A 72,089-nucleotide genomic window follows, 5' to 3' on the forward strand; every position below is an offset into this window, starting at 1 on the left:
ACTTGTTTTATTATGGATGAATCAGCGTTTTTGAACAAATCTCTTGAATCAGTGATTTAATGACTCACTCATAAATAATTCCCTTGTTTTATTACTGGATGAATCAGCGTTTTTGAAAAAATCTCTTGAATCAGTGATTTAATGGCTCACTCAAATACTTCACTTGTTTTATTATGGGTGAATCAGCGTTTTTGAACAAATCTCTTGAATCAGTGATTTAATGACTCACTCATAAATAATTCCCTTGTTTTATTACTGGATGAATCAGCGTTTTTGAACAAATCTCTTGAATCAGTGATTTAATGGCTCACTCAAATACTTCACTTGTTTTATTATGGATGAATCAGCGTTTTTGAACAAATCTCTTGAATCAGTGATTTAATGGCTCACTCAAATACTTCACTTGTTTTATTATGGATGAATCAGCGTTTTTGAACAAATCTCTTGAATCAGTGATTTAATGACTCACTCATAAATAATTCCCTTGTTTTATTACTGGATGAATCAGCGTTTTTGAACAAATCTCTTGAATCAGTGATTTAATGGCTCACTCAAATACTTCACTTGTTTTATTATGGATGAATCAGCGTTTTTGAACAAATCTCTTGAATCAGTGATTTAATGACTCACTCATAAATAATTCCCTTGTTTTATTACTGGATGAATCAGCATTTTTGAACAAATCTCTTGAATCAGTGATTTAATGACTCACTCATAAATAATTCCCTTGTTTTATTACTGGATGAATCAGCGTTTTTGAACAAATCTCTTGAATCAGTGATTTAATGGCTCACTCAAATACTTCACTTGTTTTATTATGGATGAATCAGCGTTTTTGAACAAATCTCTTGAATCAGTGATTTAATGGCTCACTCAAATACTTCACTTGTTTTATTATGGATGAATCAGCGTTTTTGAACAAATCTCTTGAATCAGTGATTTAATGACTCACTCATAAATAATTCCCTTGTTTTATTACTGGATGAATCAGCATTTTTGAACAAATCTCTTGAATCAGTGATTTAATGACTCACTCATAAATAATTCCCTTGTTTTATTACTGGATGAATCAGCGTTTTTGAACAAATCTCTTGAATCAGTGATTTAATGGCTCACTCAAATACTTCACTTGTTTTATTATGGATGAATCAGCGTTTTTGAACAAATCTCTTGAATCAGTGATTTAATGGCTCACTCAAATACTTCACTTGTTTTATTATGGATGAATCAGCGTTTTTGAACAAATCTCTTGAATCAGTGATTTAATGGCTCACTCATAAATAATTCCCTTGTTTTATTACTGGATGAATCAGCGTTTTTGAACAAATCTCTTGAATCAGTGATTTAATGGCTCACTCATAAATAATTCCCTTGTTTTATTACTGGGTGAATCAGCGTTTTGTGAACAAATCTCTTGAAGCAGTGATTCAACGAGAAAAAAACGTTTTTAACAGTCACTTGTCGCCACCTACTGGTGTAACAATGTAATGATACAATCATTATTTGAAGTGGGATCTGCTCGTACCTGCAGTGTCATGATCACCAGTGAGAGTGCCCTTTCAGCCACTAGAGGGCACTCCATTCCGGACTCTCGTTTCCACCCATTGCATTCACTACATTACCCATAACGCACTCCCCGGACTCATTATCCCATGTTCATTGCACCAGCTGTTTTGTGTCACATCATTAGTGTCTGTCTATTTATACCTGGTTTGTTTCTGCCTTTGTTTGTGGTTCTTTGTTTAATGTTACGTGTACTTCTGGTTCTCTTGTTTGGTTTTCTTTGTGTTATTTTTGTACCTGTTTGTGTTGGACTGATTTTATGGACTTTGACCCTTGCCTGTTTGGATTACGTTCTGGATTACCCTAATAAATTGCTGCATTTGGATCTGTCTTCATCTTCGTGTGTACCGTGACATGCAGACATCAGTGTTTATCCAAACTATACCCTTTTATCCCAGTACTTATGTGATAATTTGAATTATTGCAAGAGAGAAATAATGATACTGTGTAGCTGAAAATATTACATGACATCTCGCATGGTTTAATAGACAAAGCCGATTCATTTTTACTTAGATTGTAAGATTGTGTGGGTGTTTGAATCGTGTAACCACACAGCAATATTAATGGTTCCTTTTTTTTCTTTCTTTTTTCTCACACACATAAGCACTCATACACCCAAACAAATGCACTCAAATAAAAAAAAAAAAGACAAAAGACATCATGATTTGTTCAGAAACATCTTATTAAATATCTTTAGGAAGATGGAACAAAACAATTTCTGCTGTTTCTACTAACAGGAGTTGCAATGGCTGGTCCAAGAATAGAGCACATTCTGCACTTAATATATATATTCTTATATTTATAATAGTCTCAAAGCATTGCACCTCTTTCTAAATCTATTAACATGAACAGGAAGTAATGTTAGAAAAATACAATATGAAAACAGTCTAGTTAACAAAAATATTCAATCAAACTACAGATTTAAAAACAAAAAAACAACAACAACAACAACGAATTTGTTGTACTCTTAAATAATAATGTAACAAAATAGTGCGCTTTGCAGCATGATGATTTAAGATTAAAAGCATTTTTTCCAAACATCTTATTTTTTGTCTGTAAAAACAAAATGTAAAAAAAAAAAAAAAAAAACACTAAAACATTAAAAAGATATTACTGTTGATATAGACCAAGTATATTCTTCAGATATACCCCTTCAAAATAATTGAAGGGTTATCTTTCTTCTAATCACGTGCCACCATTTTATTAAGACCCATTACAACCTTTAAATCTCAGTGGACACTGGGATTCATCACAACTGCTTGTGTTATCAAAACCATATGTAGCATCAATATTAAGTGATAATAATAATAATAATAATAATAATAATAATAATAATAATAATAATAGTGAATATTGGCCAAAGACAGATGTTAAAATTCTTTTAAAATCAACTTATATATATATATATATATATATATAATCCTCATCACTGGACAAATAAGTATGTATGTCATTGCCATAGAAACTTTTACGATTAACAGATAAACAGCACAGGATGTAAAAGGTCTTCATAAGTGGTCATATTCTGTTTTCAATAACAATACAATAAACTATTTAAGGATAAAATAGTTTGGAGATGAGAACTGACAACACTGCAAGCACTATCGGTGTGAACAGAAGGGGCTTTAGAGGCAAACTGCACACTTTCTCTGTTGCATTTACTTTGGATTCTCAGACAATCATTAGACCACACTTCAGAGTGCTAAATGTTTTAAAATAAAATCTTTTAGGAACAAATAGTGCTATAGTAATGGATACCTTATGACATACAGTATGTTGTATGTTTTAACATAATTTGGATTTTAAATGTTATTCTACTCAATTACTGCAGCACTCCGTTCCAAGTGTTCACTAATCAATAAGTAATTTATTATCGCCTTTTATAAAGCACTCAGATCTGGCTTTTAGGTCCCAAATACTGTCACTTAAATATTCTCAAACAAGTTAAAACACTCTGTGATATAATGCACAGAACTTTAAAAAAAAAAGACATAAGGCTGAAAACAAAGTAACAGTTGTAACATTGTTACCAAGTGAAATGGTCCTTGCATAATTAGGGTTTTCGGGTTAAAACAAAGTGACAAAAGAAAATCTAACAAACCAACATCAGATCAGAAGGCTGTATTACAGATCAGCTAGAGTGAGAGACACAGACAGAAAACTCAAACATGTTAGTTGGAATGAACCACTGAGGAAGCACCAGTTATGTTGTAAATATTCAGACTGTGGTAATATAAGCAGCTGCGACACGCACAACTTCAAACATTTAGAAAGGAGAGATATTTCTCCCATTTCCTGCTTTCAATCTTACAGGCAGTAAAGGACAAAGTAGATAGTAGACGTAGTACATATAAATAAATAAATTACACACCAACAAAAGAAACTGCATCTGAAGTAGATACAGTATGAGATGGCAAGCCTCTGATACAGATACAACCATCAGATGGAGCTGTAAGTGAAGTTATCACAGAGGTGAAAGCACAACTGCACACTATTAAACCAAGTAAGGCTCTTTCATGACCCCTGATGTCAACAGTCACGACATCAGAGTCTCCAATGACAGACTGAAATTGCAGATGCTCAAAAATGGGTTTCAGTCGTTTAACAATAACTGATAGTGTATTTAAAGACTTTTTGTATTGTTGGCTATATGTTACTGTAAAGCATCAACTTTATAGTTACAACTAAACAGTAATGAATAGCAATTACTGTCATAATGCAGTATAAAGGCCAATTTGACAAACGGCGACCAACGTGAACAATCAGCAGATTACGTCACTTCTCAAACGTTCCGTGACTCGACAAAGACGTTCAATGGGGTAACGCACGGATCCGTCAAAAGCCGTCGATGCATCTTGTCATTGGTCGGTGTCTGTCGGTGCAGTGCGAATTGGCCTTAAAGGGATAGTTCACCCAAAAATGAACATTCTTGCATCATTTACTCACCCTCAAGTTGTTCCAAAACTGTTTGAGTTTCTTTCTTCTGCTGAACACAAAAGAACCAAACAGTTGATTTCCATAGTATGGAGAAAAAAAAAAAAAATTGGTCCATCAACTGTTTGGATACCGACAATCAAAATATCTTCTTTTGTGACAAATGATGACAGAATTTTCATTTTTTGGCGGACTAACCCTTTAATAGGATCTATACAGTTGCAGCGCCTGTCAATAGATGCCAACTAAATGCCCATCGCCGCCCTTCCTTTGTGCCCAAAAACAACCACTTCTGCAGTGCTTGTGGGATCTACATTATAAACCACATTCACTTGACCAGCAGTGAGCAAGTGCCACTTATAATCAAACAAATGACAGACCAAAAATGTGGCGCCCAAAGGAGGGCTCAATAGATTCTGACAAAAAATCTTTTCCCCACCATTTTTCAAAGGGACTGCCTGAGTGCAACCAAGTTTTTCCATTCCAGTCTTCCTTCTTTTGCAAACCATGCACTGATACATTCGTCTTTCGCGTCATTTTACCTACTGCATAGCTAGTGTACGCCTCTGAAACTTGCAATCACTACAATTTCGAGGTGGCAAAAAACAGTACTTATAACTGGTGATAAGAAAAGCCCCCTTCAACATTAACTATTTAACAAAACAGCAGCTAGCTAACCACATAAATGACATGGCTAAAACAAATTTGTATGACTGAATCATTTTCCTTACATTTAAGGCATTGGGACTTAAATTTCATTTCATTTTAAGTACTTGCGCGTTTGGAAGCAAGAGTCGGACACTGGAAGTTAAATTAGGAACAAGCAAACTACATTTTGTGCGTTAATTCAAGCAGTGCAATTCAAACATAAAGCACAATAACCTTGCATCACTAAGTAAACCTCAACGATCCACTCGCTTTAACGGGATCCAGGACTGCGTCATGCATAAAGCGAGTATGGACATGTTCGTGTGTGTTGTGAACGTGAAGGTGTGTGACAGTGGCCACCGTGTGCACGCAGGCACTCATTAGTACGTCATTTATTTTCAAACACATCCAATTATCTACATACTGATGCTTTGTGCAGACGGAGCGGTTCAGGTCAGCCAAAAAAAGGAACACTGATATTGGAAATTCGGTAGGTTTTATAAAGTGATTTTCCATCTATCAAATCTCTGTTGTCATATCCTCCCACACAGAAAGAGATGAACAAGTACATCCTGCATTGCATCCACTCGCTGTTGTCATGGAGACACCTTCAGATCTGCTCCCGAGCTGCTGCGCTGTCAGAGTTTTCAGCAGCCATATTAACATATAAGAAACCAACTTTAGTGTTGATGACAAACTTGATGAGTGGATCAAAAAGGATAGAGTTTTTAAAGGATTGTGGGATGAAAAAAAGTTTGTAGCTGGCTGTTTATTAAGGGACTGGATTGCAGATTTCACTGACTGGGTGGAATGAAGCCTTGTGAAAACCATCTATGACAAACACTATACCCCACTTTCTCCCAGTTCTGGCTTTGTTGGCATTTCGTCCTCTCTCCTGACATGGCATTCATGGCAGCCATGGGTGAAGATGCCCCATTGGTAGCCAGCGAAAGTGGGGCTGATCGGGAGGTACTTGAAAATGCGATGGCGCCGCAGGAAATCCATACCAAACGGAAGGTCGTAAGACTCCATTCTCTCCCGTTTAGATACGCTGTTTCCACGGTTCATCTTACGGATGCCCCTTTCCTCCGGGGTGCCTGGGATAATATAGAAATAGAATTAACTAAAACATAACCAACAAGAGGAAAAAAAAAAGTTTAGAATTGTAAAATGGCTTCGTGCTGTTTTCAAATTGCAAAGGCTGGGATTTAATTCGTTAATGTACTGTGCGTTTTAGAATGAAACATGGCACTGCATTCTTTTACACGCGAGCCGCCCATGATCCAGTCTGCTTTCAAGAGGCTTTATTCACAGTAAATGTTGTTCCACACATCTCTGCATCTGCTGAGATTGGGTCACTTATAATGTGCATTTGAAAACGCAACACACGCAAACCATCTTCTCAAAATTGTAACGAGAAGTAAACTTGTCAACAGAAGAGAAGCTTTTCTGCCCAAATAATGTGAAAATGAAGAAATTATAAAGGGATAAATATTAGTATTGCATTATAAAGTGTTGTATTATAAAAAAGTAATATTGTAACTTTACAGTTTAACTTTTTGGCCAAATCATGCAGCTCTACTTTATATAGTACTATAGAAGTCTTAACATTATAATTTCATTAAGTGGTGATTAAACAGAGCAAATAACTCTATCATACAAAAGTAAAAAAAAAAGGTCCTCACAATGCATTAAAAATCTGCATACAGCTTTTGCATTACCAGGTCAGTTTTGATCCAGCGGTATTTACAAGCTTATAAAACATTCATAACTTAAAATTTCAACTAAAACCATATTGTATTTGATAAAAGAACTATGTAAATAAGCAAATATTTGAATGTTTACCATGTTATTACCTTGTTATTACAATGTTACCACATTAACCACCATTTTGTTAACAAACAGAAACTGGGAAATTGTTTGCTGTACTTGCTGTAGTTCATGTATAATTTGAAACCTCATAGTTTCATTATTTTCAAGGATGCGAGCTACTAAATTACATGAATTTGCGCCAAAAATTCATTGGACACAGACTAAAAACAAACAGAGCTTTAAACAAACATTTTTTTATGAGTGTATTATGAGATTTGCACCTACCAGGAATAGTATTATCCAGCACAAACGCCACAGAACCTCCTACAAACATGGCAGTTGTAAGCAGAACGTTCAGCACCTGATCTATCTGCACTATACCTATGATGGAAGAAAAAATAAGGATGCTCACAGTATTCCTCAAGACGCAAATGTAACCGTTTCCCATCAAAGTATGTATTTATGTATTCGTGTTTGTGCCTCTACCAGTGACTAGGGGGTTTTCTTTGAGGTAGCTGGGCAGGACCAGGCCGAAGAAGATTGAGAAGCCAAGGACAAACAGGTTGCGGGACGAGTTGAGATCCACAAACTGCAGATTAGAAAGGCCAACGGCAGTGATCATGCCGAATAACGTGCAGAACAGCGCTCCCAGAACTGGGTCCGGCAAAGATGCGAATAGAGCACTGAATTTTCCCACCATTCCTAGTAGTAGCATCAGTGCTGCACCATACTGAATAACCCGCCTGCTGCCCACCTACACAATAAAACACAGAGAGTGAAGAAAGCCCCTAATTTATTTTCATTTAATGCTAATGTTGTAATGTAAATACTAAGGAAGTATTTATTTGATCACAAATACAGTCAAAACAGTAATATTTGAACATATCTGAAATATTACAATTTAAAATAAGTGTTTCTATTTTAATATATTTTAAAATGTAATTTATTCCTGTGTAAAGCTTAATTTTTAGCATCATTACTCATTATGGTGTCACATGATCCTTCAGAAATCATTCTGATATGCTGATTTGCTGCTCAAGAAACATTTTTTTTTTTTAAATTATTATTATTGTCAATGTTGAACAGTCGCAATGCTTAATACTTTTGTGGAAACTGTGATAAATTTTTTTTCAGGATTCTTTGATGAATATAAAATTTAAAAAGAACAGCATTTATTTGAAATATAAATAGTTTGTAACATTATACATTGTCTTTTTTGTCAATTTAATGCATCCTTAAAGAACAAAAGTATTAATTTCTTTAGAAGAAAAAAAAAAAAATCTTAATGACCCCAAATTATGAATGGTAGTGTCCATGAATAAGATGATATTTAATTTAATTCCCAAACTCCAGTGATTAATGCGTCATCACAGCAATTCTGAATGCAACTGTAATACTAAAATTATTAAAATCAAAGTAATGGGCTTATTAGTAGTAGTAGGGTGTGTAATAGTTCCTGTGGGAATGGCCCTGTGGGAGTACATAGCCAGAGCTTATTTCTTCAATGAAGTTCGCTGGCAACTTGAGCAGCTCTCTTCAGTATTTAAGGTCTTTAGGGTGCTAATGATCCACTGCAGTCACTGAGGGTCAGTCTAACACATGCTGCTATGTGCTGTGTGCCACATGGGCTGTTCTCTGTATGTGCTTTTACTATCCAGCTCCTTGAAGCCAAGCATTGTTGATGAATTAACTGATATTTTTGTTTCCTTCATTGTAAGTAAATGCACAAAAGAAATATAAGAGAGGGTAAATAGAAAAAGATCCTACTTTTGTGATGCCTAGCACTCCAATGTTTGGGCTAGAAGATGTGGAGCCATTTCCTGTCCCAAAAACACCATCGAGGACACAGGAAATGCCCTCCATAAAGATCCCTCTGGGGAAAAAGAGATTCCATTATGGGAATGTGGAGCGAATTAAATTAGCACATGCTAGATGTCTTATCAGTCTTTGTGTTGTACCTGTTAATGGCATGTACAGGTGGAGGAGGGGCACAGGAGAGACGGGCACAGGCGTAATAGTCTCCAATGGACTCTATGATACTGGCAACCACAGCACTCAGCATCCCAATCACCCCTGCTGCTGACACTGTGGGCAACCCCCATTGGACTAGAACACACAATCAGTCATATTATATATATATATATATATATATATATATTAGTATACAGAAATATTATGAGTGTAACTGTAAGAACGGATGGTTGCTCATATATAACACTTATCTCCAAAACCTAGTGAGCTGCCTACATAGGCAGCATCTTAAATGTCATGGAGCAATCTACATAGTGAACAACTCCACATGCCACACTGGCTCAATTAACAAATGACTAGGTGTTAACATGTTGCTACATTAACAGCATACTTTAACACAAAAGTAAATAGAAAACACAAATATTGCATAAAACAACATTTTTATTTGACACTAACGCCGTGTATACACCGGACGCGAGCGGCGCGATGCGACGCAACCCATTATAATCAGTAATATTGTCTACATTGGATGTGGCGCGACGTGAACGACAAATCTCCAACAGTAAACCGATGCCTTGTTCTATTTATAGGCAGGAACACACCAAGCCAACGGCTCTCAGGCAGTTTTTGTTCGTCGGCCGAGTTTTCTCAAGTTTTCTCAGTGTGTTCTGCACCGTCGGCTGAAGTTGGTCCTCGTCAGCTTTTTTTCGGCCGATTCGAAATGTTGAATTGGCGTCGGAGCTTGTCGGGCCATCTGATCATTCTGATTGGCTGTTCATATACTGCCACCTGCTGGTTCGGAAAAGCATTTAATGTCACACAGGCGCAGAACGGACGTGCTACTTGGCCGTCAGCTGTTGAGCGTTGGTTTGGTATGTCAGGACAACTTTGGACACAGACGCTGCCGACGTGAGCCAACCTCGCAGTCTGATTTCATCGCCACTAGTTTGTCAGTGTCGGCTTGGTGTGTTCCTGCCTTATGACGTACTGACACGAAGGACAAATGCTGTGCAATGGGTGCTTTGTCGTGTCCGGTGTAGACAGCTGTTGCGACGCGAGCGACAACGGTCGTGTCCAGTGTAGAGAGAGAAGGTGTAATCATTGACAATTTTCAGTATGAAAGGAAATCATTTTCCTGCCCGCTATCTTTTCTTCTTTATCTACTTTTTTCACCCCTACCATAAAGGATACCTGTGAGGCTGCCTTATTTCCCTTGTAAAAAAAAGCAGCTAACAACAAACCTAATAACAAACACTTACATGGGTAGGGTATCTTAAACCAGGGAGCGGCTGCCAGGATGCCCTGTCGAGCATCTGTTCGGGCGTAGAACCCATATTTGTCCTTCTCAGGAGGAAACACGTCAGTCACCGTGAAGATGAAACACAGAAACCATGACACAAGGATAGCCATGATGATCTACAGAGAGACAGAAAGAGAGAGAAGCCCAACAACTTTAAAACAAAAAACAAAAACTCAAGCTAAATTCTGATGAGTAAGCCAGACTGCTGAACACAAAGCCAGACATGTTATCCAACCTCCTTCACTAACCTTCACACCAGCAGACAACACTGCAATGACAAATCATTGTCAAGGATCAATCTGTGTATTTTGGCTTGCCGCTATCTGCAACCCACGCTCACTTTCATTGCCATGTCATTGTCTGCTGTGCTTCTATTTAAAAACCCAGGCCAAAAAGACCCCATCTCTGAAACAGCAGGGTAATTACGGCTGTCATCAGAGCTAACGGCGGATTACTAGCTGTGCCAAGACTCTGAAAGTGCCAACTCACGCTACTGGGATCTGCAGACACCAGACTACTAATGATCATGATAATTCCACTCATGGGAATTTGGATCATTTTGGAAATAAAAGATGCAATACATATATTCTGGAGATCTAGATCAAAACATGTCCCAAAAATAGACCTGTCAATACATTAAAGAAAGCAACATTTGCACAGAAAAAATTAATCTGAGATGATCACGTGAACATACACAATAAAAACAACAACAATAATAAAAATAATAAAAACAGGGAATATTGTAATCTAATTTTAGCTACTACCATTACATATCACAATTTAAAATAATTGATTTCTATTAATAAATGTAAAAATGTAATTTATTCCTGTGATGTCAAAGCTGAATTTTCAGCAGCATTACTCCAGTCTTCAGTGTCACATGATCCTTCAGAAATCATTCTAATATGCTAATTTGATACTCAAAAACATTTATTATTATTATTATTATTATTATTATCAATGTTGAAAACAGTTTTTGCTACTTAACATTTTTGTGGAAACAATGATACCATTCAAACATTTGTTTTAAGATTAAAAAGAGAGAAATTAATACTTTTATTCATCAAGGATGCATTAAATTGATCAAAAGTGACAGTGAAGACATTTACAATGTTATTTAATAAATGCAAGCAAATGCTGTACTTTCCATTCATCAAAGCATCCTAAAAAAAGGTATCACCATTTACACACAGATATTAAGCAACAACTGTTTTCAACATCGATAATAAGAAATGTTTCTTCAGCAGCAAATCAACATATTATAATGATTTGTGAAGGATCATGTGACACTCAAGATTGGAGTTATGATGCTGAAAATTTAGCTTTGCGTCACAGGAATAAATTAGATTTTAAAATATATTCAAATAGGAACAGTTATTTTAATTTGTAATAATATTTCTCAATATTACTGTTTTTACAGTATTTTTGATTAAATAAATACAGCATAATTCAAAGACATTAAAGTTTCCAAACTTATAACAGGTACTTTCAATATATTCTCTACATCTTTATGAGCTTTCTTATCTTGGATTAATGTGGAGAAACTCACTGGGAACATCTTGAACAGCTGCAAACGATAAGACGTCCAGCCTTTTTTAGATTTGTAGATGGGGAGCGGCAGCTGGATGTTACGTGCATACTGAGAGAACAGCAGCACCAGGAATATGGTTCTGTTTAAATAAGGGGAGAGAGTTTAGACGCTGAGTCCACAGAGATTGGTTACATACACAGTCAAACGTTTGTGTGCGAGCCGTACTCACAGCATGGCAATGCCCCAGTGTTTTCCTGCCCTCTCTCCAGCAGCCCTGAAGCCTGAGAGTCCGATGAGAGTGACAGTAGGGGTGATGGTGAGGGGCCCGATGTACTTCAACAGGACACCTGGCAAACCTAAGGCCCCTATGACCACCTCTATTAGAGATGAGACTATTATGGCACCCTGGATCTACAGAGAGAGAAAGAGAAAGAGGTAGTGGGTAAATGTAATCATACAAACAATCTAAAAGAACCAAACAAAGAAGAAAAAGAGAGAAATCTACAAAAACGTAGTAAAGGTTAAAAGCCATTAATGTCAAAGTGTCATTGACAAGTCCTCCAGACAGCCAAAGCTCCATTTAATCTAATTCAGCTTAAGTTGATTAATCTACATGTCTGTCACCGTTTAGGCCAGATCAATATTAAATCTGTTTACACAAACATCTCTTAAAGGACAAACAAAAAACAAAAAACAAAAATGTACGCATGTAGCATTCAAGCAATATTTATAGTGGCCATAAAAAGTATTAGAACACTTAAAGGGATTCACACCCGTAAGACCTTTGTCGTTCATCTTCGGAACACAAATTAAGATATTTTTGATAAAATCCAATGAGGCCTGTATTGAGAGCAGTGGTGTAATGTAACAAAGTAATAATACTTCATTACAGTACGCAAGTATTTTTTGGGAGAATCTGTACTTTACTTTTCATATTTCTGTCAACTTTTACTTTTACTCCACTACATTTCCTAAATAAAATGTAAAATTTTACTCTGCTACTTTTTGCCAAAGTATTTTCGCTACTTACTTCAAAACAAAGTCGGAAGAACACAGACTGCAAGCAAGCATGTGCAAACAAGTGCTCGCACATCCGCGGTTGATTTCATTTTCTGGGTTACGTCCGTTGCCGGAGCGGCTGAGAAAAGTGCGCTGTCATTAATTATAAAGTACGAGAGCGCCTCTAGAGGTGAAATAAAAACTATCACTGATGAGTTTGTTTTGACATGTGATGTGAAGCTGCGTGCTGCACAGAGCGGGACACTTCAAACAACAAAACGGTATGTTATACAGTGTACACACAGTACTTGTTTTCATATCAGTAATTATTAAATAAGTAATTAGTTTGTTGACTAGATGCTGCATTAGAGGAGATCAGTAGTATGTTTGCCATCGGGGCTGTCGGATGCTAACTTTAATAGTACCTCAAGCGGTTAAAACAATGTGACAAAAGCAGCAACTGTTTAATGTCACAATTGTTAGCATACATTTGCATTCGTTTATAACCATTTGTTCGCCGTTATGCATTAATTATTCAGCGAAATTGCATATTTAAACTGTATCCTCATCATGCAGCGACAGAAAACAAATCAGAAATGTATTCCGTTTCAGTTCTTTTTTAATCGGTGCTGTAACACATATTTTGATTAGATAGCCATCAAGTTTTTTAAAATAGAGGCAAATGATGTGTGAAGGTATACCTATATAGACCTATGCCTTTGTGTGTAAAGATGGTAATTTTTAAGCATGACTGTTTGGATTTATATGAAATGGTAACACTTTACAATAAGAGTCCATTTGTTACATTAAATAAGGTTAATAAAAGTATTGTTCATTGTTAATTTCAACATTTACATTTTAACATTTTAAAGTCTCTTACATTAGTTATAATGCACTATGAATTAACATGAATGATCAATGTATAATTAATATATTAGTATTTTTTATATTTAAAATTTACAAACATTTAGCCATTTTTTTAATTCAAAGAAACAAAAATGTAAGAAAGTTAAAACTGAACACAATCTTGCTGCTCAAACTGTGTATAGAACAATTTTTAATAATACATTTTTTTGCTCCTTTTGTATTTTACATTTACTTATACTTTTACTTTCAATACTTAAGTACGTTTAATATAAAAAAAAAATTCTGGTAAGATATCTATACTTTTACTCAAGTATGGTTTTCAAGTACTTCATACACCACAGATTGAGAGCAAGTTAACTTAGACCTTCAAACACCCAGATAGGTACTCAAAATAGATTTAAAACCGTTCATGTGTGTACTGTTTCCAGTGTACTTTAGTGTAGTTTAATTTTTGAGCCACTAGGTGGTGCTATTCTATGTTTTTGATAGTAACCTCTGACCTTAATAGCAGCCATCTTGTTTTACTCAGTTGATGCTGATAGTCACACGGTTAAAGCAGCTATTTTCAATCCTTTCATCATCTTTGCAATCGTTTAAAGAAGCTTTGTCTGTAAGTATTACAAGTGCTTACAAGAACGTTATCATCATCTTATATTGTTATTGGTGATGTTATTCAGGACAAATTTCATATTTAGAGAGATTATTTTCAGTACAGTGTTACATGCATCTGCTTTATTAATGTGTATAGTATATGCAGTTATCCCTTATTTGAACTGTTAAATTTCTTTAATGCACGTTCTTTAGAAACTTATTTTTTCATTTTTTATGTATTTCAGTTTTACTCTGTTCCACATATTTGAAGTGGTGGTCATAATAAATCCATGCTTTAATTCAACGTCCCTGTGGAAGGAGTTATCTATCTGCCTAGTTAAGAAGGGGAACTCTTTTACGAGGGCAGAATAGTAAAAAGACAATTAACATTGATTGCTGCATCAGTGAATAGGATTTCAAGTTCTGCTTTCACTTCAGAATGTCTTCGAAAGAGAAACATAGTCTGAAAACCAGATCAGTGTGTTCGCGATCATCAAGACGCTCAAGCAAGTCAGCAGCAAGTGTAGCCGCATTGGAGGCTCGCGCAAAGGCAGAAGCAGCACTGACTAGAGCCACGTACGCGCAAAAGGAGATAGAGGTGAGAGTGAAACAAGCTCAAGTACAAGCACAGCTTAAAGTAGAGGAGACTCGTTTGGAGGCTACACTGAATGCACTCCACCAACAAAGAGAAGCAGAAGCTGCTGCAGCTGAAGCATCAGTGTTTGAGGCAGCTGCAGAAATAGGGGACACTGAACGGCTGTCTGAAGGCAAAGAGTGTCATTCTTCAAATGATTCATTGAAAAGGACTGAGAAATATGTAGAAGATCAGCATAAATATAAAGAGGTACAGATACCAATGCTTGCAGACAAGCCATTAGCTCCATACTGTGTTGATCTGCCACAGCCTGAACCTTTCGTGCAGAGTAGCCCTTTTCAGGACTTGCCAGAGAGACAGCCTCCAACTCGTGACCTTGCACACACTGTAACACCCCTCAGCTCCCACACCATGCAGATTCATGCTGAATCCTACAAACATGCAGGTGGGAACACATCACAGTTTAATTCTGCATTACATGATGCATCGTCTCCTAGACACAACATTAAATTGACAAGCTGCTCACCCTCTCATCACAAGGAGTCTCATACTGCTCGCTCAGATGTGTTTGAGCTTGCAAAGTTCCTGGCTCGCCGTGATCTTCTGACAGGTGGACTTTCAAGATTTAATGATAAGCCGGAGAACTATTGGGCCTGGAAGTCCAGCTTTTGCAATGCTATTGAGGGACTTGATCTTAAGCCTAGTGAAGAACTAGACTTACTTATACAATGGCTTGGCCCAGATTCTACTGAACAAGCAAGGCGCATCAGATCAGTCCACATCAATCATCCAGACATTGGCCTCGGCATGGTCTGGTCACGGCTGGAGGAATGCTATGGCTCTGCCGAAGCCATTGAGGCAGCTCTCTTTAACAAACTTGAACGTTTCCCAAAGCTGTCTAACAAAGACCCTCTACGTCTCAGAGAGCTAGGAGACCTACTTCTTGAGTTGCGGGCAGCCAAAACTGAAGGCTATCTACCTGGCTTGACCTTCCTGGATACTGCACGAGGCATCAGCTCCATTCTAGAGAAACTCCCATACAGTCTACAAGAGAAATGGATGTTGCAGGGAACTCGTTACAAGCATGAGTATGGTGTCAGCTTCCCCCCCTTTTCATTCTTTTGCGATTTCATTTGTTGTGAGGCCCGCATGAGAAATGATCACAGCTTTAACATGAGTATGCATAATGCTACATCATTTAAAGGAGATAGATTTTCAACAAAGGCAATCAGAACTACCATCACCGTTCACAAAACAGAAATAGACAATGCCACACAAAGGGATGAATCTAACAAGGCAAGTGACAACCTCAACAGACAATGTCCAATCCATAAAAAGCCACATCCCCTTAGAAAGTGTAGAGGTTTCAGGGAAAAGACTTTGCAGGAACGCATAAAGCTTACCTCAGAGAGAACTCGATATGTTTTAGATGCTGCTCCTCAACTACACACCAGGCAAAAGACTGTAAGGCAATAATCCAGTGCTCTGAATGCGACAGCAACAAGCATATAGCCGCACTTCACAATGGCCCAGCCCCCTGGTCAAAAAAGGAGGATACCAATCCCTCTACAAACTATGGCGGGGAGCAAGAAGAGCCTCCTTCCCCAGTCGCCACATCCACCTGCACACAAGTATGTGGAGATCATAGCAGCGGAAAATCCTGCTCAAAGATCTGCCTGGTAAATGTGTATCCAAAAGGTGAGCCTCAGAACAAACAAAAGGTTTATGCAATCATAGATGATCAGAGTAATAGATCTCTGGCAAGATCTGCCTTCTTCGAGATGTTTAATGTTGCAGACAATACAGCACCTTACACACTTAGGACGTGTGCAGGCATCACAGAAGCTGAAGGGCGTAGAGCTGAAGGTTTTATGGTGGAGTCTTTTGATGAACAGACACGCCTTGCTCTTCCATCACTTATTGAATGCAACCTCATCCCAAACAACAGAGCAGAGATTCCTACTCCAGAGGCTGCAAAATACCACAACCACTTAAAATCAGTAGCCTCCAAGATTCCATGTCTAGATCCAAAGGCCAAAATTTTGCTTCTTCTCGGAAGAGACCTCATTCAGGCACACAAGGTGCTGGAGCAATGCAACGGACCACAATATGCTCCCTTTGCACAGAGGTTGGCCCTTGGGTGGGTGATAGTTGGAGATGTATGCCTTAACGGAGCTCACAAGCCTTCATCAGTTGATGTTTTCAAAACTCATATTTTAGGAAATGGGCGCCCCAGCTACATGAGTCCATGTCCAAACAGTATGCATGTAAAGGACTTTTTCAATCTTCACAATGAGCCACAGAAATCCTCCACTCTGAACCCTAAACAGAGCAGTTTGCTGATGCATAATGAATGTCCGATAGGAGAGTCAGTTTTCTGCCACACAAAGTATGACGATAAACCAGCTCCCTCTATGGATGATCTTGCCTTCCTGAAGATTATGGAAAGAGAATTCCATCAGGATGAGTCAAATAGCTGGGTTGCCCCACTTCCGTTCCGTAGCCCACGGCAACGCCTTCCAAATAACAAGGTTCAAGCCAACAACCGGCTCACGTTACTGACTCGCAAACTAAAAACACACCCCGAAGTAAAGGAACACTTTGTGGATTTTATGCGTAAGATATTTGAGAATAAGCATGCAGAGTTGGCACCACAATTGCAGAATAATGAAGAGTGCTGGTATCTGCCAATGTTCGGGGTGTACCATCCAAAGAAGCCCGGCCAGATAAGGGTGGTATTCGATTCTAGTGCTCGACATCAAGGTGTATCATTAAATGATGTTCTCCTTACTGGCCCTAACGCAAACAATAGCCTCTTGGGGGTTCTGCTGCGGTTCAGGAAGGAACGTGTGGCAGTGATGGCAGATATCCAGCAAATGTTCCATTCCTTTGTGGTCGCAAAAGAGCATCGGAACTTTCTGCGCTTCCTTTGGTATGACAACAATGACTTAGACAACAAGGTGCTGGAGTACCAGATGCGAGTGCATGTATTTGGTAATAGTCCGTCTCCAGCAGTTGCCATATATGGGCTCAGGAGGGCTGCCCTCGCAGGTGAAAAGGACTATGGATCCGAGGCAAGGCACTTTGTGGAAAGGAATTTTTATGTGGATGATGGCCTTATCTCTCTCTCCACAGAAGAGGAAGCCATCAAGCTGCTCAAGGCCACTCAGGAAATGCTGGCTCTGTCTAATCTACATCTTCACAAGATTGCCTCCAATAAAGTGGAAGTTATGAAATCATTTCCTGCAGAAGATCTTGCAAAGGAGTTAAGGAATCTAGATCTGAGCACTGGCCTCCCACCAGTTCAGAGAAGTTTGGGGGTGAGTTGGGACATGTCTGAAGACATGTTCATCTTCCAGGTTGCAGACCAGTTGAGACCTTACACCAGACGTGGGGTTCTGTCAACGATCAACAGTTTGTTTGACCCACTTGGCTTTGCTGCACCTGTCGTAATTCAGGGCAGACTCCTGCTCAGAGCGCTAACCACAGAGTCTTGTGACTGGGACACACCTCTACCAGACGAGAAATTTAAGGAATGGAAGGTTTGGAGAGAGTCATTAAAAGAGCTTGAGCATGTCAAGATTCCCCGCACGTATGCTACAATCTCTCTCTGTCAAGCACAAAGAAAAGAGATGTGCGTCTTCTGTGATGCATCCACAAATGCTATTGCAGCTGTCGCTTACAGCAGGGTTACCAATGCAAGTGGTAATGTAGAAGTTGGTTTTATGTTTGGCAAGGCTAAACTAGCCCCCCGCCCTGAGATCTCTGTCCCCAGACTTGAGCTGTGCGCAGCTGTTCTGGCTGTAGAAATAGCTGAAACAATTGAAGATGAGATCGACAACAAACTGGATGCTGTGACTTTTTATTCTGACAGTAAGGTTGTCCTAGGCTACATCTGTAATGAATCCAGGAAGTTTTATGTGTATGTTAACAACAGGGTGCAAAGGATACGGCAATCTACATGCCCTGAGCAGTGGAAATACGTACCTACCGATCAAAACCCTGCCGACCAAGCCACAAGATCAGTTTTGGCAGCTGACCTTCCCCATAGTATGTGGTTGACTGGTCCAAAATTCTTGTTTACGACGACATCACCTGAAACTGACACTAGTCTCTTCAGCATGATAGACCCAGAAGAAGACATTGAAGTACGTCCCCAAGTCACTTCTTGTGCTACACATACTTCAAGTAAGGAGTTGGACACCAAACGATTTGAAAGATTCTCAAGCTGGCGATCGCTAACTCGTGCAATAGCAAGACTTGTGCACATAACCCATTCCTTTAAGCAGGATAGCGGCAAGAGCACTTGCAGGGGGTGGCATATATGCGTTAAGCCCTGCTCAGTCCAAGATCTGGAAAAGGCCAAGTCCATTCTTATCCACAGTGTACAAGCAGAAGCCTTCTCAGAGGAGCTGAAATGCCTTCAAGTAGGCACTGTGATTTCCAAACAAAGTCCTCTCTTCAATCTATCCCCCTACATTGATAAATCTGGCTTACTCAGGGTTGGTGGACGCCTTTCACAAGCAAACCTTGGGAGGGACGAACAGTGTCCTCTTATTCTCCCTGGTCATTGTCACATCACATCTCTACTCATTCAACATTATCACAAACAAGTTGCACATCAGGGGCGCATCTTCACTGAGGGTGCATTGAGAGAGGCTGGTTTTTGGATTATAGGTGGTAAGAGACGCATCAGTAGTGTGATCTTTCAATGTTTACAGTGTCGCAGACTGCGGGGAAAGATTTTGACTCAGAAGATGTCTGACCTACCTCCTGAAAGGCTCAGTATGGACCCTCCATTCTCCTATGTAGGGTTAGATGTTTTCGGGCCTTGGATGGTCACCTCACGTCGAACCAGAGGAGGACAAGCAAACTCAAAACGCTGGGCAGTGCTGTTCACATGTATGAGCACTAGGGCCATACATATTGAAGTCATAGAGTCAATGGATAGCTCCAGCTTTATAAATGCTCTCCGCAGATTCTTTGCTGTTCGAGGTCCAGCAAAACAGTTGCGGTCGGACTGTGGCACCAACTTTGTTGGAGCATGCAAGGAGTTGAAGATGGAGTCAGTCACAGAAGACAGAAGGGTACAAGAGTATCTGAGTGACAGTGGATGCTCTTGGGTGTTCAACCCTCCTCACTCATCTCACATGGGTGGGAGTTGGGAACGTATGATCGGGGTTTCAAGACGGATCCTTGAATCTATGCTACAAAAACTTGGACCTTCAAAATTATCCCATGAGGTTTTGACCACCTTCATGGCTGAGGTCACAGCTATAGTCAATGCTCGTCCCCTGGTACCTGTTTCTACAGATCCAGACGCTCCTTTCATTCTGACTCCAGCAACTTTACTCACTCAAAAGACTTCCGCAGTTCCTCCTCCACCAGGAGAATTTGGTGAAAGGGACCTCTTCATTCGTCAGTGGAGGCAAGTCCAAAGCTTGGCCAATACATTCTGGAATCGCTGGAGAAAGGAATATCTCGCAACCTTGCAAAACCGTAGAAAATGGCAGAATGAGAGCTCCAATCTCCAAGTAGGAGATGTTGTGCTACTGAAAAACATTCAAGCGAAAAGGAACGACTGGCCAATGGGAATCGTGTTAGAGACATTTCCCGGGAGAGATGGGAAAGTAAGGAAAGTTGAGGTCAAAGTGGTCAAAGATGGATCGTCTAAGGTGTTCCTCGACCTATATCGGACGTCGTTTTACTGCTGTCTGCTGGGACTGAATAGATAAATGTTATTATGCTTAATGATGGCATCTTACCAGATACCAGACGGGGAGTGTACTGTTTCCAGTGTACTTTAGTGTAGTTTAATTTTTGAGCCACTAGGTGGTGCTATTCTATGTTTTTGATAGTAACCTCTGACCTTAATAGCAGCCATCTTGTTTTACTCAGTTGATGCTGATAGTCACACGGTTAAAGCAGCTATTTTCAATCCTTTCATCATCTTTGCAATCGTTTAAAGAAGCTTTGTCTGTAAGTATTACAAGTGCTTACAAGAACGTTATCATCATCTTATATTGTTATTGGTGATGTTATTCAGGACAAATTTCATATTTAGAGAGATTATTTTCAGTACAGTGTTACATGCATCTGCTTTATTAATGTGTATAGTATATGCAGTTATCCCTTATTTGAACTGTTAAATTTCTTTAATGCACGTTCTTTAGAAACTTATTTTTTCATTTTTTATGTATTTCAGTTTTCCTCTGTTCCACATATTTGAAGTGGTGGTCATAATAAATCCATGCTTTAATTCAACGTCCCTGTGGAAGGAGTTATCTATCTGCCTAGTTAAGAAGGGGAACTCTTTTACGAGGGCAGAATAATGTGACAACAGTAGTTCAACCTTAATGTTATGTAGCAACGAGAATACTTTTGTGCGCCAAAAAACAAAAACAAAATAATGACTTTATTCAACAATATCTAGTGATGGGTGATTTCAAAACACTGCTTCATGAAGCTTCGAAGCTTTACAAATCTTTTGTTTCAAATCAGTGGTTCGGAGCGAGTATAAAACTGCCAAAGTCACGCCCCCCAGCGGTGAACCATTGAAATTTCAAACCACTTATGACATTATGAAGACATTTTGAAATCTCTATCACTACAGATAGTTGAAATCACTACAGATTGTTGAATAAAGTCGTTATTTTGTTTTTTTTGGTGCACAAAAAGTATTTTCGTCACTTCATAGCATTAAGGTTGAACCACTGTACTCACATGAACTGTTTTAAATATGTTTTTAGTACCTTTCTGGCCTCACTGAGCCATCGGATTTTATCAAAAATATCTTAAATTGTGTTCCAAAGATGAACAAAGGTCTTACGGGTGTGGAACGACATGAGGGTGAGTAATAAATTACTTAATTTTCATTTTTGGGTGGACTAACCCTTCAAGCCACACTTATCACTGCATTACACTGCATTATTCAAAAGGAGGTCTGCATCTACAGTTATTACTTTTATTTTTGTGTTAATTCCATTTTATTGTAAGTTATATGTACATTACTATATAAAATTGTATATACTAGTGACAGTAAACCTTTTACAGAAGATTTATGTTTCAAATAAATGCTGTTCTTTTGAACTTTCTATTAATCAAAGAATCCTGAAAAAATTTAGCAGTTTTCACAAAAATATTAAGCAGCACAGCTGTCATCCATCCATCCATCCATCCATCCATCCATCCATCCATCCATCCATCCATCCATCCATCCATCCAAAAACATTTGAAAAATTGGGAGCCCAAGGCTCTTTGATATACGAGGACAACAAAGGCTATCCTGTCTGTTCCGAGCCAACATGAGGTCTACTGTAGCACAAGTCACTCAAAATTTTAATGATGTTTATGGGAGGAATGTGTCACAACACACAGTGCATTGCACTCTGGTCTGTGGCTACGCAGCCCCATACGAAGCAATTAGAGTGCCTATGATGACCCCTGTCCACCTTTGGAAAAGCCTACAATGGGCACGAGAGCATCGTAATTGGATCTTATGTACATGTGCGGCATTTACCTGGGGAAGTGATGGCACCAGGATGTACTGTGGAACGACGACAAGCCAGTAGAGGGAGATGCTCTAGGCAACGTTCTGCTTTGAAACCCTGGGTCCGGCTATGCTATTTATTAACCATTCAGTTTTTTTAGTAATGTTTGCAGTGGTAGTGGTCCTATAGAGTTTTTTTTACAATTCAATCCACAATCCTATTGGGCAACCCTGTTAAAACCCACTCTAGACCTTAGTTTTCAACCTCATTTCATTTAATTAGTTTCACACCATAAGTTCCTCTATCGGTTTTACGTTAATGTTCCTTAGTAAAAAAAATACTTCTCATCTCTTTCGGTCTCTGTTTTAACACACCTCTCGTATCCTGGGGTGCCAGATGTCTTCTGTGTGTGGCAGCACTGTGGCATTGAATACAGGAACAGCTGCAGAGAAACATGACAATCAGATTAATGGTTTTAAGTGTTACGGAGAAGGTACTGTACACGAATGTGTGCAGGGTTGCTGCACATTTTTAAAGTTAAATTTAAGGCTTTTTAAGACCTTTTCATGATCTGAAGAAATTAAAATGAATACCTTATGCTTGGGGTTGACAAATTATTTCTTGGGATTTTGTCAATAAGAAAATATTTTTCTTGCTGATTGTGTTTTTGAGCTGCCTTTAAAAGGGGATTTCTTACCTAAACTTATTAGATGTATGCATCATCTTTTATGTCAAATTCGTACATTTAATCAAACTAAATAATAAAAACCAAAACAATCAATTGTTACCAATTAAATTAAATCAGTATCAACAAAATCCATTTTAGCATTGCAGCAGTGGCACAGAATCTGAATTTAGATGCATTTACACAGACTGTTTAATGCAGTTTAGAGGTGGCATCACTTACTGCAATTATAATTGCATAAAAATGCTATGAGAATAAATGTTTTAATAATTATATCTTGAATATAGAAATGTAAAGTAAATGTAAATGATAACCTACTTTACAATTACATAAACAGCTTAATTCTATGAATTCTATTAACCCTATTAATGGTTTAAAAAAAATTAATATTTAAATATGATTAAAAAAAATGCTACTTTAAATATGTAACAAACAGTCAGTAGATGGCGGCAAGTGACTGTCTTAATGAGCGAGTTGAGTCAATGAATCATTCACTCAACCGATTCATTCAAACGCTGATTCATTCAGGAACAAAGCATGTGACTGAGTCACTGAATCCTTCATTAAACTGATTCGTTCAAAACACAAATTCATTCAGTAATGAAGCACAGCTATCTGGTGCTCATTGTACAAAGGTCTACTTTTGCAATATTTTTGTTGGAGAAATTAAGCAAAAACAGACAATATTGTGCCTAAAATGTTACTCCAAACTCCCAATGTTACTTTGTTTTTATTGAACTGTAGTATAAAATCGATATCACATTTTCAATCATGATGATACTCTGGTAAAAGGCACTCTTGCTCTTGAGATAGTGCTTAATTAATATAAGACATGCAAAAATGCCCCTGTATATCTTGAGTTTTGGATGCATTCAAACTGCATAACAGGCTACACCAGAAACATACACATATTTAAGACATGGCCTTAAAATCAGGAGATTCAAATTTCAGACTTTTAAGACTTTTTATTGCCTGCGGGTACCCTTTTGTGCGCGACATGTACCTGTTGCGTTACATTTCCACTTTTCCAGTGAAAGGATGGCTCTTGCTGGGGCGAGAAATGCAAAAGCACTAGCTTGGAACAATGGAAGTCTGGGGGCAAAACACACAAAACACAATAATCAAAATCACAAGAGCAGCTCATACAAACACACACACTCACATAACACATAAAACATAAAAAAACAAAAAACAAATCCAGCATCTACAGTATGTGCGTCTCATGAGAAAAGACCAAGAAAAGCTTCACTCCACTGAAAGTGATGTTTCACCAATAACAGAACAAATCATTCAGTTCTGTTTATTGTTGTTGGTTTTTTTTTTGGTTTTTTTTGTTTTTTGTAAAGAAGAAAATTTGACATGGCTGGGTGGACAATTTGACAATCAGACCTTTAACTGAATGCAATATCTGGCCCTCATTGCAGCCTGTTTTGTCCAAGCACTGCCAGTTTGACAGGAAGAGACCTTACAGTGGTTCTCTTTTTGACTCCAAGGCCCCCCCTTTTTCAATACATATTCAAAGACATAAAATCCTATCTAAGATGATAAGGACCTGCTCCAGAGTCCAGTGACGGCATGCTTTAAAGGGATATTTTTCTTACAAACGCATTCGGTTCGCTTCAGAATGCCTTTATTTACCCCCGGGAGCCATGTGGTTATCTTGTTATGATGGATGGTTGCACTTTTTTGCCCTTCAAAATCTCTTACTGCAATAATAAAGCTTTAATGTAACATTATTTAATATAACTCTGATGGTATTCGTCTGAAAGAAGATAGTCATATACACCTAGGATGTTTTGAGTGTGAGTAAATCATGGGTAAATTTCATTTTTGGGTGAACTAACCCTTTAAACCACTCCATCCAACACTTGGCATTGTATCAAAGTCCCTTTCAAGGAAAGTCTTTTCACTCGGCGGCCATATTTGTAATGCCTCCAGGCAGCTATTTTGGGAATCCAAGACCAAGTCCTATCTATTTGAATGGGGGAATCCTGAAATCTCAAAAACTCAAATAGCATTAAAAAAAAAGCATATTTTTTATGCTAGACTGGCCAATGCGCATGTGCAGTCCCAAACGTGAGTCTCAGGTTTCTATGGGAACTGGAGCCTCTAACGGCGGCTGCAATGACTATATCAATCAGCAATTGGCTCTTTTACTTTGGTGGAATATGTCCCGCCATCTTACTGCGCATTGCAGTTTCTCCCAGTTCATCTAGTGGAACTCTTCTGCAATGGAATCAGCAAAGTATAGGCAACTTTTACACGCCATGCATCTCAGCATCACAGCGCTTCCACTTTCCAATAATATTATTTACAATTGACTGTGTAATATATAGCGGGGATGAAAAGGTGGCATCCTATCACAGTTCCAGCTCTTGAGAACACATTTTTTTGTTTGTAAATGTTTGTAAATGCAGACTGCATGGCTAAGTGCTGGATTTTATACACCTGTGGCAATGGGTCTGATTGAAAAATTAAGAGGCATGTCCCCATACTTTTTGTCCATAAAAGTATTTGCAGATCTGCTTGTGGAAATCTAGTTAAAGGATTAGTTCACTTTCAAATTAAAATTTCCTGATAATTTATACACCATCATGTCATCCAAGATGTCTTTTATTAGTCGAAAAGAAATTAAGGTTTGAGAAAAACATTCCAGGATTTTTCTCCATATACACTGCGTTCCAAATTATTATGCAAGAGACAAATCAGTAAGATTTCTGTACAATAAACATTCAGATTTTAGTTTTTCTAAGAACATGTTTGTTTGTTTATTTATCCATGTCTTTTTAGATAATTGGTATCAATCTCAGACAAAATAATTTGCCAGATCTATGGAAACCCTACTTAGAGGTTGTTCCACATTATTAAGCAAGTCACAGTTCTCATGCAATATGGGGAGGAAGAAAGATCTTTTTGAAGATGAAAAGCATGAAATGGTGCAATGTTGTGCAAAAGGCATGAAAACAACTAATATTGTGTGAAACTGAATGGAGATTATCGAATTATAGGATTTGTGAGTGATTTAGAGCACAGCAGAACTCGGTCAGATAAAGGCTTATTGAAGAAAGTTCCTAACAAAAAAATTAATTGTATTAAAAGGGCAGCTATTAAAAAAAAGCCACTATTGAGCAGCAAACAAGTATTTGAAGCTCCTGGTGTCTCTGGAGTCTCAAGAAGCTCTCCATGCAGGCTGGCAGTTATGTGTAAAGATGCATTTCAGCCACTCCAAACCAAACCTCACAAAGAGAAACATTTACAGTGGGTGTAGAAATACAGTTTTATTGCTGTGGTGATTTTTTGCAGCATGGGATAGTGCATAGTGCATTGTACAATGCACTATCCTCCTTTTTATACCACAGCTGAAAATGGCCAGTTATGAACTCCACATACAGTGAGGAAAATAAGTATTTGAACATACTGTTATTTTGCAAGTTCTCCTACTTAGAAATCATGGAGGGGTCTGAAATTGTCATCGTAGGTGCATGTCCACTGTGAGAGACATAATCTAAAAAAAAAAAAAAAATCCAGAAATCACAATGTATGATTTTTTAACTATTTATTGGTATGATACAACTGCAAATAAGTATTTGAACACCTGTCTATCAGCTAGAATTCTGACCCTCAAAGACCTGTTAGTCTGCCTTTAAAATGTCCACCTCCACTCCATTTATTATCCTAAATTAGATGCACCTGTTTGAGGTGGTTAGCTGCATAAAGACACCTGTCCATCCCATCCCTGTCCATTTGAAATCATGCCATGCATGATTTCAAACCATGACGTCTTAGTGTATTACCAACAGTAACCTTGGAAACGGTGGTCCCAGCTCTTTTCAGGTCATTGACCAGCTCCTCCCGTGTAGTTCTGGGCTGATTTCTCACCTTTCTTAGGATCATTGAGACCCCACGAAGTGAAATCTTACATGGAGCCCCAGTCCGAGGGAGATTGACAGTCATGTTTAGCTTCTTACATTTTCTAATGATTGCTCCAACAGTGGACCTTTTTTCACAAAGCTGCTTGGCAATTTCCCCTTAGCCCTTTCCAGCCTTGTGGAGGTGTACAATTTTGTTTCTAGTGTCTTTGGACAGCTCTTTGGTCTTGGCCATGTTAGTAGTTGGATTCTTACTGATTGTATGGGATGGACAGGTGTCTTTATGCAGCTAACGACCTCAAACAGGTGCATCTAATTTAGGATAATAAATGGAGTGGAGGTGGACATTTTAAAGGCAGACTAACAGGTCTTTGAGGGTCAGAATTCTAGCTGATAGACAGGTGTTCAAATACTTATTTGCAGTTGTATCATACAAATAAATAGTTAAAAAATCATACATTGTGTTTTCTGGATTTTTTTTTTTAGATTATGTCTCTCACAGTGGACACGCACCTACGATGACAATTTCAGACCCCTCCATGATTTCTAAGTAGGAGAACTTGCAAAATAACAGGGTGTTCAAATACTTATTTTCCTCACTGTATGTGGAGTTCATAACTGGCCATTTTCAGCTGTGGTATAAAAAGGAGGATAGTGCATTGTACAATGCACTATGCACTATCCCATGCTGCAAAAAATCACCACAGCAATAAAACTGTATTTCTACACCCACTGTAAATGTTTCTCTTTGTGAGGTTTGGTTTGGAGTGGCTGAAATGCATCTTTATGCACAACTGCCAGCCTGCATGGTGAGGTTCTCAAGACTCAAGAGACACCAGCAGCTTCAAATACCTGTTTGCTGCTCAACACTGGCTTTTTTATAGCTGCCCTTTTAATACAATAATTCTTTTTGATGGGAACTTTCATTAATAAGCCTTTATCTGACCGAGTTCTGCTGTGCTCTAAATCACTCACAAATCTTAAGATAATTTGATAATCTCCATTCAGTTTCACACAATATTAGTTGTTTTCATGCGTTTTGCACAACATTGCACCATTTCATGCTTTTCATCTTCAGAAAGATCTTTCTTCCTCCTCATATTGCATGAGAACTGTGACTTGCTTAATAATGTGGAACAACCTCTAAGTAGGGTTTCCATAGATCTGGCAAATTATTTTGTCTGAGATTGATACCAGTTATCTAAAAAGATATGGATAAATAAACAAACAAACATGTTCTTAGAAAAACTAAAATCTGAATGTTTATTGTACTGAAATCTTACTGATATGTCAATTGCATAATAATTTGGAACGCAGTGTAGTGGACTTCAGCAGTTACCAACGGGTTGAATGTTCAAATTGCAGTTTTGGTGCAGCTTCAAAGGGCTCTACACGATCCCAGATGAGGAATAAGGGTCTTATCTAGCAAAATTATTGTAATTTTCTTAAAAAAAAAAAAAAAAAATGATCAGGAAATTTTAAATTGAAAGTGAAATAATCCTTTAACTTGCTATGAAGCAACAAATATTTTCAAAGATTTGATGCCACTAACATGAGAAGCATTGGCAAATCCACTGACAATTTCAAAATAAATATTATCTAAATACAAATAAATCATTTATTAATACTTTTAATTACGTATTAATAAATAATGTATTCATTTAGCTAAATCTTTTTGTATTTATCAAATAAAAAAAATATTTAAATGACATTTAACAAAAATATGCAAAATACAGCACAGGGACATTTTAGAAAGAAAAAAAAATCAAAATAAATTTAATGAATAAATAAATATAATCATTATTATTTATAAATATTAAAATATTTTAACAGCTAGATATTTTATATTTAACAAATATACTTCTATAATATTTAATAAAAATATGCAAAACACAACATAAGGAAATTTTAGAAAATTTAGAAAAACTAGAATAATTTATAAAACTAGAGTAATAACAAGGGATGCACCGATACCATTTTTTAAGGACAAAGTACGAGTACAGATACTTTTTTCTAGTTCTCGCCGATACCGATGCCTATACATTTATTAATTTATGCATTTATTTAGAGATAGGGAGCACGTGCGAGAGAGAGCGGTCATTCAGCGCGATTCCGCCTATCCCGCCATCACTAATCGATAACGAATTGTGATTGAAAGCATTCAGTTCGCAATGTGTGTGTTGAAATCATTAATTTTGAAGTATTTCCACACCTTTGAGTCTGACATTGTTTCTGCTGCTGCCGTCAGAGTCTCTGTGCACAGAAAATTCTGTCAGTTACGTCAAGTGAGGTATCGGTCTTTGGTATCGGGGGTATTTTTACGAGTACATGAGCTTAGTATCGATACTGGTATCGGTATCGGAGCATCCCTAGTTATAACTAAAACCTAAGAAGAATTAGATTCATATTCATTGTAATCAGTCAGAAGTGCTTTGCTCTAACCACTAGATGTCCCCACACACACTTCTCACACCATCACTGATGTGGGCTTCTAAGTCTGTTTGCTTGTGCTGTAAGGACCACTGCTAAATAAAAACAAAAAGGGCCAAACTCTCTTTATCTCATTCCTTCCCCCTTATCTTTACCTAACACTTGTTGCTAATTACCTCCCAGTAACAGCTGGGAGGGAGGGTCATTATGAACCAGCCATGACAATGAATATGGCAACATAAAAAAAACAAAACAAAAAAAAAACGATTTACTAAAGTACAACACAGATTACATTTTTTCACAAGGTTTAAGTTATGTATGACAAGATAAAAAGAATATTTAAGGTCAAAACATCAATTCTTTATCTTCTCTGAGTGGAAAAGTGTTCAGTCAAGATACCGATACCATACCAGGTATCAGTGGTGCAGTGTTGTTTTAGTATCATTGATATACTAGAATAGTTTTCGTTAATATTTTAAATTAGATTTCATGTTTTATTAATTTTGTTGTGTTTTAGTGATTTTAGCACTTTAAGTTAAACTAAACAGAAATGTGAAATTTTATCTTGGCAAATAGCAGTTCTTTTTTATTATTTCATTTGAGTTGATGTTTATTTTGTTTTAATGTTTTTTTTATGGTTTTAGTTTTAATGACAATAACCCATGTGCTAATGACCAACTAATTGTGCATACAGAGCCCCTCAGGCACACAAATGCACACATGAAGGCCGCTCACATTCAGTGACTCAGCATACAGGTCTGACGGCAACACTTGCCCAAACCATTCCACTCTTATCTTCTTCCCATTTCCCTTTTTTTGGTCACTTGCTCAGGTTTCCCTGGAGACGGCATGTGCCACGAGCAAGTGACGTCAGAACAAAGGGATCAAATGCGCAAGAAAGACATCAGACAAATTGGGCAAAGTGGCCACAAAAGAACATTGAGTCCAAGACACAGAACAGGCCACGGCTAAATGTCTTTATGACATGATCAGCCTAAAGGATCAGACCTCTACAGATACTCAGCCTCCCAAACCTGCAATCTATACAATGCAGACTATGCATCTGTTTCCCGCTCACTGTCAATTTATGCTTACCTTTTGGGGGTTTTATGTCACATAAAACGGTATTGCGACATCAATTACAGTGGCAAAATATTAACAGTGGTAACTTATTGAGGAAATAACGGTTTCCTGAATTGCTGTGATTGATGTTTTATATGCTGGTATGGGCTTAAACAGATCCAAACTCTGTAGATAAGACACCAAAGCACTGCTTATTTTATAAGGGACCAGCATGTACTCGTTTGTTTTAATAATCCTTATTCAAATCAGAGGTGCGGCCACATAAGGGCCATGGAGGCACTGGATATTCCAGATTGATCTATGATCCGCCCAGTGTCTAATGGTTTGCAAATTACAAACAGAAACTACATTTTGTCAGCACGTTTAGTGAATCATGATTCTGATTAATATTTACAAAATATGTGTGGTTGTTATGATGTTTTTGAAAGACATGTCTTATGTTTACCATTTATTTGATAGAGCACAGTAAATCAAGTAATATTGTGAAATATAATTGAATATTATTAATTTTACTGAAATATTGAATACCATAAAAACAAAATATATATATATATATATTTTTTAAATGCAAAGCTTCAGAAATCATTCTAATATGCTGATTTAGTGCCCAAGAAATATATATTTTTTTATCATCACAAAACATTTGTGCTGCTTAATATTTTTGTGGAAACAATATTTTTAGGATTCTTTGGTGAATGGAAAGTTCAAAAGAACAGCCTTTATGTGAAATGCATTTTTTTGTGACATTATAAATTAATTCTACAACAGTTATTGGTCAATATTAGAGCTTTTTTTTTTTTTTTTAATGATCTATTAGTATCACACGATAATGGATATTACTGTGAATTTCAAACTAAGATGACAATTTTTTTTAAATATTGGGCATGAAATGGCCATAAACATGAAAATAATACATGCATTTAGAAACAAATTTAATATAAATTAAAGTTAAAGTTAAATAATAATAGGCACAGAACAGTTCGTCCAATTTCAGCTTGGAGCACCGATTTAAATCTCTCGAAGTGTGTCCCTTCCTCGTGCACCAGTTTGCTGTCTGAATTGTAGCACTATAAAGAGCTGAAGGCCTTTATTACCGAGCGATTAAAGACCCTGGAACCAAAAACATAAAGGTCCACAGAAGACCACAGCTAAAACTGAACTGACCCATTTTCTCCAGTCCTCCTGCTAGTTTTTGTTCCAACAAAAGCAGCTCTTCAAAAAATGTAACCGGCCTTCAAAAATGTAATTAGAGGAGAGAATGCATTTAAAAGCACATTTTAAGAGCTTGCGTCTTTGGCTGAATTTGTGCTAAATAAAAGCCAGTGGAAGGAGAATTTATATATATAAAAAAAAAAAAAAAAAAAAAAAAAACCTTTATGCAACAGGAACGCCCTTCCTCTTCAAATCTAGGTAACTGGGTCACTTCACTTTCAGCAAGAGGGAGGAGAAAAGACATGGAAAAGGAAAGTTATAAAGACATAAAGAACAAAATAACAATGTAACATGGAGGAACAACATGAAAAAACATTTAACGAAACAACAATGTGGAAAAAAAAGAGGAAGAAAGAGACACTTTTTTTTTTTTTAGCCATTTCTGTGAAAATATATATCATGGGAATATATATTGAACACTGACAAAAGACTAAAAAATATCTAGATTTTTCTAGCCACATCACTCAGCCCTACTGTATTTAAGAGCAGGATTCTATCACAAGATAACACGTCATGATACATGCCCAGACATTCACAGAAAAAAAACAAATAGCCTTCAAATCAATGATGCCAACTTCTGCCTGCCCTGATAGCTCACACCTTTCCCTTACAGCAAGTTCTCTTTTGTGTGTTCATGACGTTTGTGCCATTATTCTGACTTGCCAAAAGAACAAGACTAAAAAAATCCGACACCTGCTACACTGTGCTGCGAATCTGAGAGCAGAACAGACGCTTTCAGTTAAAAATTGCAGTGTCCGTTGTCCAACTGAATTAAATGTTTTTATTTCTATTAAAAAAAAGCTAAATCGACAGTGGGGGCGGTGCCGCGGTGGGCAGGTAATGTAATCGGTGTACGGCCGAACACTGTGTAACCGAGTACTGACGTAAGCCTATTCTACAGTAGATGTTATTATCTTCTCTACAGTATTTTCTGGGAGTGAACAAAAAGAGTGAAGCAGATGCAGTACTGGCTGAACTAAGCCTGAATCTAACATCCTGAAAATAATCAATAAAACCACCCACACGCAACACAAAGTACTTTACACAAAGTACTATAAACATGAACACAACAGATGGGTTTCTGCCATTTACTGAAAACTCTCATGTTTCAATCACATATTATCAATCAGGGATTGACATTAACTTTCTTCCTCACAAGCCACTGTGGCTAGTTGTTTTTTTTTAAAGTTACTAGCCACTCAGCATTTTCATAATTTTTACATCAATACCACGGGGGAAAACTGTCATTTAGATAATTTTAATATTGGCAGCTGGTATATAAGGCTGCTGTCACTTTAAGACCTGACGCACAGATCCATTATACTGTTAGTATAAGTACTGCGAGAATACATGAATGAGTCAATGACATGACAGGTCATTTTTTTTTCTCCAAAGGCCTTGATATTAATAAAAAACAAAGATATGACATCCAAAATATGTAAGGTAGTACAACTAGATATCTTTTATTGAATCCAAAAGGTTTTAATGATATTTTGCTACATATAAAAGGTATTTTAAAGATTTTGAAGTGTCAAAACATCATTCGGTTTAACCGTCCAAAGACCAATACAGCCACTTAATTTGTGATTAAAATATCTTAAAATGTAATAAATTTATATATTTTTTATTCTGGCATGATTTTATAATTTATCATATCAGTGCAAATTCATATTAAAATTATGTGTAGAAGTCGTTGCTTTGTTATGAGAAAGAATGTCCGGAAAAATGAATTTCATTGATGTCATTCGGAGTAACCAATATAAAAGGATCATTTTGGAGTCATGCAGTCATCATGTGAAAGGATATGACATCATTCAGACACCTGCAAAGGACCACATGGTCCTGAAGCAAAGTAACTAACTCTCTTTTAACTATTTGAAAAATTCATGTTGTTTTCACGTGCTCATTCGCATGTCCCGGAACAGGTCATTCGGTACAACCGCTATAAAACATTGAAGATGTTGTAATATTTAAAAATTTTTACTAAAATATGAAATGTTTGATTGTTCTTTTGCTAGCTAGCTAGATATCAGCCTGTTAGCATTGTTTGAAAATATTGTCATTCGGTTTAACCAAAAATGTCATTCTATTCTGCAGGAAATGATTATCAGTATCTATATGTATCAAAAAGTATATATAAGTGTGTAAACTTAGTTTATTATTTCAGATGCCGTTTTAAAAGACTACAATTGAAAAAAGAATATTTAAATAAATATTTAAGAATATTTATATTTAAACCTGTAGCCCCCATTGTAACCCCATTGCTCAACATGTCTGGAACATGCATTGCTTTAACAAAATCACACTTACCGGCAGCCAAGGGTAGTCTGCAGCAGGGTGGTGATGCCCACGCAAAAGAAAATGGTGCCAATGAGCTGACTGGTTGCCCACTGGTCAAAACCCACACACATGGCGTCGGCCAGTAGGAAGGGCACAGCGATAGTTCCACTGAAGCAGGTAAGGTAGTGCTGAGGATAAACGGTGGAAAGAAAAAATATATATCTAGCTCTTTATCTCTGTGATGGAGAACATCAAATCTTACAAAAGTCAAGGGTAACTGCAGTAAATATTCTTCAAAGTCGAGGATCCTAAAAGTCTAGTTTCACTGCTGTAAAGTCGAGAGACACTGTGAAGTTGTGGATGTGAAGTTGAGGGTCACTGCAGTAAAGTCACTGCTGTAAAGTCTAGGCTCATTGCTGTAAAATAAAGGGTCACTAGTTTCACTGCTGTAAAGTCAAGGGTCATTGCTTCAATGTTGCATGTCACTGCAGTAAATATGAGGACTACTTCTACAGTCTTAAGGGCCGTTCACACAGAATGCGTCTTTGCTTCTTTGCTCAGGAGTGGTTTTAAAAAAAGCGCAGCATAGAATGCGAGAGTCTCGAGACGCGCCTTTGAGACGCGATGCAATAAAGATAATAACGGAAATAATAGAAATAAGCAAACTGCTGAATTTACAGATACAAGTTTTGACATGGAAAAAAAGAAAATAAGATAATAATGAGCGCCTCCTCCGCCATGTTGCCATTATATAAAACAGTTGTCATGCCAACTCGCAACGCTTGCCCCGCCTCCAAGTACTTCTGATTGGTCCACTGTTTTGGAACCGACATTGATGAGCGGCGCTGCGTGTAAAAGTTGAAATTCTTATAACTCGACACGTGTCTTAAAAACGCGGCACTCATGTGTGAGGCGCTGCAAAAGACGCGAGACACCAGCGTAACGGTCATGCACGTCCGTCAAGCGCGTTTACATAGAAAAACAATAGAAAATTGAAAAACGCGTCTGTGTGAACGGCCCCTAAATCTACAGTCACTACTACAGTTCACTGCTATAGTTGAGTCATAGCTGGTATACGAACATCTTAAATGTCTGGGGCTCATCACTCTACAGAGGAATAGCCTAATAAGTAGGTCCCCATGTGACTCTGTACGTGTTCGTACCTGTAAACCCAGGAACACACATAGATACCAAGGTGGTGTGTCCTCTATGGTGTATATCATGTCCATTCTCCTGGTATCCATGCTGTCTGCACTGTCCACAGTCTCTGACATGGAGCACTGAAGGGGAGACGAAAAACATGACACATGGGAGTTAGACTCTGGGCAACCCATCGCTATTACATAGAACCTGAGCGAGAGCTGTACACTATAAATGGCATCAGTACACACACACACACACACACACACACACACACACACACACACACACACACACACACACACACACACACACACACACACACACACACACACACACACACACACACACACACACACACACACACACACACACACACACACACACACACACACACACACACACAAAACACACACAAAACTGCTGGCAATTCAAAAGGTATCAGAGGGAGATCAGTGACACTTTATGAAATTATCCTGAAATGAACTGAAACGGTTTAATAAATTCAGTTCCAAATTGAAAGACTTTATATTAGAGTCATTATGGTAAATGTTAAAATATGTTGTAATGGAAAATATGTACGTTATTGAAAACTTGATTTTACAATTTAAATTCTAATTAAAACACTATGCAAAGACACAGTACAGTCATAAAATTCTTGCGTGTCTTTGAACATTTTTTTTTCTTCTGAGATGCAGTAAGATTAGCCTTCAGCTGACCCTTGCAACAGTTATCTTTGTTTTAGGGACAATATCAGAGGCTATCATTGTTTTGAGACAATGAAAATCTGGATTACCAGTCAAATAATTCTTATTTCAGACAGATATTACTGACAACACAGAACCAGAGAAAGAGACAGAAACCCAACGTGTTGCACGAGCATTGCTGTACTGAAGACAAACATTGAGGAATTTCCACTGCAATGTTTGGACCTCCCAAATCCCTGATCCTTCTGTGGGGGAAAAAGTGCCTAGTCATAATGACCGAGCTATTACAGAACAGGGCTTAATACGGAGTGGATAAGCATGACTGGTACGAGCAGCCCCTTGATTTAAAGGTGAAGCGTGTCATTTCTACACCAACAGCTCACGAAAAAGTCTCACCTTGTCCTCAGTCTGGCTGTCTTTCGCGTAAATGGCCATGAGCTGTGTGTCCTCTGCGTCTTGATCACCAGGGGTTTGCACGGCACCGTTAACCACCTGTCAAATACAGAGATATTCGCAAAGATCACATATTTACCAAGTAACAAACAAGGAAAACAGGTGACGCTACTTGCAAACTTTTCTATTCTTTATCACAAAAGATACAATTGGACATGGACTTCTTTGTTAGAAATCAAACAATATGTAGGTTAGCTTGGCACACAAAGGGTTAACTTTGCTTTGGTTCTTTTTGCCAAACCAGGGTTTCAGTGTCAAGCATATTAGTTTTACCTTACGACCTCATGACATTACACCCTTACACTGGCAACCCACTGAAGCCCACCAGGGCAATTTCACACAAATTTCAGAAAAAGGGAATGCAGTGACCACACTCATGTAGGGAATAGTTCACTAAAACAATGATTTCATGTGGTTTATCTGTACAAGGGTTTTTGGTGGTTTTTTTTCATGACATCATACTAGAACAAAGTTTCATATGACTGCACAAACAACCTTTTGTCTTTCAAACAATATTTACATAAAAAAATATCTTAGCAAAAAGACTAGAGTATTGCAAAAGAACACGAGTCCCTAATAATTAATGAACAATTTAAAAGAATGATATAATCCACATAAATGTTACAAAAGAGTGTTTGTTGTGTAATTATCTTCAAGGGAGTGTTGGGCATGACTAAGGGAAACCTGAATCTTGACATGAATGTCTTAAATGAGAAAACAGATAAAGTTACAGAGCACAGACCATAGTGGACCGACTGATAAAGGGACAATTCTGTGGAAGGATAAAAAAAGAAGAAAAAAAAAAAACACACTCAAAAGATAATCTCTTATAGAAGAGCACACACAAGAAACTTAACATGGGCTTCTTGACATGCTTATTAATGTTTAAATTTGCAGGTTTTGCAACAGAAACACTATCAAAAAGCAGCAGTTGGTTATTTCAACTTGTTTGGTTTGTACTGCTTTTTAATAAACCTGTCCTGCAGTGATGAGATAACACAAAAAGGAGGTTTAGACCCACATGTTGAGGGTCTAATATTTTACAAATACCAACTGTATTAAATTAGTAATATTATTCAATACAGATCTATATGTTATTACGTTTCGTGTAATGCTTTGCAGTTCTTTGTTCAATTCACACAGTCAAAACGAACCAAATGAAAAGTTGGCCACAAACTTTCATTTTCCATTTCTTTAGAATAATTTATTTATCACCCAGTTTAATTTTCGATTCTACAAGTTTGGGCTGTTGCGTCCGAGTCTGATTTTTGAACAAACATAAATGACTCATCATTCTGATTTTCCATTTGTATAATTGGCGCTTGGCGGTTAGATCGTACCAGTACCACCGGGGATGGAGCGGGGTGTATGTAGCGTTATGTATAGGCCTATGGCACGTCTGGCCAGGCATGCAGTAATTTATCTCCTGCCCTACACTATAGTATGTCAGACAGTGACAAAGTTCGCTTTCAGACATGATATTCTCCTCTTTATGGTTCTTTTGAGGTAGTTTCTATCGTGTTATTTTAATAACTATTCTCAAGAGAGTATTGTAGTACGGAGCCACTAAAGGGACATGGTGGCGGAAAAAATATGGGATGGGAGAAAAAAATATTTTTCCAAATTTTGCTTTGCACTGTGAAACTTTGTGTTCTCTCCGGACAAACACTTCCTGTTTAACGTCCCGCTGGCAGTGTTTCAGACAGCTCTGTACAGCACGTTCACAATAAAGCGGTTCATAGAGTTTTACTTTGAAATTTGACTTAAAAGGGTGGTATAATGGCACTTTTACAAGATGTAAAATAAGTCTCTCATGTCCCCAGAGTGTATATGTGAAGTTTTAGCTCAAAATACCCAACAGATAATTTTTTATAGCATGTTATATTTGTCGCTTTTTGAGGGTTTTTCAGTTTGTGTGTGTCTCTTTAAATGCAAATGAGCTGCTGCTCAAAAGGGGCAATTGTAAAATATTACAATTTAAAATAACTTTAATTTTTTTTTTTTTATTTTAATATATAATATATAATATATTTCAATAAATGTAATTTATTCCTGTAATGATAAAGCTGAATTGTCAGCATCATCACTCCAGAAATCATTCTAATATGCTGATTTGGTGCTCAAGAAACATTTCCTATTATTATTATTATTAATATTGAAAACAATTGTGCTGCTTAATTTTTTTTTTCAGGATTCTTTGATTAATAGAACAGCGTTTATTCGAAACAGAAATCTTTTGTAACATTATAAATGTCTTTACTGTCCCTTTTGATCAATTTAATGCATCCCTTCTGAATAAAATTTCGCACAAAAATCTTACTGAAGACAAAAAGTTGAATGGTAAGTGTCACATTTACATTTATGATTTGAGTCTTCAAAATAAATGTTATGTATGCCATTATGGTAAATCTGTTTGTCATTCGTAATAGTTTACTGGCATTCTTGAAAGCCAGATTTTAAATGGCACTTCCTTAAAGTAGCAATTTGCATACTACACTGTCCTACTTAAAAAGTACACATGATCATGCACACATGCTGTAGACACGCACACTGTTCTGTAGAGTCACTCAAATTACAGGGTTGAAGCCATTGTTTTTGGCCCTTATGATTAGCAAATCCACACACACACACACACACACACACACACACACACACACACACACACACACACACACACACACACACACACACACACACACACACACACACACACACACACACACACACACACACACACACACACACACACACACACACACACACACACACACACACACACACACACTCACAGGGATGGGATAGAAGTGTGCACTGTGTTTGTTCTCCTCTTCATATTTGCCAGGATCTGTGGTGGAGTCCATGGATTTAGATGTGGTGTTTTTACCAACACCCATTCCTCCCCTTTGCTCCTCTGCCTTGTCGTCCTCCTCCTCTTCCTCTGGCTCTGTTCCTCTCCTCCGCTCCCTCTCACGCTCTGGTAGAAACACTGCTGCTCTGCCTGTCAGCACACACTCATGCTCCACTGATTGTCCAGCCAGATCATCTAGGGTGAAACACCACAGCAATGTTATTCATGAATTATGAAATTGAAGCAATCATCTGATGACTTCCTGCAATTATTCAACAAAATAAAACAATCCATAATCATAAACCAATATAATTCACTGAAAATCATCCCTTTTAAATCTCATGTTTTTGTCAAATAAAAATGGAGGAGTACTTCACAGAGTCAAAAGGCAGTATGAACTGACAAATAATTTAAGCAATGAAATCTGAGAACATAGATCAAATGAATAATGGTTTACATACTCAAATTCACATACATATTCACACTTACATTACTGTGGTTTTGGACTCAAACAACCATTTATTCAAAATTAATGTGCAATCAAACATCGACAGTAACAAACACAAGCAAAAGAGGATTTTGAAAAAAAAAAATTGAGAGGTAAAGAATAATAAAAAAAAAATGAATAAAAGGCTAAGGAGATGAAAAAAGAAATAAGTTGGAGGACAGGGGGGAAGAGGGATGACGAATATAGGGTTGGTTTGATGTAAAACAGAAGCAAATGAAAGAAAGCGAGTGACTGGTGAAGGTCAGAACGCTTTATCAGCGGATGTTGTTGATTTTGGTAACAGTCAAGTCCTGTTTACTTTTCTTGTGGCCTTGGGCCATCAGCACCCTCCCCTATTAATGACAGTGATTAGACACGTCATCTCACCACCAACGGGTTCATCCTCCCCCTAAAGCCCATGATCCCTCAGCAGCCTTGGACTCCAGGACAATCACATCTGCTTGGTATCTCGAAGCCATCTGGGTCCACAAACCCCCCCTCAGAGCTACACATGCAGTGCCAGACTCTTACACTTAACCAAACAAGGAACTGTCATGGCACAGCACAAGATATTGTGTAACATTATATTAAGTTAAATTATATGTTATGTACTTATTATTTATAATTATACTATGCATTTAACATATTAAGTATTATACATATAGTTTGTTAAGTAATATAACACTTGGTCCTAACAAACTATACAGGTACTGGTCATATAATTAGAATATCATCAAAACGTTGATTTATTTCACTAATTCATTCAAAGAGTGAAACTTGTATATTCATTCATTTCACACATACTGATATATCTCAAATGTTTATTTCTTTTAATTTTGATGATTATAACTGACAACTAAGGAAAATCCCAAATTCAGTATCTCAGAAAATTAGAATATTACTTAAGACTAATACAAAGAAAGGATTTTTAGAAATCTTGGCCAACTGAAAAGTATGAACATGAAAAGTATGAGCATGTACAGCACTCAATACTTAGTTGGGGCTCCTTTTGCCTGAATTACTGCAGCAATGTGGCGTGGCATGGAGTCGATCAGTCTGTGGCACTGCTCAGGTGTTATGAGAGCCCAGGTTGCTCTGATAGTGGCCTTCAGCTCTTCTGCATTGTTGGGTCTGGCATATCGCATCTTCCTCTTCACAATGCCCCATAGATTTTAAGATCAGGCGAGTTTAGTGGACAATTAAGAACAGGGATACCATGGTCCTTAAGCCAGGTGGACCAACACCAGATGATGACATGGCACCCCAAACCATCACTGACTGTGGAAACTTTACACTGGACCTCAAGCAACGTGGATTGTGTGCCTCTCCTCTCTTCCTCCAGACTCTGGGAACCTGATTTCCAAAGGAAATGCAAAATTTACTTTCATCAGAGAACATAACTTTGGACCACTCAGCAGCAGTCCAGTCCTTTTTGTCTTTAGCCCAGGTGAGACGCTTCTGATGCCGTCTGTTGTTCAAGAGTGGCTTGACACAAGGAATGCGACAGCTGAAACCCATGTCTTGCATACATCTGTGCGTAGTGGTTCTTGAAGCACTGACTCCAGCTGCAGTCCACTCTTTGTGAATCTCCCCCACATTTTTGAATGGGTTTTGTTTCACAATCCTCTCCAGGGTGCGGTTATCCCTATTGCTTGTACACTTTTTTTCTACCACATCTTTTCCTTCCCTTCACCTCTCTATTAATGTGCTTGGACACAGAGCTCTGTGAACAGCCAGCCTCTTTTGCAATGACCTTTTGTGTCTTGCCCTCCTTGTGCAAGGTGTCAATGGTCGTCTTTCGGACAACTGTCAAGTCGGCAGTCTTCCCCATGATTGTGTAGCCTACAGAACTAGACTGAGAGACCATTTAAAGGCCTTTGCAGGTGTTTTGAGTTAATTAGCTGATTAGAGTGTGGTACCAGGTGTCTTCAATATTGAACCTTTTCACAATATTCTAATTTTCTGAGATACTGAATTTGGGATTTTCCTTAGTTATCAGTTATAATCATCAAAATTAAAAGAAATAAACATTTGAAATATATCAGTCTGTGTGTAATGAATGAATATAATATACAAGTTTCACTTTTTGAATGGAATTGGTGAAATAAATCAACTTTTTGATGATATTCTAATTATATGACCAGTACCTGTATGTATAATACTTAATGTTAAATACATAGTATAATAAAATATAGTATATATTATTTAATAACATATGTAATAATTCTAATATTTGTAGTGTTCTCTCTCTCTCTCTCTCTCTCTCTCTCTCTCTATATTATATATATATTATATATATATTATATATATATATATATATATATATATATATATATATATATATATATATATATATATATATATATATATATATATATATATATATATTATATTATATATATATATATATATTATATTATATTATATTATATTATATTATATTATATTATATATATAAAATGTTTATCCGAGTACTTCTGTGATAATTTAAATTATTGTAACACAGAAATAACAATACTGTGTGGTTGAAAAGACCATTTGTGAATCTGTTTCATAACTAAATGTGACAACTGCTCTCTCTGGGTCAGCGGCAGCACTAAAGCAGACATAAAGTTGTCATTTAGGAATAAGATCACATGAGTGTTTGAATCAAGATGACAATCTTTTAACTCTTTCCCCACCAGCGATGATAATTTTCAAAAAAAAAAAAAAAAAAATCATGGCCCCCAGAATATGTTGTTGTACAAATATATAAACATACATACAATATACCAAATGGGTACATTGCATAAAAAAAGCAATATTTTGAGTAAAAAGCTGAGAAAAATCATGATTTGTCAAAGATTACATCTGGATGAGATTAAGAATGATGATCAAAACATAGATGGAGTTGATCGAGTCCATAAACACCCCTAATGCTTGCACTGTAGCTCATCCTAGGTCGACATTTCATTCAGTAACGTTAGGCAATTTTGATTTATATGCTGTTTAATGTTGATGATCACATTATTATACATATGCTTATGATTACATATGCTATTGCTTGTTTCTGCATCTTTTTCACCTGTGTTTTGATCGGGAGATTCAGTACTCTTTCAGAAGATGCATAATAGCACCCCGTACCTTATAACAGTGAAAACACGGAAAGCCAATAAATATCGTGTTTGGCGGAGAAGTGTTTTCTCATAAAAGGCAAGATAACTCACCAATGGCGGGGAAAGAGTTAATGATTAATCAGGCAGCGTTTTTTTTTCTTTTTTTTTCTCAAAATAAACGCTTGGTTGTCATGATGCCTTCATTAAAACCAAATTTACACTAGATGTGATTCATGCAATGTAAATCAAAACAATGACATTGATTTTGTCCAATATATAAAAAAGATATACCATTAGAACAATCTTTCATTTACAATATGCCCAATTGTGATTAAATCTAACATTAAATCTAATTTTAGATATTTCATTAATGAGCTGCCATCTTCTTAAAACAAAATCATATTTACAGTTTACTGAGCAAATTGATACGGAGAATGTTGATACTAGATATCCGTGACAGTCTATTGATTTTATTTGGAAAGCAGGTGTCCAAGTGCAAATCCAAGTGCAGCTGGGGACAGTAAAGAAATGAGTACCTAGTTCACACATCACTCCCACCAATCAGGTCGGCCAGAAGCATCTGTGTGGGAGGGGTTAAACTGGGAGAAGGATAGAGGGAAGATGCAAAAGAAGACGACAGAAGAAAAGAGGTAGGGACATGGAAAAGGAATAAGGGTTGACAAAAAGAAAAATAGGAGACAGGTGTTAATCAGCAGCCAAAATGCAAATCACAAAATCACACCTTTTGTTTTTAATTCAGTTTTAAATAATAATCTAATTTGAGCTGTTTAATAAACATATTGATATTTTGAAAGTGCTTGCATATAAGTAAATCTGTGCCTAATACTTCACAAAGCTTAAATCTGTTCATCTTTAAAGTTCAAACAAGATCTTTGGCATGCAGTTGATTGCCACAGACAACAATTTGGCCTCTTCCCTTAGTTTGTACAAACAAACCAAGCAGCTTTCTGCCGGTCAGTGCGGTGAACCCATTGCTAAATCACAAGACATTCGCGGTTTCCTACTGAAATGACAAAAAAAAAAAAAAAAAAACTGCTGATCAACAGTAAACGTGTCCACACTATCTGGTAACTTACCAGGTTTAATGTGTGAAAGGGGCTCATGTGTATAAGTACGTGTGTGTGTGTGTGTGTGTGTGTCTGCCTGTGAGGCACGTAGACAAACAGAGTGAGCTGTCGGTTTATATCAACATTCAGCATTACTGCTGTTAGTCATGACCCATCAAGTAGTATGTGTCCTAGTAATGTGATCAGCAGCGGACGGTCCAAAACACAGCAGGACGGATCTATCCACAGACACTGCAGTCACACAAGATTTATCTGAGCAGATTTAAGGCCAGTTCACATCAAGAATGATAACTATAGCCACGTTTCCATCGAAATTACCCGGAACAATTTGTCCCAGAAACAATCCCCCCCCCCAGATCTGTTGCTGTCTGTGTTTTAATTGCGGTCTAAAGTACCGTGAAGATTAAGTAAATTAGTGCGGTGACGTAGGACTGCATGTGACTTTCCACTGGATTTCATCCATTGGCCATATTTTTTATACTTCACTGGTGATTCGAATAGCAAACTCAAGGCCAATTCGCACCGCAAAGACTAACAGGTTTGTTGGGTTTGGTTGGATCAGTGTACCCTGTCTGTGTCTGTTGGCGTTGGTCGGCGTTTGTTTTCACCCGAGTGAACATGTTCAATCAGTGTTTGTTGGTGTCTGTTGAGGCAGTCTGAACATGAGTTATTTTTCATAAAATTCTAAATCCAATGGCCAACTTCTTTGTTGGTGTTTGTTGGCGTTTGTCTGTGCAGTGTGAATTGGCCTTTACTGCACGCACTGCAACAGACTTTTAAAAATGGTAGCGGAAATAAAATGCAACGTGGAGTCAACCAATCAGCATGTTCAGTGCCCAAATCCCACTCCAGAAAGTTCTCGAACTTTGAAAAAGTACTACCTCATGAGCAGGGACTTTCTGAGGGGGAACTTTTTACCCAGAACTTCATTTAGACTCTGGTTCCTGTGGTTGAAACACACCGAGTACCACCCTAAAGTCCCTAGCTTCTGGGGAAAGTTCCTGCAGTGGAAATGTGGCTTATTAAAAGGTAGGAACTATAATGATAACTATATTAGAGTCCACACTAACACACCATAACATTCTTTTTATTATAAGTACATTTTGCAGTTATGTCGTCTGTCGCTGTAAATGTTCAAGCTCTTTAACCCTGTAAAGCCCACTGTTGCAGAATTACAACATCACTTTCAACAATTTTTAAAAAAGGCTTGCAAATGTTGTTTTTTTTCTCTCAAGACCACATTTACATAGTTAATGGGTTCTATTGTTTGTCCTCAAAATGCTATTGGATAAAATAAGTGTTTAGAGGTCCGGTCATCTGGCAATGAAGTTACTCTACCTGCAAACTTCACATCAAGCTCATCTCCTTTTTTACATGACTGGATTTGTCAAGATTCAAGTAAGTACATTTTTTTTTTTGTGTGTTTATTACAATGTCTAAAACACAGATATATTTAGTTATTTTGGAAAACATTAAACAAATTTGATTTAGAGCTTGTTAAGTCCATGTTGTATATCTACAACGTTGGGCCAGAGTGGTTGTCAATGTGCTCCTTCATGTTACATAAGGACACTGCACTTCTCACATGGTAAAAATTGAAATTTAAACTGTTAGATTCATTGTAACTAAGTTCTAAATGTGCTTTTCTGTTAACTTTGTATTTAGTTTAGACCATAATTAAACGCAGGAATAAACTGTATGTGGGATTTAAAACTCCATCATCCAGAGCAGTGAAGCTCCCTGTATCTATGTAGTTTTTTTTTTTTTTTTAACTTCTAAATGATCCTGAGATTTTTTTTTTTGAGTGTTGGCCAAGTAGCAGTTTATAGCATTAGGAGCTCTGAATGATTTTGGGGGGATGCCTTTTGCATTGTTCAGGGACAGGTGTGAATGGTCTTGAACATGAACCTGTAAGTGCTCTGGGAGGATGCATGTGTTCCTTTAGTATGATAAGTAGAGAGCATAACAGGCCAGCCAGACAGTATTGTTTAAATGTAGTAGTGGAATTTTGAAATATCTGCGATAAAGCGCTGTGCATTTACAAAGAACTATACTAAGATAATAAATCACTAATTTCCATAGAGTTGTGTTTACATGGATGTTTATTAGTGAATTAATGGTTATATAGTAAATGTTTACATAAATACAGTGTTTTAAACAAGTGAATCTTGTTCAAAGTTACATGTGCTGGCATTTTGCTGAGTAAACAGCAAAATGCAGACGACTTCACAAGACTAATGATGAGACAACAGAGAGAGAATTAAATTCAGTGCTTTTATTTCCAACATGTGCTCATTCAAGGCTGTATTATTTAATTCATGCCAAGTTACATCTTGACGGATTACCTTACGTGACTCAGTGAGCTTGTCTCCATTTCTTAGAGACAAGCTGCATAAACTAGCTACATTTCAGGTATTTATGTAACACATCTAATTTGTGCATTAATGGCTGTTATGTTAAATAAAGTTTACTAATTACAGCAAAGCAGGTAAGTATACTTTACCTGTGCACGCTGTTGTCTCATCTCCCCCTCAGATGCGTTGTAATGGCGGCATTTATCGGTAAAGCTGATATTACAAAACCGATATCCAATTATGGTAAATTGATATATCGTTCGATCTCTAGTTTTGATATTGTTTTAACATATAAAGTGACAAAGGCAAACAATCAACCACTACAACAGTAAGTAAAAAATAATTTTGAAAAAAATCAAATCAAAATAAGATTAGAAAAAAATAAATAAAAAAAATAAATAAATAAATAAATTTATATATATATATATATATATATATATATATATATATATATATATATATATATATATATATATATATATATATAAGGGCTGTGTATCACCAACAATGTCACGATACGATACGCATCACGATACTAAAGCCACGATACGTATCACAATATGTTTCAATTTAGAATTCAAATTTATTTTGAGCAGAGTTTAGTTACAGTAATATGTGTTTATTGAATAACCAGTGTTATAACAGTCATGATAACTGAAAAAACTATTTTGTTTTTGTCATTAAAAAAAAAATGATTTAAAATATAAAAAATGGCACAAAAAAAGCTTCTTTTAAAAGCTTGCTTTTAAAGTCACTCCCTCAGTAACTGAATTGACAATTATAGTGACACTGAGAAATTAACAAAGCTCAATGACTCTTGCAACAGTAAGTTGACTTGTAAGAAAACTAAGTTAGTTAATCGGCTATAATATTATAATAATGTCTATACTGCCTGTTTTTTTGTTTGTTTGTTTTTTTATCTGTAAAAATGATTTTTTTGGATATCAACTAAAAATATGTTCTAGAACATACGTTTTTATTAATGTGGTCTACAAAATATGGGCTACATGAGTTTACAATACACACTTAACAATAAGGTTCATTTATTAAACATCAGATAATGCATTAACCATAGACTGTAAAAAAATAGGTATTAACATGAACCAACCATGAGCAATACATTTGTTACTGTATTAGTATACACATACTAATTAAATGCGCAGGTCTCCTCTCGTGCGTCCTCCCCACTGGACGAGGCCAATATCACTTTAGTTTCGATTTCAGATATCTCTATTATATATGCCATCACTGCTTTTAACTTTCTAGATGTAATTACCGAAATCAAAACAGTCCATAAACTATCCTCACGAAAACGTCAGTCAAGCCAGCTCGCGCCTCAACCTGAGAGATCGGCCTTCAAATTTCTCGGTTTCTGAATGGACGGTTTGGCTTGATTGACAAACGCTAACGTTCGGCCATGATTTATACACCATCGACCTGTCCTAAAACGTTAGCACGCTTTGATCGATGATTTGGAGATCGCGTGTTTCTCCGTTCGAGAGCGTCACGTGACTGGCTAGATTTACAAGCAAGACAGACTCGATACGGCAGCTGCTGTATCGATACGCGCATCGTCAGGAGTTCATGACGATGTATCGTTGTATCGATATTCTGAGCACAGCCCTAATATTATATATATATATATATAAAAATATTATATAATCACACACACACACAGAAGAGAAGATATTGTCGAATAAAGTCGTTATTTTTGTTTTTGCGCACAAAATGTATTCTCGTCTTTGAATTTAGTACCTTTTTGGACCTTGAAAGTGTTGATTGTATTGTGGTCTATGGACGATTTCATCAAAAATATCTTAACTTGTGTTCCGAAGATGAACGAAGGTCTTACAGGTGGAACGACATAAGGGTGAGTAATTAATGACAGAAATTAAATTTTTGGGTGAACTAACCCTTTAAGTTCTGATTTCAAACAGAACCAGATCCATTTTACTATAAGGCAGGCAGTTAAACAACAACAAATCCAACATTACAAACAAGGACGAAGCATCCACACAAATCTGGAAAGAGCCTGAGGTGGAGTCACAAAAATATTTGGCTAACTCATGTGAGGTCAAAATAACAAAAAACCCTGGAGACCTTAAACCTGGAGATCACATCTCTCTTGAAAACAATTATTACTGGAGCAAGACTAATCCAACAAACTGCTTTAAGACACCACAGGAAGAGAATAAAGGATGAACTTGAGGTGCTTTAAATTCGGCACTAGTTTCTATAGAATGAAAATAAAGTGCAGACATCTGTTTTGCAATACTCCCACAACAATATCTGTTGACACACTGGTGACTAACGTCTGAAGCTCATCCAGTTACCTCATAATTATAGCTTACTGGTGTTTAAACGGTTAAAACTAGACAACCAGCCTCTTCAGCAGCACATTTATAGACAAAACACACACTGAGCTCATTTCTGCCTCAGCCCTAATGATGAAACTAGTCAGATGCTTAGTTTTGAAGGCCATTGATAAGAGGCTGTCAGAATATGACAGTTCATCGCATACACATTTAGCATAATGTGCCCGTTGAAAGTTTCACTTTTTTTCTCATGGGAAGTAAGATGTGACAAAGCCAGTCCCAAAGCTAAACAAAATGATGCTAACAATTTTGAAATGTCATGCCAAATATTGGCTCATTTTGGATTTCATGAGAGCTACACATTCCAAAAAAGTTGGACAGGTAGCAATAAGGGGCCGGAAAAGATAAATGTACATATAAGGAACAGCTGGAGGACCAATTTGCAACTTATTAGGTCAATTGGTAACATGATTGGGTATAAAAAGAGCCTCTCAGAGCGGCAGTGTCTCTCAGAAGTCAAGATGGGCAGAGGATCACTGATTCCCCCAATGCTGCGGCGAAAAATAGTGGAGCAATATCAGAAAGGAGTTTCTCAAAAAAAAATTGCAAAGAGTTTGAAGTTATCATCATCTACAGTGCATAATATCATCCAAAGATTCAGAGAATCTGGAACAATCTCTGTGCGTAAGGGTCAAGGCTGGAAAACCATACTGGATGCCGTGGATCTTCGGGCCCTTAGACGGCACTGCATCACATACAGGAATGCTACTATAATGGAAAAATCACAACATGGGCTCAGGAATACTTCCAGAAAACATTGTCGGTGAACACAATCCACCGTGCCATTCGCCGTTGCCGGCTAAAACTCTATAGGTCAAAAATGAAGCCATATCTAAACATGATCCAGAAGCGCAGGTCTTTTCTCTGGGCCAAGGCTCATTTAAAATGGACTGTGGCAAAGTGGAAAACTGTTCTGTGGTCAGACAAATCAAAATTTGAAGTTCTTTTTGGAAAACTGGGACGCCATGTCATCCGGACTAAAGAGGACAAGGACAACCCAAGTTGTTATCAGCGCTCAGTTCAGAAGCCTGCATCTCTGATGGTATGGGGTTGCATTAGTGCGTGTGACATGGGCAGCTTACACATCTGGAAAGGCACCATCAATGCTGAAAGGTATATCCAAGTTCTAGAACAACATATGCTCCCATCCAGACATCGTCTCTTTCAGGGAAGACCTTGCATTTTCCAACATGACAATGCCAGACCACATACTACATCAATTACAACATCATGGCTGCGTAGGAGGAGGATCCGGGTACTGAAATGGCCAGCCTGCAGTCCAGATCTTTCACCCATAGAAAACATTTGGCGCATCATAAAGAGGAAGATGTGACAAAGAAGACCTAAGACAGTTGAGCAACTAGAAGCCTGTATTGGACAAGAAAGGGACAACATTCCTATTCCTAAACTTGAGCAACTTGTCTCCTCAGTCCCCAGACGTTTGCAGACTGTTATAAAAAAGAAGAGGGGATGTCACACAGTGGTAAACATGGCCTTGTCCCAACTTTTTTGAGATGTTGATGCCATGAAAATTAAAATGATACATTTTCTCAGTTTAAACATTTGATGTGTCATCTATGTTGTATTCTGAATAAAATATTGAAACTTGAAACTTCATTGCATTCTGTTTTATTCACAATTTGTACAGTGTCCCAACTTTTTTGGGTTTGTACAAGAAATCAAAATCTTCTGTAACAATCTTATTGACACCAAACTTTTGAACAGTAATATGTATGATTTTTTTTTTTTTTCCCATGACCAAATGTCAACCATAATTCATGGAACTGAAAACAGGTTATTCTGAGTTAATCAGTGCAAACCGACTTAATTGAACTCAATAGTTCTCTGTCAATAGCTTTAGAGGAACTTGTCACTCGTGACTAATAAAACTCATCAGATTCCACAAACATTCTTCATACAACCCTGAACTCAGCATTTATACACTTACAAACTTCCTCTTAATAAGCTTTTCCAAGATCATGCACAACAATGTGACTCTCCCTTCCCATGAGTCAAGGGTTTTAAAATTAGGGTCTAAGAACCCAACAGCTGTCCACAAGAGGGTGCTAAGGGGTCCACAGATGAATAAAAAAAATAATTAATAATAAAAAAAAGGTATTTTAACAGTAAGAAATAAGATATGTAAGGTACATTTAAATAGTTAGTAAACACATTGGAGGGAGCCTTTTCAAATCTACCGTTATCCTTAACTCACTGGTTGTCTGGCATTATTTTTTGCTTCAATACTAACTAAATTGAATTGATATTTACTGTTTTTAATATTTAATGCAAAAACTGCTATAGAAATAAATCTGACTTCAACTAAACATTTATGTAATATTCTAATATTAGGCAAACAAAATACTTTGCATTTTGAAATTAGAGGGTAGATGAAAAAGTAATTATATTAGTACCTTTACTTAATATAATATTTTAAGAAATATTGCTTTGGCAACTAACTGAAATAAATATGCTTAAGTTGAAATACTAAAATGACTAAAACTTAAAAAAAAAAAAAAAGAAAAAAAAATGACAAAAGCACAAACAAAATGACTAAAACTTAAATATTAAAATAAAACCTGAACATAAAAATAAAAGCCAATTATAAAAAGTATTCATTAAGCTAATTATAAATATTTATAAAAAGTATATAAATAATACTAAAACAACACTGAGATTTTTCACACAGTATAATGGGTCTGTACAAATATGTTGCTGGCTTTATATTTGGTTGTCTTTAGCATTAAAAACTTTAGAAACCCCTGCCGAGTCGTCATTTGTGATTTTCACTGGTTTTCCAGGAAAGAAGCTGACCTTTCCACACCCACGACAACACATTCCTCAACACCGGCTAACTCCCTCAAATATGCTGTTTAATTAGCCCTCTCAGTGGTGAAGTGAGTTTAGTGACAATACTGCAGCACTGTAGGAGCCTGACATCACTGGACCGCTGCCCTGCACCACTGTGAGGGGAGATTTAAACATCACAGCACACCTCTGCAGGGGCAAATTATTGAGTTTCAGTACAGTGAATATCAAAGAATGACAAATTCCTTTAGAAATGAATATATCCATGGGGTATCTTGAATGCACATCAATTAAACACAAAGGGACCCCAGGGGAAAGAAGGGGGTATTTAAATTAACAGGGGTGTCAGGAGGGCTCAGGAGGACTTAAATCTAGTCTGCACCAGATAGCCTGACAACATTTACTGCAGCACAGCAATAGTAATTTATAGAGGTGTGTATCAACTACAGGATCTCAATGCTGATGCTGTTCAGAAAGAACAGATGTATTTTGGTGAAAGTCAAAATGCAGTGCTTTAAGTCTGAGCTTAACTAAATAAGTTTAACTATGTCAGGGAGATCAAATTTAAAATGAACAGTTAAACTCTTCACCTAATGACTAATTAAACCTAACCTAATGATATCAACTCAAATAGACCGAATCAAACAGGTTATAGATCAATCTGACACAGAAGCACTTGCAAAAACCACTGTCTGCACATTTTGTGACCAAAAAAAGGCACCATCAAGGACGTCGTCAGACAAATTTAAAATCCATGCAGTCAAGCACGTCATGTGACCCTCATGTCTGCTTTTACAAGGTCAAGTTAGTCAATTACATGAAAATGAATGAAAGCTGCTGAAAAGGGCCCCATTCATTAGAGAAAAATACTGTAAAATCATTTAATTCGAAAATAAAGCAATAGTTAATTCACCTTCTGCCTAAGTGCTGTTGTTTCAACATTATGTTAGGTCACGGTAATTCTCAAAAAAAAAAAAAAAAAAAAAAAAAAGTAGTAAAGTTTGTCATACAAAGTGCTGAAGTTTGGAATTTAGTGCCGTTTTCTACCATAAAAGCAAGTATTTAACATGAGGACATAATTATTATAATTTGAGGTTATTATTATATTATTTTCTTTTATTTAAAAGATAAATACATAAATAGAGCAAGGATTGTAGGAGCAATGACAATATATACCACCATTGATACATTGTCAGAATATGAACCAGATCATTGTTCAAACTAAAATCAATACATTTAATAATACATTTTGTCTCCACCATGATTTGGCAGTTCTTAGGAGCCCTGACTCATCTAGTAACTCAAAAAAAAAAAAAAAAAAAAAAAAAAAAAAAAACCGCAAATTGACAAAATCCCCTATGATGTAAAAATCAAACAAATGTCAAATCTGACAAATTGCCTGAGACATGAAAAACTCAGACCTAATAATTGCAAGAGTGAAGCCAATGAATGAACCGAGTAATGTCAGTGAAGCCTTCTGTCATAAGAAACCAGTGACATATGCAAGGTGTGATACCCTCACAATTTACATTGAGGTCAACCAACAGGATCTCAGCTTTGCAAGTTCTATAGGGGTGGTTTATTGAAAGGATGCCAATAAGGGTAATTCAGAGGTTGTTATTACATACAACTACAGAATTACATTCTTTAAAAGGAATAATTAACCAAAATGAAAATTCAGTAATTTCGTCATGTCATCATACCTTACTTTCTTACTATGGAAGTCAATGGTGCCCCCAGAACTCTTCAGTTACCCACATTCTTCAAAACATCTTCCTTTGTGTTCAACAGAACAAAGAAATTTATACAGGTTTGGAACAAGATGATGGGGAGTAAATGACAGAATTTACTTTTTTTTTTTTTTTTTTTTTTGGAGTTTTTGTTTTGAACTTAAGTGATGTAGCTTATTAATTTATCATGAATAAGTTTTTGGTTTGCATTCTTTAACGACCAAACCCCAACTACCAAGACTCTATTTTAAAACAACAACCTGTACAAGCTCATTCAGTAAATGATGAGCAGACTTAGGCAAATTCAATTGTTTCCTCATAAAAAAGAAAAACGGAAAGAGACAAGAAAAGAGAAGAGAGAATAAGAACTGGTGAAAAAAAAAGACTGAAATAGCGTGAGTGAGAGTGCATGAGTGATGGCATATTTTTCGCTTCAATAGGCTAAGTCTCATTTTGTGAGTGATCAGATGACTGAGAAAAAAAAAAAGAAATCAAAAAGAGGAAGAAAGACCTAAATACCATCTTGTTTTTCAGTGGTGTGCATAATATTTTGTGAGTGTCAGTCTACTGGCGTGTTAACATGCTCTCTCAGCTTCACCGTTTAATTACATGGTTCTCCCTTTACTTAGTTAAGCTGTCTGAGAAATCAATACAGTTAATTGGTAATTTCTTACACAATCCACTTCTGGGCATGTCTGGATAGACAAGTGAGCAATGACTTCTACTGACAAATGCTAATTCAAACTAAGGCCCTGTTTCCACCTGGTATTAAGATGCATTTTGGTCGATTGGATCACAAGTAGACGAGGGAGACACATACCCGTTTACTATTGGTGTTTTAATCCATCCCTCTTGTCCACTCTCACACCGAATGCTGAGAGTATGTGTTAGAAATAAGGAATGGTGAGAGAATATTGTGCTTTGGTATGTTTTTCATCTTCAAACCAAACTTGGGCTTCCAGCTAGCTAACAAAGTTTAAAATCAGTCTGGTTAGCGAAGCTTCCCGTAATGTTTGCGCATTAGGTCAGCAGGTGGAGAGTAGGTGGTCATTTGGGGCTGTTTGAACACATTTGACCACATCTGCGTCAAGCAATCCAGTCAAATGTGTTTTTGACTACCTCTGGAAGTGCTTGAAAGTGGACAAGCTCTAAACATTTTAGACCCTGTTTACACCTGTATTTAGCGTTGTCCACTTGTGATCCGATTGACCAAAATGCATCTTAAAACCAGGTGTAAACAGGGCCTAAGATAAAAAAAATAAATAAAAATAAGACTACAACTTTCAGGATCCATCGCATTTAACTTCTCTGTACAATATTTAGGCAAGTCAAAACCAAGCACAACAGATTTGTTTAAGCAAAGCATTCCACTCAAAACAGTCTTCTGCTGCTCAACAGCCTATGCTATAAAATACAGCTGCCACAATCCAGTATGAGTTCCTCTGAGCTACATCGGTTTATCTAAATTGTTTATGCATTCCTGGTTGTCTTTCAGTTTATATCATTTTAAAGGATAGGCTCAAAAAGAGTACAATCAATTATGTTTTTAGAAACGCAGTGGTGTAAAGTATTGTACTACAAAAATTGTACTACTTTAACTCTCTACTTGACTACATTTTTGAATAAGTATATGTATTCTTTACTCCAATACATCTGTAATGAGCATTAGTAATGCAATTACTTGTTACATTTTGCATGGCACCTAACTTTTTCTGCAGCAGTTTATCTCTGCTACAAAAAGTGATATCGCCATCTACAGGGCACTGTACTGAAGGTACTGAATCTTGTGCATTTTGGTCTTACTCACCCAAACTTAAAGGAACACTCCACTTTTTTTGAAAATAGGGCAGTTGGAAATGAGCCTAAAGTTAAACAGTTGAGTTTTACCGTTTTCGAATCCATCCAGGTACCACTTTTAGCATAGCTTAGCATAGTTCATTGAATCTGATTAGACCATTAGCGTCTCACTCAAAAATGACCAATGAGTTTCGATATTTTTCCTATTTCAAACTTGACTGTTCTGTAGTTACATTGTGTACTAAGACTGACGGAAAATGAAAAGTTGTGATTTTCTAGGCCGATATGACTAGGAACTATACTCTCATTCTGCCGTAATAATCAAGGAACTTTGCTGCCGTACCATGATATTACCCTTGCAACCATGGAGACATTTGTGAGAGACACTGCGTAATATCATTGCATTGCTGCAGCCATGATACGGCAGCAAAGTTCCTTGATTATTACGCCGGAATGAGAGTATAATTCCTAGCCATATCGGCCTAGAAAATCGCAACTAGAAAAACGCATTTTCCATCGGTCTTAGTTAGTACACGATGTAACTACAGAAGAGTCAAGTTTTAAATAGGAAAAATATCGAAACTCATTGGTCATTTTTGAGTGAGATGCTAACGGTCTAATCAGATTCAATGAACTATGCTAAGCTATGCTAAAAGTGCTACCGCCCGAACTGGAGATCGGCTGAATGGATTCGAAAACGAAAAAACTCAACTGTTTAACTCTAGGGGATTTGGAAAATGAGCCTATTTTCAAAAAAAGTGGAGTGTTCCTTTAACAGGACTACTTTACACAAATGTGAGTACATTAACAGGTAGTTGTGAATTGCGGGAGTATATGAGATGAGGACATGCAGCCGGTGATGAGGCCGAAACCAGTACGTCCAGTGCAAGTAGGTTCTGACCATTTCATTTTACTTAACATTTATTTGTTTTTATTTAACATTTATTTATCCATTATTTTGAAGAGAAGTATATTGGTTTACTTGTGTCCTTTTTGAGCACTTGAGCTTAACTGAGACTTGAGTGTTTGTAGACGTTTATAAAGCTGTTAAGTCAAATTTGATTTATTTTTAGAAAATAATCATGATTGCGCTCCTGACAAAACTGTGTCTTGTATTTCAATGGGATGTCTCTTAGGTGTTGACTAGTGCATCTTTGAGCCAGAACGAGTACAATACTATACTGTTAAAATTAGATACTCTGAGACTGTAAGCTACCAGTACATTTACTTAAGTATGGTTTTCAGGTACTATTTGGAAATTGTTTCTATTCTGGAAACCTGCTTTATCTTTAGCAAATGGGATCAGACGTTCATAAAATACACTGATAAAATATGTCATCATTCTCATATATATTTCATATAGGGAATTGCGCTATATAAACTATATAAATAAATTTTCCCTCACAATATATCTTACAATTATGACTTTACTTCTCTGAATTGTGAGCTATAAACCTGCAAATGTGAGAGAAAAAAAAGTTGCAATCAGCTTTTTTTTTTATTCCATGGTTGATGAAAGATTCCATATGGAGGAGATGTCACTGACCAGACAAAGCCTTGGTCACACTTTATACTATATCTCATGAATAGATCATTTAGGAATCATTTACTAAACACTCGAAGCACTGTGGGTGACTAATAATCACATCACAATGAACCAAAGATGTAGAGCAAAGGTTAGCTATAGATGACCTCCATCCTCTCTAAGCATATAACTGGAAGATTTGTGAGGTCATGATTTGCTATTCTTTCTGCAGTGTTCCCATGCATATCGTTTGATCAAATCCTTTCCATGACATTTCCATTTATGATTGCTGAGTAAAATTAACTTCATAGAGATTTCTGAAGAAGATTTAAATTTGTATGTCAGGTAGCAAGCTTTGATATTATTCAACGATTTTACTTAGTGTCCAAATGTTTCCGGTAACACTATACAATAAGGTTCATTAGTTAATGAATTAGCTAACATGAACTAACCATGAGCAATACATTTGTTATTGTATTTACTAATCTTTGTTAACATAAGTTAATGAAAACAGTTGTTCATAGTTTGTTCATGTTAGTTCATAGTGCATTAACTAGTGTTAACAAGATTTTAATAAAGGTATTATTAAATGTTGAAATTAACATTAACAAAGATTAATAATGTATAAGTGCAATTCATTTTTAGTTCATGTTAACTTATGTAGTTAACTAATGAACCTTATTGTAAAGCGTTACCATGTTTCTAATAAGACCCGCAACACACAGGCCGATGTCATCACGATGGCTTGTGGAAAGATTTACTCTACAAAGATCAACATCGTGCTGATTCAATTTTTTTCAGAGCTGAACATTATAAACATACACACTACCATTCAAAAGTTTGGGGCCAGAATGATTAATACTTTTAGTCAGCAAAGATGCATTAAATATATCAACAGTTACAGTAAAGTAGGGCTTGATATTTGTACACACATTTCATGATTCGATTTCAATTCACAAGCTTGCAATTCGATTGGCTTACAGTATGTTTCTAATTCAATTAGTTTTTTGAAATATAAACAATTAAATGGTGTCTGTCATTAAAAAAAAATGATGGATTTATTCAAAAATACATTAAATATTAAAGAACAGTAAATATGTAATTTGGTGCATATATTAATGTAAACGCTCCACTCTAGAGTTACTTTCCTAGCTAACTACCAAGTTTATGGTCACTGAATTGCATTTCCTATGTAAATGTGCATAATGTGACATATTGTTCTCAAGCGGTTTTATTAATGTCTTTGCATGGTTAAAACACTGTTTGAGCGATCACATGAGACATGATACGTATTTTGTTAAGTTGTACTGTACCTTTTAACATTCCTTCCGATGTTCGATCATGTTTATTTGCCGCTTTTACTGTAGTAAAATGGGTTTAAAAAGTGTTAGTTCACCCAAAAATGAAAATTCTGTTATTTATTACTCACCCTCGTGTCGTTCCACACCAGTAAGACCTTCATTCATCTTGGAACACAATTTAAGATTTTTTTTTATGAAGTCTGAGAGGTTTCTAGAGATCCAACACAACTACCGCTCCAAGGTCCAGAAAGGTAGAAAAAACATCATTAAAGTACTCCACGTGACTCCAGTGGTTTAACCTCAGTTTTATAAAGCGATGCGAGTGCTTCATCAAAAATATCTTCATTTGTGTTCCGAAGATGAACGAAAGTCTTACTGGTGTGGAACGACATGAAGGAGAGTAAGAAATGACAGAATTTTCATTTTTGTGTGAACTAACCCTTTAAAGAGTGCCAAATCTGTATTTGTTTGAATATCATAATAAAATGGACAGAATTATGATATCTGAAATAATGAAATCTGAGAATTTGTTTCATATGAAAAGTAACAAAGCACAAAGCTTATTGTGATTTATAGGATGGGAAGTGCGCCAACTGAAAATAGCATTGATTCTTGGGACTTAAGAAGCGATATTGTTTTTTTTTTAATCAAAATGAGAATCGAGAAGTCAGGATTTTTTTACCCAGCCCTACACTAAATATCCCAATATTTCAATATTTTCAAAGACTGTAAAATCCTTACTAACACCATTGACTTTTTGTCCTACTACAGTAATGCAATTTATGCTGCATTCATGTTATTACAGGAACAATAACCTAGTAAAGTATCTAGCAAAATAAGGGCACAACTGAGATACAAGAAACTTAAAGTAAACAGACACTAGACAACATCTACACTTACCACGCATTTCCATAGAGACCGTTTACAGTTAAAAAAAACACTGCTGGAAAACAAGTACCAATTACCAAATCCATTCATGATAATTAATGAGGCACAAACCAAGTCCAGCAGGTTGTATCACATGAGTCACAGGTGATGACGTCAGACATGAACCTCACCACATCTTCCTCACATGCTTTACCCTAGATCACCTCTTCTATCAAACTATTACTAACCTTGACATACCTCTCATAGATTATAAAACAAGTGTTCCTTCATTTCATCAACTAAGATAAGAACGCTTAATATTTAAACTATCCTTTCCCCATACCGGATGCATGCCAGAAAAATAATGTCTCGCTGCTTTTGAGGGGCGAAACCATATACTTAATACTCTGTTGTGTTTGGTTTAATTCAATGTGGCATTTTAATGTCCTCTTGCATTATTAAATCTTAATTAAGTGATCAAACATGTGTGTTTAAGCAAGTGCGCAGCCTGGAAAACTGAGAGGGATTAACTCGCTGTCACTTGAGGTTCTTAGAAGATGAGAAAATACATCTCAAATCAGACCGGCTGAAAGCACGTGGTCCTTTAAAAGAGCCAGTGATTCAACATCTATATGGCCCAGCTCACCAGACAGGTCGATGTGAGTGCTGAACGTTATCCATACCTCAAAATTAAGTCTTATATACACACACATAATCCATAGAACAAAAACATGAAACAGCGTCATCTTTAGTGTATATGTAATCAAGCCGGTTATAAAACAGATTCTGCATAGTTGTATCGCATCTCTAGGAATGGAATGATGTGTTGATGGGATGCAAGTGCGACAAGCACATTTTCCATTATTATAACGCCTATTTGACATTAAGAAAACATATGTTTACAGTTACAAGTACACCACTGCGTCACAAAATACATTCAATGGTTATTGCTCACCTTTCAGGGAAGAAAAAATCGGTGTCCTCCTGTTCTGTAATTTCCCCTTGTGCTCTGTCTGTGTGTCGTGGTACCTGGAAGCTACACTGAGTGTCCTAACGTTACTTCTGAGGGGAAATACAGAAACAGCGACCTTCTCTGATCAAACGCCTTCGGCAGGATTGAGTCTTCTGACTAGACGGGATTACATTTGATGAGCAGGAGACGACCGAAACGATTTTTTCCCCGTTATATAGCAACACACACACAGGGGCACTGTGGCATTTCAACGCATGCTCAAAACAAACCCTGACGTCGCGACGCTCAAAAGTCCCGCCTTCTGATGACTCTCAGCCAATAGGATTGTTCAGAAGCGATGACGCAACAGTCCAGTCATCTCTTAGCGGGTTTAGTGCCGCCCCTTTGATTCCATAAGCCCGCTCAGTGCAATCTTTTTTTTTTTTTTTTTTTTTTACAATCCATGGTGCAACCTCCTTCACACCCCCCATCTGCCTCACAGGACTCCCATTTCCTCCGGCGTGGTGTAACCTATGGGTGTAACAGTAAAGATGGCGCTTTCAGTCTCTTTTTTATTATATTTCTTAGAAGTAGGCTATCGAACAGACATATTTACAACATACAATATGCAATTATAAAAATAACGAAAAAAAAAACTTATAGGGGTAAGTACAAATATATGTATGTATAACACATATATGAATGAAATAAACACATCTAACAATATTAAAATATAAATAGGAGCCCTTAGTTTCACTAAAGATATCCGTGGTGTTCCTTGGCGCCCCTTGGTGGTCTTCAGACTGCACTACGTTATTACTTAATTGACCTACATTATGTTATTATGTCACCGCCAGTGGTGGAAATGGGGGGTAACGCGTTCCAGTTCAAATTTGGTTTGATTTTTTTATAGAAATGAGGGGATTTACACTCATAGCCTACGAAAACGAAACCGATTCAGCGCAAAAACACAGCGCAATAAAATTGCATGATCAATCATAAAAAGAATTCAAACACCCACGTGTTACTCAGTGCTCGAAGTGGGCCGGTACGCACCTGTACTTTAATCTGTAGCATACCCACGCTTTGTCTTGCATACCGGCACTTCTCACATGTTGCCCATACTTGATCTTACCACCACACCGAAACATAGAATCAGGCTTTTAATTAATTCTATAAATCGCGCGTTCGGAGCTTTTATAAGCATGAGTGGCGCGTTCACGAGCGCGCTCCAAAAGTGTGATAAGATTTGCGCGAGCCGTTCCTATGATAAAATATAACGTTCTCAATAGAATTCAAAAGGGCTTCATTTGAATTGTATTCAGAATGTAGTAAAACGTTATGGAGAAAGTCATCATGATCTAAAAACAGCCAGTAAAAAGACTGGTCCTGCAAGCTTTTTAAACTTCTCATGATGACCACCTTTCCTAGAATTTATCACGTTCTATTTATTTAATGTGGTACACTTTAACTAACTTGTTCCTGAATTTATAATATATAATCTATTAAGGCAATAGATTTAAAAAAGAGAGAAAAAAGTGAACATTGCCCTAAGCATGCAATGAGGAGCCATCAATGGTCTAGCTTCCCAATTCCCATATAGAGTCCCCCCAGTGAATCCATTTCCAGCCCTGAGCTGCATTTTTCGCATTATTAGTGAGAATTGTACATTTGGGAAGCATCTCTCAGTTTTAAAACTATATGCTATTTGAGTGCAGTTTTGTTTTGCATAATCATTATTACTAAACATGTTCATTACAAAACAAATTATATAATTACAACCCTAAATCTGAGTGAATAAACCAAGAACATGTAATGCAGGCGTACAGGAAGGTCACTGATTATGTTTGCTCAACAGAGGGCCATTGAAGAAGCAGATGTAGAATTTGTTGTGTAATTCCTTATGTATGTTTGCTAAACTTTCAATGAATCGTTTAAGAGAGCAGCACAGTGACTAAGCTCACTGAACATCTGATCTGAACACCTACAATAGCAGAAACTTGTTTTAGGTGCTTTTATTATAGCCTATATGTTTACTTTATCATTGGTAGCCTTAATACCGAGCAGTAGCATATGCTACACTAAATGAAAAAAAAAAAAAAAAAACTTCGGTAGGCTATATTGTCTACATATAGACTAGGTAATTTCTGTAGAAGGATTTTGAAGCCTTAAAATTAAGTCGGTATGTCTGTAATGCACATATTAATGATTAACTATATGAGCAGTCTCAAATACACTTACAAAGGAAGTCTAAAAATGTAACGCATACCATCAACATGACTTTGTACTGCCCCCTGATGGTGAGAATAAGCAATGCTATGGAAACGAAATAAATTCGGTTTGCAAATCCACTTGTTCTTATGTAGCCTATTTTTCCATAATAAAATTAACAATTGTAAATGTATTGTTCTTTACATCCCAATATTTAAGCCTGAAAATAAAAAAAAGCACATCAAAGACACACATTTCTTGTGTGTCAAGTCTTTTTTTTTTTTTCCTTCAGTACAGTAAATACAAAGTTAATTCCCACAGACACAAACAGCGTTTTATTATATAGCAGAGAAGGGGAACATCACTGAAGCATCAACACTTTCTGTCTTGCGCAATCTTTTGCCAGGGTGACCGCGAATGCATTTCGTAAATAAGTGGGGTGGGATTTAAAACATTAATGGCTGTGTGTAAAAATGAGTGCTTTGTAGAAGAAAGACTAGGCTAACCATGTCTATTTATAATGCAACGTCATAATTTATGACAGCTTATCTCAATACATCATGCCTGTAAACTGAATACATTTACAATCAATAACTGTTAAAAATTTGATTTAGTTATTTCAGTACTAATAAACAATTATTTCTGCATTTTACTGATCATTTTATATGAATTCCATTGTATTTCTTGTTTAAAGTTTACATTAAAATTTCAACCATGACATTCTCGGTCAAATAGACTACGTTTTTTAATACTGTAAATCCCACCCATACAATCACAAACATTGTTATGACGTTGACGCAACACAACAGTGAGTTTGCACGTGCGACTTCTTTAATTTAATATCTGCACTGGCTGTAAATGGCATGAATCAATATGTATCTGCTCAGAAATACACATACGGGAAGTGATGTCAGTGTCACTCCTGGAAATAGCAGCAGGTGAGAGCGAGACAGACCTGAGCAGATGAGGAAATAATCCCAGTTATCTCTCACGAACAAGAACTAGACAGTGTTGACTTCGTCGTCTTCCTGGTTATTTAAGAGCTCACTGGCTAGAGTCAGTAGCTAATCTGTGGTGCTAATTGATAGATGTAGGTTAGTGGGTCTACATGCCTCACTCAGATTCTACATGTTAACTGATTTGCAGTTCACGCAATCACATAGAAGATGCTATAAGATCGAAACAAGATGTTAAGATGAACAGCCAATAGAAAAGATACGTGAAAGTAAGATGACAAGTGCAGAGGTTAGAGAAGAGAGATTATATTCCCTAGTTTAGATACCCAAAGCAAACAAAATGGAGACGTGTTTCCAGCGTGAACCAAAACACACACAGATTTACATAAACACAGCAAATGGGGGAAAACGTTTCTGTAAGGACATGATATTCTATGTAAACACATTCTCATACCCACAGATATCTAGTTTCTGAAGGCAAATCACACATGGAGAGGTGAAATCTGATTTTCCCTTTCTATTTTGCTTGGGGGAATTTCGTATTGTTATAATATATGGGATTTAATGGCCTTATAATAACTGACTCCTTTCTGATCACACACACCTTGAAGGTTCAACCCTCTGGTACCGTTTGGTCATTTTATACTTATTTTATATTAGATTTTTTTTTTTAAAAATTTGAATAAATTGAAAACTAAAAGACTTTCAGATCACATGAGCCAATATTTTATTCACAATAGAACATAACAAATGTTTAAACTGAGAAATTTTATAATTTTATACACAAAATGAGCTCATTTCAAATTTGATGCCTGCTCAAAATAGTTGGAACGTGGACATGTTTACCATGGTGTAGCACCTTCAAAACAGTGTGAAGACATCGAGGTCATGAGTTTCTGGAGTTTTGGAGTTTGGTCCTATTCTTGCCTGATATAGGCTTCCAGCTGCTGAAGAGTTCATGGTCGTCTTTGACATATTTTTCTCTATAGGTGAAAGATCTGGACTGCAGGCAGGCCAATTCAGCACCGGGACTCTTCTATGATGAAGCCATGCTGTTGTAATAGCTGCAGTATGTGGTTTTGCATTGTCCTGCTGAAGTACTCAAGGCCTTCACAAGGTCATCTGGAGGAGAACATATGTTGCTCTAAAACCTTTACATACCTTTCAGCATTCATAGTGCCTTCCAAAACATGCAAGCTGCCCATACCGTATGTACCCCCATACCATCACAGATGTTGGTTTTTGAACTGAACGCTGATAACATGCTGGATGCTCTCCCTCCCCTTTAGCCCGGCGGATATGTGATTTCCAACAAGAATGTCAAATTTGGACTTGTCTGACCATAGAACACTTTTCCACTTTGAAAAAGTCCATTTTAAATGAGCCTTGACCCACAGGACACAACGGCGCGTCTGGACCATGATCATATATGGCTTCCTTTTTGCATGATAGAGCTTTAGTTGGCATCTGCAGATGGCACGGCGGATTGTGTTTACTGACAGTGGTTTCTGGAAGTATTCCTGGGCCCATTTAGTAATGTCATTGACACAATCATGCCGATGAGTGATGCAGTGTCGTCTGAGGGCCCGGAGACCACGGACATCCAATAAAGGTCTTTGGCCTTGTCCCTTACACACAGAGATTTCTCCAGTTTCTCTGAAACTTTTGATGATGTTATGCAGTGTGGATGTTGAGATTTGCAAAGCCTTTGTCATTTGCCGCTGAGGAACATTGTTTTTAAATTTTACTACAATCTTTTTACGCACTCTTTCACAGCTCTTCCCATCTTTACTTCTGAGAGACTCTGCCTCTCTAAGACATCCCTTTTATAGCTAATCATGTTACAGACCTGATATCAATTAACTTAATTTGCTTCTAGATGTTCTCCCAGCTGAATCTTTTCAAAATTTCTTGCTTTTTCAGCTATTTGTTGCCCCCGTGCCAACTTTTTTGAGACCTGTAGCAGACATCAAATTTGAAATGAGCTCATTTAGTGGATAAAAGTGTAAAATTTTAAACATTTGTTATGTTATCTATGTTCTATTGTGAATAAAATATTGGCTCATGTGATTTGAAAGTCTTTTAGTTTTCATTTTATTCAAATTTAAAAAAAAAAAAACGTCCCAACATTTCTGGAATTCAGGTTGTGTAAAACTTTTGTGTCGGGTTGTATAAAACAAGTGACTTTTGTGGCACTTGCTTATGTGAACACAAAAAATTGTGGACATGATTCAAAAAGGCTAAATGTAAGGCTAAATTGCACTAAGTGCAAATAGCTGTATATGCTTTTTACACAAAGTGAAAATAGCGATAGATTCTATTTACACCATGTAAAGTATCAGTTCTTTGCAATAAGAATAAATATTTAGATGCTATCTATACTTTATATTGGCAGATACTATTTGCACCTCTGTATTTTTGTACATTAACAGGATGCAATAATATCCAAGAGTATAAATGATTATATTAATAAAAATGATTGTTAAACACTCATTCGCAGTTTATTTCCACTTTTAGAACATTATTTTCATTTTTATTGAAAATGAATGTGAGCTTGGCAAAAGGCAGATTCGAACCCTTGTCGATTGCGTTAAAAGTCAGGCCTGCAAGTCTTAGTCGCTACTGCTGCGCCACTAAAAATGTCAAATTCTGCATGTCTTTTTGCACAACCAGACATTGGTGGGCGGAGCTAGTGTAAATAGCATTTGCCAACAAGGGACGCTATTTGCACTTAGTGTAAATAGACACTCCGTTTTTGGCAGAAACAGTTTTTGTTCATCTGAAGAAAGAAGAACCTTGAGAAATGAGAGTGTCCCTTTAAGAATGGCCTGTTAAAAGCTCTTAGAATAACTCACTGTTATTAACTAAATCACACACAACTTCCCATCTTTCTTTAAAGTGAGACTATCATTAAAAGCATCAGTAACATTAACAGAAACACACTGGTCTTGGTTAAGAGTAGTGCATCTTTTATTCATTGGATCTACATGAATCTGTATCTGTTCCAACCAAATAAAGATTAAATAAATAAGAGCTTTTACAATTCAGATGTTGCTGAAAGTGAACTGAAAACAGACTTTTAATAAACTTTGAAATTTTAACTTCACCTTAGTATTTGTTTTTGTATAGTTGTGAAATAGTTACCCACCATCCCCAAAATAAAAAGGGGATTGTTGCGTAAAAGTAAAGTTACAATAACTGCCCCATATTCCTGATAATATAACTGTCATTTAAGCAGCAGATGCTCAAAGTTGCCATCATGTACTGTACTTCATGAAATAATAATAATATATAACCTTTACAAAACAATATGTGGGCAAAAGCAAAAAAAACTAAAAATAATAAAAATAAATAAATAAAGATAAACAAGCTTCTCTTACAGTATATTTATCTTAGTCTGTTTCAAATATATATATAACAAAATCGAAATTTATATATATATAACCTTATATATATAATTTATTTATTTATTTATTTTGAAATAATAATAGCATTTGTAAAACACATTTTTAATAACCTGGACATGTCTGTTTATGCCCAAACCCTGCATTCCATTAGACACCACCTGACAAATAAATACATTCCTGAAAATAAAACACATACTTCAATACTTCTAAAATGCCTATACTGTAAATATAACTTTTTTATATACCTCATTGCTGTGCAAGAATCAAATGTGACCAAACAAATCATTCTGGCCCCACTGATATGTGCAATACAGGTTTGAGTAGAACTTATAAACACTGGTACACTATCTAACTTCACGCATACAGTTGCTTTAGTTTGCTTACAGTCTTCTGTGGGACCTACTGGCTTACAAGGAAGAAAATGTACAACTTTTTCAGTCTCCATGCAAGAAAATCACAAATATCTCACATATTTGGACAGGCATGCTTCAGGTCGTTTTTCATCACATTTATTTTGTTCTTTTGGTGAGTATTACATGTAGTCTCTGGTGTGCTTCAAATCGTCATTTGTGCTAGACGCTCCTTTGGGTCCTTGAAATCCATAGTTGCTTTACTCTCCTTCAAACTATGGTGTCTTGGAAGGTTGAGATCAAGTCTTGTAATGTCCCTCATTTATAAGGCAGAAGAAAGCAGTCCAGAGCTGTATTGATTTTCATACGAGTGTCGGAGACTCCATTGGAATCCATCAACCAGTGATAGAAAATGTGGCTTTGCTACTTCATTTGTTCATTCTGATCAGTAGTTTCCACCACATGGTTGCCAGTATTTAGCAACAGGAAGGATCCCAGCCGTCCAGGCTTTTCTTTTTAAAAGCAGTCCTGCTGTGAAGTACAAACTGTGATGCCATACTGTAGGCTATGTGTTGGTCTATATACGATTCTACGGAGTGCAGCAGGCATGGGAGTAGTGCTACAGGACAAGACGGAGAGTGACTGCTGTGCTAGTTGTGTATATAGACATGTGGTTTGGGACATTGAGGGCTGTTTTAGCTTTAGATTGCTCCACACCCATCCTATATCACATTTTCAAAGAGCTGCATGGAGTTCATGATGTTTTCATCCTGGAAAGCAGAAAGAAACAGTTATGACCATTTGTAATGGTTGGCATCAACCTCAACTCCTTCCCCGCAATTGATGGAGTTTTACGTCATTTATGAGATAATGCATCCTGGAATTGACCATATGTACGGAACGCTCTTAAGAACTTTCGCAATAATATAAACCAGCTGGAAAACTTCCGGTGAAATGTCACTTGTTAGTGTGTTGGTAGGTAGCTTGGTAATGTTGTTGGTAATGTCCTGAGGTAGCTTTAACAGCATTAATAGTGTAATTTCTAGTTTATAATCAGAATTTTGTCACTTAAATAGTCAGTCCTAGTGTTAATTTAGTTATTCAAATGTAAGAAAACATAAAAAAAGATGCGTCTCAGTGTTCCTCCTTGGCAAAATTCAATTTGACCATCAGTTTTCACACTTATGTGTGAAAAAAACCATCAACACACTGTAAATTAAAGATTTATAGTACACTTTAGTTAGATTCAATGAATAACGTGAGTTTTCACAAGTGTGCCAAAATCATTGAGCTTTTGTGGTTATAAAAGGAGAGTGTGGTGCCCACTTTCTGTGTAATTCATGCTCCTCTGCCGCCATCTGCTGGTTATAGTGGTAATAAATATATATTTTTTTATTTTTAAATTAAAGTGTTTTCTATCAAATGTTGAATTTCCTACATCTTGAGATGTTCAGTTTTACAAGCGGGGACAATCTCAGAAGGATGAACAAATAATGTTTTTGGTTATCACATTAAAAATGAATTTGAAGTGCTGGAAAAATGTTGCTTGTGCGTGCCTAATTACAGACACAGCGTTTCTTATTCAAATGTTCCCATTAGCTTGGTCTTTATTGCAATCAATAAAACTGGTTTATTGGTAAATTAGGCAAGTGTGATAACTGCATTAAAATATAAATATAACATTAAAAAGTCAAACATTGATTGTTTTAAAGGTGCCCTAAAATTAAATATTAAATTTACCTTGGCATAGTTGAATAACAAGAGTTCAGTACATGGAAAAGACATACACTGAGTTTCAAACTCCATTGTTTCCTCCTTCTTATATAAATCTCATTTGTTTAAAAGACCTCCGAAGAACAGGCGAATCTCAACATAACACTGACTGTTATGTAACAGTCGGTGTGTACACAAATATGCAATATTTGCATATGTGACCCGTCACGGAAACCAGGGACACAAGTCGGCAGCACAACTCTCGAGCAAAATGAGAAAGAAGCATTTTTTTTTTTCAAAATTGGTGATTTTCGTTTTTTTGCAGAATCTGTTAGTTGAGATCATGAAGAAGCCTTTCCATGTGTGAGATAGCAGTATTGGTATATTTAAAAGCGTACATTTCGAGGTTGAAATCGGCTTGTTTTTCGGAGATTCTAGCACGCAGTAGGGGCGTGTCATGTCTGTGTGTATTTCCATACTGTGAAGCGTGGCTACTTATTATGCAGCGCTCTGGCCGGCTCTAGCTAATATCAAAATTCAATGAAGAACCGTGGCCGTTACACTGAAAATGTTTTGAAGTACTTCTTCGACAAGCCGGATGCTTATGAACAAGCGCTCACTGATTCTGAAGACGATCTGAGCGACGATGAAAGCGGCATAATAAGACATTTTGCAGGATTTTTTTCACATTGCAGCAAAACAGACTTAAAATACTCCGTCATTTTTTGTCATAGAGACATAAGTAATATATATATATTGAAACTATAGAATGTCTTCTTTTATTTGTGTACACTCAGAGTAAAAACAAAATGTTGTGCTTTTTGAAAAATAAAGAAAACTAACACGATGCGTGATCTCTCGTCTCCCTCTGAATGCAGTCCAATCTGATAGTTCTCAGAAAATGAACTGTAACTTAGTGAATACTAATCACAAAAAAATTATACTTATGTCTGAAAAAACGATAAAAAATGTCAATTTTTAAATCATATAAGTCAAATCGAAAACAAACCTTCTGTGTTTATGTAATCTGTATGAAAAGAGAGCCATGTCAGAAATCCGTGATTCAGCTCATTATCTGCTAATGCGGCCACGCCCACGGAGGGAGCGCTATTCAGACGCAAATTCAGTCAATACATGCATTCATCATCTCAATCGTGTATTTATTGTCTAAATCTAAAATATCTTAAACTGTGTTCTGAAGATGAACGGAGGTCTTACGGGTTTGGAACGACATGAAGGTGAGTCATTAATGACATAATTTTCATTTTTGGGTTAACTAACCCTTTAAATCGGGCTTTAAATCCTGTTGTGTTAACTTGGCATAGTGTGTGTGCTGCAACCAGATTTCATATTCGGTTAGGATTTAAAAACTTCTCTAGAGTGAGCTTGGCTTAACAGTTCACTGGAAATGCCCAAGATGGATTAATAAAAACCAGAAAGTAACCGTGCATATGGTCAATTTTCCAGCTTTCAGTGTTTTCACTGTTATACTATAGGGGAGCCATTATGTATCTTCTGAAAGAAAAAGAATGCGCCATTACGCATCTTCTTTTTTTGATCTTTTCTTTATCTTCTGAAAGAGTACAGAATCTCAGAATCAAAACACAGGTGAAAAAGAAGCAGAAACAAGCGATAAATGCATTGCTTATAAACGTTGTAGTCTTTGACAAAAAAAAACGTGATTTTCTCAGCTTTTTGTTCAAAATGTTACTTTTTAAATGACACCCACATTCAAGTCTCTGCTGTTGTTATCAAATCTCATGTCAAATGTCATTTTACAAACAACTCACATAAATTTTCACATTAAATTGAATGTGTTAATTTATGTACAATTGTTATTTTACAAAATTATTTCATTACATATGATTTTAGGAACATCAACAGCATTGAACTAATTGCGATAATTTATGTAGAATGATTTTGCGAACTATTTACATACATTTTTACATTCAACTGAATAAAAATGGTTATACGAACAATTTATATACAATTTTGCATTAAATAATGCAAACATTTTCATAAAATGGATTAAATGGAGCACATTGAATTGTAAGCAATAGTTTACGTATCAAACTGTTAACATACATTTTTTTGCACTGAATTGAAAGTGATAATTTAAAAAGAAATAGTTATATAAACAATATATACTGCACGATTTGTAAATATGAATGTGATCATTTGCGAAATAAGCATTTTATGAGTAATTCATGTAATTTTACACTGGTTTTAACTATTTACATAATTTTCATGTCAAATTGCATGTGATAATTTAATCATTTTAATTTTCAAACAATCCATGTAAATTTTTAATTAATGTAAGAATGGTTTTAACCCTTTCGGGCGTGAGTTTAAAATATTCTAACTGTCCCCCCAGAGTGAGTTTTTTTAAGGCGACCGTTATTTTAGAACGTTTGCCTTTAATGTTTCCATAGCGACGTGTCTTGCGTGTCACCAGCACTGAACGCAGCCACAATAACACTGTATGACAGGTGGATCGCTATTATTTTGTTTTTCCTTGTTTATTTAAAATATTCACAATCTTGCTTACCATGTCATCAACTATCTGATATTCCGATCCTCAAATATGTGTAAGTGAGTGTGTTTTGTGGTTTAAAAGCCTTTATAAATGATCTTTATCTTGATCTATAACGCCAGATGGGCGCCGCCGTCTTAGTTTGCCCCGCAGTTCGCAGAGTCCTGTCAGTCGGATTTACAGCAGGTGAATTCATCATTTTCTCCAGAAATATATGCAAGTAAGTGGCTGGTGAACTGGAAGAATAATAGAGTAAACTTTGTAGTTACTTGGGCCCATTATATGTGTCTGATATGAATAAATATCGGCAAATTGAATTTGAATGGATTGTTATTGCTCCTTCCACTGATCATCCGTCTGACATCAGTGTGTATTTTATAAACTCTAAATATATTGTTTTAATGGTGCTTATGTGTATTTAAATGTCTGAAACCTTAAAAGAAATATTATGTGGCTGAAAACACTGCATAGTTGTGATATATGACAAGAGCTGCGCGCGTCCGTCTCAGAGCCAGAGCGCGAAAGAGCAGTTTGAATCTGGCAGTTATGTGACGTCGCTGAACGTTCGAAATCCCATATGTGGGTCCGTACGCCCAGGGGCACAGAAATAAAGATCCCATATGTGAGACCCTACCGCTCAAAGGGTTAACAAACATTTACACTTATGAGTAAATACTAACATCAACTTACTTTCTGACAGGTCTCAATAAACTCCTCAATAGTGACCACACCATCTCGATTCCTGTCCATTTTCTATAAGAAAGTTATAAAGTGTAGAAGATCTTAATGCTTTAGTAAGATTGAGTGTGTTGAGTGTCTTCATATAAATATGCTTGTTATTGGTACCTGGAAGAACTTTTCCACATGTTCAGATGGAGCTTCATCTCGCACACAGGGGTAGGTGTACCTGCCCATCATGTCGTAGATTGACTTCATGATTAACAGCATCTCCTTCATGCACACAAACACAAACATGCCACTTATTACTCTTTGAGTTCACTTGACAAAAGTATCAGTGATGGAACCTCTGGAGCATTACAGCATGAAGGTTTAGTGAGCACCTCTTTAGTGATGTAACCATCCTTGTTGATGTCGTAAAGGTTGAAAGCCCAGTTGAGCTTTTCAGTGACAGATCCTCTCAGCAACACGGACAGACCGATCACAAAGTCCTGCCAATGAGAGCAGCAGAGTCAGGGCAAAGACTGGACAATGAAGAAATAAAAATTGAGGGTAATAAAGAAACACTATGAGTAAAGAGATTCTCACCTCAAAACGAATGGAGCCATTTCTGTCAAGATCAAATGCGTTAAACAGGAAATGGGCATATGTGGTGGCATCTGAGGGAATAATAAAAAATAGATAAGATAAACAGTATAAACTTGGAAAACCAATATACACATTTATTGATTTAGTGAAAAACATATGTATTTACCCCCTTGGGGAAAGAACTGAGAGTAGATGGTCTTGAAAGTTTCCTCATCAACCAAACCACTTGGGCACTCCTTAAATGGAAAGAGAGGCACATCTAATTA

The 72,089-nt window shown here is 36.8% G+C and overlaps 3 protein-coding genes across 5 annotated transcripts in view; 1 reads left to right on the forward strand and 2 right to left on the reverse strand.

Annotated features, from left to right (window-relative positions):
- Positions 1 to 1,951: 1,951 nt before the first annotated feature.
- slc23a2 (solute carrier family 23 member 2) lies at positions 1,952 to 59,624 on the reverse strand. 2 transcript variants are annotated; one of them, XM_067395125.1, is made up of 16 exons: positions 59,391 to 59,624; positions 43,127 to 43,189; positions 38,950 to 39,203; positions 36,104 to 36,199; positions 35,024 to 35,140; positions 33,891 to 34,048; positions 23,990 to 24,078; positions 22,676 to 22,743; positions 11,989 to 12,170; positions 11,778 to 11,898; positions 10,188 to 10,344; positions 8,916 to 9,063; positions 8,725 to 8,830; positions 7,444 to 7,711; positions 7,243 to 7,338; positions 1,952 to 6,242 (listed from the first exon to the last, which is right to left on the reverse strand). In XM_067395125.1, the coding sequence occupies exons 2-16, from the start codon at positions 43,137 to 43,139 to the stop codon at positions 5,989 to 5,991; spliced, it is 2,127 nt and encodes a 708-aa protein (XP_067251226.1). In that variant the 5' UTR covers positions 43,140 to 43,189; positions 59,391 to 59,624; the 3' UTR covers positions 1,952 to 5,988. The 2 variants fall into 2 exon arrangements, with proteins under 2 accessions (XP_067251226.1, XP_067251227.1); XM_067395126.1 differs by lacking the exon at positions 43,127 to 43,189 and having other exon boundaries at positions 59,391 to 59,532.
- LOC137026722 (uncharacterized) lies at positions 14,069 to 20,546 on the forward strand. The gene is made up of 3 exons (XM_067394156.1): positions 14,069 to 14,235; positions 14,462 to 16,166; positions 16,241 to 20,546. Exons 2-3 carry the CDS (start codon positions 14,656 to 14,658, stop codon positions 20,544 to 20,546), a joined length of 5,817 nt encoding a protein of 1,938 aa, XP_067250257.1. The 5' UTR covers positions 14,069 to 14,235; positions 14,462 to 14,655.
- Positions 59,625 to 65,565: 5,941 nt separating the features above from the next.
- The window catches only part of kcnip3a (Kv channel interacting protein 3a, calsenilin), a 19,627-nt gene continuing 13,103 nt past the window's right edge, over positions 65,566 to 72,089 (reverse strand). For both annotated transcript variants that reach the window (XM_067393941.1, XM_067393940.1), the window contains 6 exons: positions 71,990 to 72,059; positions 71,824 to 71,894; positions 71,619 to 71,726; positions 71,404 to 71,508; positions 71,248 to 71,310; positions 65,566 to 67,081 (listed from right to left, as the gene is read on the reverse strand). In XM_067393941.1, the coding sequence (XP_067250042.1) occupies positions 67,034 to 67,081; positions 71,248 to 71,310; positions 71,404 to 71,508; positions 71,619 to 71,726; positions 71,824 to 71,894; positions 71,990 to 72,059 (465 nt within the window). In that variant the 3' untranslated portion in view covers positions 65,566 to 67,033. The remainder of the gene's footprint in view (positions 67,082 to 71,247; positions 71,311 to 71,403; positions 71,509 to 71,618; positions 71,727 to 71,823; positions 71,895 to 71,989; positions 72,060 to 72,089) is intronic.

This window comes from Chanodichthys erythropterus, chromosome 9 (assembly GCF_024489055.1).
Source record: "Chanodichthys erythropterus isolate Z2021 chromosome 9, ASM2448905v1, whole genome shotgun sequence".
Classification (NCBI taxonomy): domain Eukaryota; kingdom Metazoa; phylum Chordata; class Actinopteri; order Cypriniformes; family Xenocyprididae; genus Chanodichthys; species Chanodichthys erythropterus.

Bases quoted from the DNA above. Each gene is read 5' to 3' on its own strand.
- LOC137026722 (XM_067394156.1), top strand. From the start codon at position 14,656: ATGTCTTCGAAAGAGAAACATAGTCTGAAAACCAGATCAGTGTGTTCG. The intron at 16,167-16,240 runs GTGTAGAGGTTT...GATATGTTTTAG, and splicing joins AAGCCACATCCCCTTAGAAA to ATGCTGCTCCTCAACTACAC.
- slc23a2 (XM_067395125.1), bottom strand. The intron at 11,899-11,988 runs GTGAGTACGGCT...TTATTTAAACAG, and splicing joins CACTGGGGCATTGCCATGCT to AACCATATTCCTGGTGCTGC. The intron at 7,712-8,724 runs GTAGGATCTTTT...TTTATTGTGTAG, and splicing joins GAGTGCTAGGCATCACAAAA to GTGGGCAGCAGGCGGGTTAT.